Genomic DNA, 72089 nt, shown 5'->3' on the forward strand with positions numbered 1-72089 from the left:
GCAGCTGTAGTTCTTATCCTGCTTCAGAACACCTGTATTCTTATCTTAGCTTTAATAAAGAGTACAGATACTTGTTTGATCTTTTCTTGTTGAAATACATCCATCCATAATTGTGGAAAAATAGAGCTTCTTTTAATTTTGTGAAAGATAAGTAATATAAGCTTGTGCATAAAAAGCATTCTGGCCTTTTCAGATGAATCAATAAGAAGAATGATCATCAGAACACTAATAAAAATAGTAGCATTATCATAAGATATTGTGGTATTATACCAAAAAACCCTGAGTTTAATTAAAATTCATGTATGGTTCAAAGAATAATTTTACACTATTAGACGATTATCTGGTTATTAGTTGTAAATACTTCAGAATAAGAGCATAGTTGAATAGGGCACTTAATACAGATCAGTTATGTGTTTTCTCAAATGTGCCTTTTTGACAGAAATATGTATTTCAAGGTTTTGGTATCTTTTTTGAGGATTTCCTACCACATATTTCTCTTGAATTCTAATTTTAAAAATACTCAAAGTCTACCAGATAATTCAAAATAAAATAAAAGTTAAAATAAAAGCCCTTGCCTTGCTTTTCCTTTGGCTCTGAGCGGAAGGATCAGAAGTGGCTGCTGAGACCACCAGCGAAGAACAGCTGTCTTATGAAACAGCAGGAAAGAGTGCTCCAGGAAGGACGAGAGGAACTCTAAATAGAGGGCTTTAACATGAAAGCGTGTGTGTCTGGAGGGCTAAAGGCAAGATGACTGTGAACTTCTGAAACTGGTAAATAAAATGGCATGGCAATGTAAAAGAGAAAGCACACCAAATATAAACAAAACACAGAAATGTTCAAAGGAAATGCAACTGAAATTTAGAACATTCTTTAACTTGAATATTCCTAACCAAACATTTAGTAAAAAAAATTTTTTTTTCAATAAATGTTAAAAAGTCACCTGACACTAGTATTTCCTTTAGGTAACATTTTCATGCACACTGGCAGGCAGCAAAATGAACTGAATTTATTAATTTCTTATTTCCAACGGTGGTGCCTGGTGACTTGGACCATCTACATTAAGCAAAATCTGTGCCTCTGCCCACTCTACCCTTGCCACTGAGCATTTTTTTTTTCATCTCTTCCTAAAATGCTGCTCAAAAGCGTCATCTTGGCCGGGCGCGGTGGCTCACGCCTGTAATCCCAGCACTTTGAGAGGCTGAGGCGGGCAGATCACGAAGTCAGAAGGTCGAGACCATCCTGGCTAACACACAAGGTGAAACTCCATCTCTAGTGAACATACAAAAAAATTAGCCGGGCGTGGTGGCGGGCACCTGTAGTCCGAGCTACTTGGGAGGCTGAGGCAGGAGAATGGCGTGAACCCGAGAGGCGGAGCTTGCAGTGAGCAGAGATCGCGCCATGGCACTCCATCCAGCTTGGGGGACAGAGCGAGACTCCGTCTCAAAAAAAAAAAAACAAACTTCATCTTCCTAATGCTTTCCAAGATCACACTCCTTCTGTTATGGGCAATCCTAGCATTTATTTTTATGTACCTCTGTCCAGAAGCTTCTGTTTCTGATTATATTTCTTTTTTTTTTTTTTTATACTTTAAGTTTTAGGGTACATGTGCACAACGTGCAGGTTAGTTACATATGTACACATGTGCCATGTTGGTGTGCTGCACCCAGTAACTCGTCATTTAACATTAGGTATATCTCCAAATGCTATCCCTCCTCCCTCCCCAGTGTGTGATGTTCCCCTTCCTGTGTCCATGTGTTCTCATTGTTCAATTCCCACCTATGTGTGAGAACATGTGGTGTTTGGTTTTTTTGTCCTTGTGATAGTTTGCTGAGAATGGTGGTTTCCAGCTTCATCCATGTCCCTACAAAGGACATAAACTCATCCTTTTTTATGGCTGCATAGTATTCCATGGTGTATATGTGCCACATTTTCTTAATCCAGTCTATCATTGTTGGACATTTGGGTTGGTTCCAAGTCTTTGCTATTGTGAATAGTGCCACAATAAACATACGTGTGCCTGTGTCTTTATAGCAGCATGATTTATAGTCCTTTGGGTATATACCGAGTAATGGGATTGCTGGGTCAAATGGTATTTCTAGTTCTAGATCCCTGAGGAATCGCCACACTGACTTCCACAATGGTTGAACTAGTTTACAGTCCCACCAACAGTGTAAAAATGTTCCTATTTCTCCACATCCTTTCCAGCACCTGTTGTTTCCTGACTTTTTAATGATCGCCATTCTAACTGGTGTGAGATGGTATCTCATTGTGGCTTTGATTTGCATTTCTCTAATAGCCGGTGATGATGAGCATTTTTTCATGTGTCTTTTGGCTGCATAAATGTCTTCTTTTGAGAAGTGTCTGTTCATATCCTTCGCCCACTTTTTGATGGGGTTGTTTGTTTTTTCTTGTAAATTTGTTTGAGTTCATTGTAGATTCTGGATATTAGCCCTTTGTCAGATGAGTAGATTGCAAAAGTTTTCTCCCGTTCTGTAGGTTGCCTGTTCACTCCAATGTTCACAGCTTTTGCTGTGCAGAAGCTCTTTAGTTTAATTAGATCCCATTTGTCAATTTTGGCTTTTGTTGCCGTTGCTTTTGGTGTTTTAGACATGAAGTCCACTGTCTCCCAGATTTTCATGTGTGTTTGGGACTTTTTAAAATATCCTTTGTTGAATTTCATTTTGTCATTGGATCAAATGGTTTTATGTGGCGCCACCATCTTCCTTGAAGAAATACTGCACTGGGTGCAGTGGCTCACATCTGTAATCCCAGCACTTTGGGCGGCAGAGGTAGGAGGATGGCTTGATCCCAGTAGTTAGAGGCTGCAGTGAGCTATGATTGTGTCACTGCACTCCAGCCTGGGCAAGAGAGCAAGATCCAGTCTCAAAACAAAACAAAAAAAAAAGAAAAGAAAGGAAAAAGAGAGAAACAATGCATCTTTTTGTTTGATTTGTGTGGTCCCATAATTTTCCTGAGTCTTCTGCCCCTTTTATACAATGTAGTCCCACAATCCAAAGAGCTTGATGATGTAGGTTATGGCAGAAACACCTCTTCGATAGATATATCTTCTCATGGCTTTGTCCTTAAAAAACACGCATAGATACACGCAAATGCATTTTTATCCATTTTGTATTACTTTCACATATACTTATGAGGCAATGTTTATGAATTCTTTCAATAAATATTTATTTTGTCTCTCCTATGTAGCCTTCCTTTGTTATTGCATCCAACAGTAATAGCTCCCTTCACAAAACTACCCTGCCCTTAAGATATGTGCTGTGTTATTAGGCAGTAAGATCCCTGACTTGTGTAAGGGAAGAACTCTCAATTCAGAAAGTATGAAGAGCTTTCCCAGGCTCATAGTCATTGAATGAGATGATGTGTATAAAGCCCTTAGTATAAAGCAATGGCTCTGAATGTTAGCTGTTATTATAGGTAATGGTGGTAATTAGTTCTACTTAATGGATTCATTTGCGATGTTTTTATCTCCCTAATTAGACTCTATTACCCTTTATAGCACTTATTGAATTTTTACTGTCTTGTGTTCTGTTTGCAGCTTTGCAGAGTGGACAAAGTATTTGCTAATAGCTTGATTGATGACAGGAAGGCAGAAGGCAGGGGAAAGAGAGGAAATATAAAGAACCAAAAAACCCTAAAAAGGCAGAAAGTCTGTGGGATTCAGATGGTCAATGGCAGGAATTGGGAGGAAGATGGAAGCTGTTGGAGAAGTTTCCCAGAAATAATATCCTAGAAGAAAGCTGAAAAATCTATTCTTCTGACAGTTTCTGGCTCAAAGGACAGTTCTGCAAAACAAAAAAATCTAAACATTATTTAGTCCTAAGACTGAAGTTTTGATCTTTTATTTTCTTTTACTTCTGTGTTCATCTACTACATACAGAAGGATCCATAATTATAATACAAAAGATTAAGTATTATTGTTCTTTTGAAGGCACAGAGTCCATTACCAGAAAACAATATTAATGGAAACTGCAATGCACAGTTATAGTCCCTCAAAAATCTACAAAATAGATTCCAGGAACATTACAATAAAATGTTAGACAAAGTGGGAACCAGGAAGGGAAATGAGTTTTAACAGAAAGAAAAGAAGTTTACAACCTCTTGTGGCTCAAGGGAGAAAAAGCTCACCCACATTGCTCTCTTTAAGTGTTTTTCCATGTTTAACTAGCTTCATGGAGATTCCCATATGGCTATTAAAGAATTATATTATCAAATAGAAAAATAATAAGTATATTAAAAACAGTATATAATCATGCTATTAGAAAGGAAGGACCAAGCTGTGAGCACATTATATTTAAGAGTTCAGAAGAGTAGGTACTCAATAAACGCCATGCACAGCATAGGCTTTGAGAGCCTACTTTCTAAATCCAATATATAACTAACTAAATAATGCAGCTTTGATAACCTTCAAAATAGAAAGTATATGGTCCATTAAGAGAACACATTAAGAAATCGTATTGACTCAAGCACAGATCCTTCAAGTGCCCATTATTAGCCAAATGCCTGCATCAGTAGTTACCCACACAGAAAACAGTTTTGTTAAATACACCTCGGGCCATAAATTGCCATTCTTAGTCAGCTATTGACCAATGTCTCCAATGAGAAACTTTAAAATTCCAATTTTTGCTTTAAACTTGCCTTTTTACATGGCATAGCTCATTTTTAGAATGTAATAAAAATCAGCATTTTTAAAAAAAGCAAAAGCTAGTGTCCAGCGGAAACATTCTTGCCTGGGCCACTGCTCACATCCATGCTGCCTCATGAAAGAAACAAAGTAGGAGGCTTCTTTTTCAATTACATTGTAACTGTCAACAAAACAGCATCCTAAAAGGAATCATTCAAGTCATTTTCTATCAAATGCCAAGGATACAAAATAGATTTTCTTGTTCCCTTGATGTATGCAGTACGAAGATGTTATCTCTGCTTTCTGAATGGACTGCACTTGATACAGACCTGGAAAATACATAATTAATCCAAATGTATTGGTTTTTAACTAGATTCACACATGGGCTGCCTAAATTAAATTACATTGTTTTCAGCTTCTGATCATGTAAGTAAGCAAACTTTTTCAGTCTGGGTTTCAGGCACAGCTCCAAAATAAAAGTTAAAACTCTGCGATTGATTATTCCCCGCCTTGGAAAACAAGGCTGCTCCAACTACTCTGGCTCATAGACTCTGGCAAGAGTTTCCTCAGTTGAACCTAGATCACTATCCACAATCTGTTCTTCTTCCTTTAATTTTACTGATTAAATTTTAGCTCTACCTTTTTGATCTGTGTTTCCTTGAGTTTATTACATTCTAGACTTCCTTTTCCACCTTTCTCTTCTCATATTGTTTTTTCTCCCTACTCCCCTCAAGCCAGCCTTTTTTTCCATCTCCATTATTTCTCTTGCCATAGCTTGTCTGCATTCACACCTACCACCACTATGGGAGCCTTCTGTAGTGTGGACTAACTAGCTATTATTAATACAACTCTAAAAGACAACTTGTAGCTTCTTTCAACTTCAGCATTCCACAGCCTCATTTTGAATCAGCAAATAAAGGATGGGTTTTTGTCTGCCAAAAGAAGGTACATGTAATGCACATTTAATTTGAGAAGGATTTAGCCCTCATGTAAGTCTTTATTCAGGTGTAGTTATTCAGCCGTTTATACATCTCGGAATGAGTTCAGTATGTGTCATGTGGAACCTGTTTGAAACAAATTTTAATCTCTGAAACTTACTTTTTAAGGAGGAAGTTGAAAATTATCTTTTATTTTAGCTGAAGGGGCAAGCTTAGGTGAAGATTGTGTGAAGAGTATGAAGATAATGTATCTGAAACAATATCCAGAGAAGGAAAAGCAAAAAAGGAGAAAATAAAGGAGAATGGAGGGAAATAAAGGAGAGGAGAAGACAGGAAAAGAGAAAGGAGGAGAGGAAGGGAGAGGACAGAAGGAGAGAAGGGGAAGCTAGGAGTAACATTAGTTTTATCAGGAGCATTGTTAACCATATTTGCTGTACAGGTTATATGTCAAACTTTTTGAAATCCTTATTCTATAGCTACAGAACTAGAGAAGAGCATCTTCTCTAACCACAGAGGAAGGAATCTCTATTTTTATAAGCTAAGGGAGAAAAAAATACCTTAGCCAGTGATATATAATAAAGTGATTATAATTTGTTACGATTAAACCAAGAATCTAATTTAATTTCGCTGATTTAATTAAATTAAGAGATTAATAATATTTGTTATAAAAGCTTATTGTTTTACAAAGTCTCATTCATAGAGACAAAACAGCAAATAAATGAATGGTCATCAATAGAAAATGGCTGTGTAAAAATAGTCCTATTGTATCATGAATTATTATGCTGTCACCATATTAGGGTATTTCCATGAGTTTATAATAAGTGAGAAAATAAAATAGAGAAAAATTATATAGTAATTATTGCTTTTGTAAATCAATAAAACTTCCCCATATATGTGTATGTATATATATATGGATAAGGAGATGTGTGCATATATATATATATATATATATATATATATATACACACACAATTTTTAATATATATATATTATATATATAGTGTGTGTGTGTGTGTGTGTGTGTGTATATACATATATATGCTTATCTATTATTATATATGCCTAGAGGAAAACAGAGAATAATATCTACTAAATAGATTTTCTGGTTTGATGCTGGGTGATGGATATGAGTGGAAGAGGATGGGAGAGAGAACAAGAACCAAATAGGAAGTAAGCAGAGGAGAGTGGGGTAGAGTAGTCATCGGATAAAAACAAGTATGTAGATAGAGTGTAATTAAGCATTTGTTTCATATGTACAGTTTATTATTTTTATAAAAAGCATATTTAATTATATGTAAATGAATTCATGAGTGTCTCTGTATAGAAAATTTAGTCTTTTTAAAAAAGAAAGAAGAGAACTTTATTCACTGATTCAGTTCTCTTGTCATTCTACCCAGCAACCACTAAAATCAAAATTATGCATTTAGAGCTCTACAAACAAGACATGCACATATGTCTTCATATCATTCATCTCATCTCACTTCTTCACAACTACACCACGAGATGTAAACTTACGTTTCAGGTTGCAAATCTCCAAAGGGCACAAGTAAAGCTAGATGTCAAAACTCTACAATGGCTATTCAAACATATGGGAAATGCCATAGTAACTAGACCATGGGTTTGACGAAGAGGCAGCTCCTTGATTGCAAAAATTAGACTAGCAGCAGAAACATGAGTAAATAATTTTAAAACTTGAAGAAAGAAATTTGTATCAGGTCAACAAACACAAACTATTTTTGTTGTATTATACGCATATATTAATCATTAACAGAGTTTACAATTTTTCAGATGCTTATTAGTCTTTTGCCCTTTTGTATCTAAACAGTTTTCTTTATGTTCTCATCTTCTGCAAAATTATGTGTATTTTCCTCTTGTACGATATTTTTAAATTGAAATTTTATTCTTATTGAATTAATGTATGCCCAATTTTAATGTTTAAATAATTCGATAAATCTTAAACTCTAGCAGTTCTTTGTCCAGCTCCTGCATGCCCTGATTTTGGCCACTCTAAAATCTGTTATCTGTGAATTTAGCTGTTAAGTCTAGGATTCACCTCTATATATCTAAATAGTATGTTAAAATGACTATATTTTGAGTTTTCATTTTACACAATACCTAATGAATTCCTATTATAGAAAATACACATTTAGTTCACTTTTACCTTATTTCTCCCCTGGTAAATAACGTAATACAAATTCTCTCAATATTCTTTTTCTTTTTTTTTTCTGAAAGCCAGTTTATTAAGAAAGTAAAGGAATAAAAGAATGGCTACTCCATAGACAAAGCAGCCTCAATATTCTTATGTAACAACTTTAGTTTGATCAATATTTAATCTTTATATTTTAAAAACTATAGCTATGTTACTTAAATTTGAGTCTTTCAACATGATTCTCTGGCTTTTACATCACTCTTTTGTTTCCTGTAAAGTTAACAATTGTTTTTATTCTGCTTGATTTTCCCTGTTCCTAGTGCTAATTTATCAACAAACTCCTCACTGCTGATGTAAAACTTAATTCTATAATGGGCAATTTATTTAGTGCATTTTTTTTTTGAGAAATTTTTCGTGGGTTCTCCTGTCTAATCTCACCTAAACTGATTTTTCTCTGAGCGTTGTTGCACAGCTTCATCTTGAAGCTTTCATTTACCATAAACCATTGTCGCTCTGTTATATTGTATCTTCTATTTCCTGAAAACCGTGGCTTCTTCCTTGGTATGCTTCTCTTGGGAGTACGTCTTCTTTCAGCCTCCTTTAAAAGAGTGCGAGTGAGATGATCTTTGTTAAGCTGACATGTCTGAACTTGATCTATACTTATGATTAATTAATAGCTTGATGGAGTGCTGAAGCTGAGACTGGAGATAGCTTTTCCTCAGAATGTTGATGATGTTGTTTCCTTTTTGCTTGCCATCTAGTGTTGTTATTGAGAACTCTAACATCATAATCAATCTCCTCCTTTGTATGTAAACGTTTTTCTCCTGTTAGGGAGTCTTTGGGATCTGTTCTTTCTACTTGTGGTTCTATAATTTGCCTTGGTGTGGTTTTGTCTTCTATTACTGTTCTGAGCATTTAGTGAGCCCTTTCTATTTGAAAGTTTATGCTCTCAGTTTTGGAAGTTTTCCTTGATTACTTCTTTAATAATTTTCTATTTTTTTCTTTTTCTATTTCTGAATCCTCTTGTAGTTAGATTTTGCATGCTCTATATTGAAGATTTTGTATGCCTTGTATTGGTAATTTTTAAATATTTTTATTTCCTCTTTTATATTTATCATAATACCTAGTTTCTACTATCATTCTTTGACAACTTCTAACCGTTTTAGTTATTTTTCAATAGAAAATCATAAGGCTTTTGTTGTTCTCTGATTTTAAAATTACATCCTAGTTTTTCAATGCAACATAAATTTTTCTTATTTCCCCAATAATTTTAATAGTAGCTGGTATTGTGTACAATTTTCTTTTCTTTCCAGAATTTCTTCCGTTTTCTCCAATTTTTACTTTTTTTTATTCGTTGGTATTGGTATGTCTTTCAGGCTCTTGCATGTCTATCAACCCTTGTGCATCCAATCACTTTTAAGAATGAAGTGCTAGGCCAGGCGCGGTGACTCATGCCTGTAATCCTAGCACTTTGGGAGGCCGAGGCGGGCGGATCACGAGGTCAGGAGATCGAGACCATCCTGGCTAACATGGTGAAACCCCGTCTCTACTAAAAATACAAAAAATTAGCCGGGCGCAGTGGCGGGCCCCTGCAGTCCCAGCTACTTGGGAGGCTGAGGCAGAATGGCGTGAACCCGGAAGGCAGAGCTTGCAGTGAGCCGAGATAGTGCCACTGCACTTCTGGCCTGGGCGACAGAGCGAGACTCCGTCTCAAAAAAAAAAAAAAAAGAATGAAGTGCTAAAATGTTACATTGGGGCATTTGTTTGGAGTAGGGCAAAACATTTCAACAGGTGGTTTTCATGTCTACATAGTAAAATAATCAAATGCGGATGTAAATATTTTATTGCAAAGCCCACACATGTTGGTATTTGTGAGTCACTTTTCCTAGGCCAGATTCGCCAAAGAAAACTCCAATTTCCTGCTTCGAGCTTAGAGGAGGGGAAGATATTAACTTGGCTTATAGCATTCAGAGATCTCAGAAGGGACAAGTGGCTGGAAACCACTTAATACAGAGCTTTTCCATTGTAATCACTACCCACCTCCACCACCCTCACCTAAAACTGGTGACTGATTATTTAAGAATGTTAAATGACTTTGATTATTTAAGAATGTTAGACAATAGCATAGTGAGAACTTGCCGTAAGCTAAATATTTTTAACTGCTTTCACACAAATTATCTCAGGTTTCATGTTTAAAGTAGATAGGGCCAGGTGCAGTGGTTCATGACTGTAATCCCAGCACTTTGGGAGGCTGAGGTGGGTGGATCACTTGAGACCAGGAGTTCAAGACCAGCCTGGCCAACATGGCAAAGCCGCATCTCTACTAAAAATACAAAAAAAAAAAAAAAAAAAAAAAATTAGCCAGGCATGGTGACGCATGCCTGTAATCCCAGCTACTCAGGAGGCTGGGATGAGAGAATCACTTGAACCGGGATGCAGAGGTTGCAGTGTGCCGAGATCATGCCACTGCATTCCAACCTGGGCGACAGAGCATGACTAGGTCTCTAAATAAATAAATAAAGTAGATTGGTAGTTTTTCCATTTTATACATGATGAAAATGATGTTTAGTAAAGTTAGTAAATCCCACTGTCAGTATGTTTGATGTGACCCATGAAGCGAATGGATATTAAGAAAGGCATTACGTGTTTGGTTGCAGTTTTTGCTTATACCTTTGTTATTATGTCCAATATTATAAATTAAAGCAGAAATCTGAGAGTTTTTACCTATTATCTGTTCAGAAGATATGACCCTAACTTTGTATGCAAATACTAAAAGTTCTCGGATAGAAAAGGAAAAGCTGTTCTCACCTTTTTCAGAGTCTCATCTAATCAAATCATGTTTTTCAGTGTAAACTGGTTAATATAAATATAGGACGATCAACCAAGGAGATATGAGCTGCCACAATATTGATAATCTACATCATTAAGAAATCCTTACTTCAAACAAGTACTTAATGCTTTTTTCAATGTTTTAGCCAGATAAGCTCGAGATTTTCCTGTCTTCCTGGAATACTGCTGATTCTGGTCGGGTTTCTATAATATTCTTCTTGGCCCAATTTCACTACTGGGACTTAGGTCAACCTAATTGTTGTAATTTTAATGACTCTAGTTTACTTGTCTCTGGCTAGTTCAGTGTGCTGTAAACTCTCCCAGAGATGTGAAGATGAATGAAAACTTCTCTAATTATTTTTGTAGACCAAATATATCATTGGCATCCAAATCTGACAAAGATATTACAAGAAAGAAATATTGAAGATCAATATATCTTATTAATATTGATGCAAAATACTAAATATTATATTAGCAAACAGAATTCAAAGTCACATTAAGAGAATCATACGCTATTACCAAGTTGAATATATTATAGGAATTCAAGGTTGTTTCAAGTAAGTCTATTATATCTCACATAATAATAACATACCAAAAAAAACTTCATAGATGCCAAAAAAGTCTCCCCAAATTCCACTCATTCCTGATTTTTTAAAAAGACTCAAGGTAATAGAAAACTTTTCTTGGTGTGGTATGATGCCTATATTTAGTTCTAAAGTTTATTACTTAATGGGGAAACAAGACCTATTTCCACTAAGATAAGAAACAAGGCAAGGATACTCATAGTCTCCAATAAGATAGTTGAATATAAAATTAGTTTATTAAATTAAATTTTTGGAATCATATAGTTCCAAAAAATAAGAAAGTACTTACAAATGATGATGCCATGTCAAAGAAACTCAGAAGCCAATTAATAGCTTTCATACACACAAAAATAATGAATTTGGTGTTATAATGGTAAGGAAAACTTCACTTATATTGGCAAGAAAGAAGAGTAAAAATTTAGGATAAACTAAATGAGAAATAGGCAAACCTATATAAGATAAATTTTAAAATATTCCTGAAAGGGTGGACTGCCCTTCCTATCTGGCAATAATAAGCTGCCCTGTCCTCTACTTGCTGGAGTGTTAGAGCAAGTCTTGAGGTGAATCAAGACTTTCACCACCACCCAGCAGTAATGAGGCCACCCTCTCTGTGGTGTCAGTGGAAGCCACAGAGGGGAAGTAACAAACAGTTTCTGTTCCAGCAAGCCTGAGAGGTATCAGTGACTGCTTGGTTGAGAGCCGGAATTGTCACCACATCCATGAGTAACAAGGAGCTCCCCACAAACTTGTGTGTCATTAAAGTCAGACTGGGGAACCTAAACTTTTAACCTAGTAAAGAGGCAGCATTCCTTTTTCTACTGCTGGAGTGGTATCAAAAGAAGACAGCTAAAATAGAAGGTTAAATAAGATCCAGAGATCCATACAATATTAATCAAAATATATGATTCAATAGAAACTACCCTTCTTATGAAGACATAGGAAGATCTCAAATAGAATAATAAAAGACAAGTGACAGATGCCAACATCAAGGTAACAGAGGGTTTGGAATTATCTGAAAAAGATATTAAAGCAACCATCAGAAAATTTTTAATGAGCAATTACAAACACCCATGAAATAATACTGTAAGCAAAAAATGAAAGATGTAAAGAAAAATAAAACGAAAACTTTATAAATAAAAAATAAAATAATAAAAAAATGGGATCAACATTAGAATGGATGGGACAAAAATAATTATTGAACTTGAAGATAGAATAATAGAAACCTAATTTGAAAAACAGGGAAACAAGTAGACTGAAAAAAAACTTGAACAGACCCTCAGAGATCTGTGGCATTATAACAAAAGCTCTAACATTTGTGTCATCAGATTTCCATAAGGAGAGGAGGAACAGGGAACGACTGAAAAACTGCTCAAAACAATAATGGCAGAAAACTTTCCCAATTTGCCAAAAGACATAAACATACATTTTCAAAAAGCTGAGTGAATACCAAACAGAATAGATTGAAATCCACACCAAGGAACATCATAGTCATACTTCTGAAAACTAAAGACAACGAAAAAAACCTTGAAAAACCATGAGAGAGAAAAGATACCTTACCTAAAAGGAGTCAACTTAAATGACAGTGGACTTCTCATCAAAAATCTTGGAAGCCAGAAAGCATGTGGCTCAACATTTTTCAAGTGCTGACAGAAAGCATTTAACCACAAATCCTACATTCAGGAAAAATATTATTCAGGAACTAAGGAAAAATCAAGGCATTCTCAGATACAGAGAAACTGAAAATGTGTAACCAGCAGACCAAAAAGAATAGCTAGAGGAAGTTATTTCAACCAAAAGAAAATGTAAAAAATGGAATCTTTGAATACCAAGGGGGAAGAAAACTATGGAAAGAGCAAAAATATGTGCAAATACGTTCCCTTATTCTCTTGTATTAAATTATGTTTCATGGTTGAAACAAAAATTATACCACTGACATGATTTAAAATGTATAAAAAATGTTTAAGACAATTATGATTGGAGGAGATAAAGGGAGTGTTAAAGGACATCAGATTTCTATACTTGATTCAAACCAGTAAATATATTCTGGATAATGAAAGCTGATTTCTTGCTGGATGGGGCAGGCATTAAAATAAGGAAGGAGGCAAAGCCAGGATGACCCTTGTGGAATTGTACTGGAACCAAAAAGACCAATATGTAGTCATGGTGGTTTTTCTTTTTTGTTTTTTTTTTTTAATTTAAATATATACAGTTGGCTATGGGTCTAACTGTGTATGCATGTATGTGCTTACATATATTTATTTTCAGGCTTAGATTATTCTTAAAAGAATTGTCCCTAAAAAACAGTGTGCAAATGTAATGCTGAGATATTCATTTATAAATACCATTTTCCAATAAATGGAAATAGATGATTCTAGGTCTGAGGTAAGAGGAGAAAGCACAGAATGAGCCTGAAACATCAATCATATAGTTCCAGAAACGAAGAAAGTACTTTAAAATGATGATGCCATGTCAAAGGCGCTTGGGAATCGACTTCAAAAAGCAACCAGTGGCCAAATCTGGAACATTTTTAGCCACAAAATAATGGTGCTAGTAATGTTTTCATTTTTGTTTTTAAAGACAGAGTTCTGCTATGTTACCTGTGAGCCACTGTGCCTTGCTGATAGTAATGTTTTATAGCCCATAGACCAAAGTAAATATCCATTAGATTGCACTGGGGTTATAAATAATGAATAGATAAATATATAGTAGAGGGAAAAAATAACTATTTTCAATAGTAGCATTTCAGTATATAAATACAAAAATAATAACTGAAATTAAAATCACCTTTTTGGCTGGGCGCGGTGGCTCACGCCTGTAATCCCAGCACTTTGGGAGGCCGAGGCGGGTGAATCACAAGATCAAGAGTTCAAGGCCAGTCTGGCCAAGATGGTGAAACCCCGTCTCTACTAAAAATACAAAAATCAGCTGGGCGTGGTGGGGCAGGTGCCTGTAATCCCAGCTACTCAGGAGGCTGAGGCAGAGAATTGCTTGAACCCAGGAGGTGGAGGTTGCAGTGAGCTGAGATCATGCCACTGCACTCCAGCCTGGGCAACAGAGCAAGACCCCATCTCAAAAAAAAATCACCTTTTTTGTTTGGTTTGCAGACACACACTGTAATCATTGTAGTCAAGAATTATCAATGTGCACCAAAATTAGTTGGGGAAGGTGTTATGAGAGACAGGATATTTGCAATATTTCAAAGTATCTGCCCATAAGATACTTATTAGTTAAAAGTGAAAATACTAATATTGCGGGACAGAAACTTGGCAAACCTCATTTTAACAGTTATCAAATGTAATATCACCAATAATGAGACATGTCATCCTATATCTGATATGAGGCACTGAGAAGGGTGCAACAAATTTCTGTGGTCCTCTTGCCAAATATGTATGACACATACTCAAGCTGACTAATGAGCAATGTAAACTTAATGCAATGATGAGTGCCGGATTAGATGTTAGGCCGGTGTAAATAAATTAGTGAGACAATTGATAAAGGTGAATAAGATGCAGATGAATCAATATTATTATATCAATGTTAATTTTTAAATTTTGATAGTTATACTATGGTTATGCAATGTGTCAACATTTGTTAACGAGTTGAGAAAAGGGTTTTGGGGAACTCTTCATACTATATTTGCAACTTTGTATAAGTCTGAAATTATTTCCAAATAAAGTTAAAACAGGTAAAAATAAATAAAATAACTAGTGTGACTTCTGTCTCCTGATTGTTCATCAGCTATGATTTTAAATTTGTTGGTATAGTATATATTAAAACATTTAGAACTATATATAAAGATAATTTAATACACTATAGAATAAGTTCATTATTCTGTTTGGTTTGCCCTTAAATGATTTTAAGTTAAAATGTCCTTAAACATTTATTACCATTGTTACATTATTACCTTTTAAATTCAAATTTAGATTTATCTGTAGTCTATAATTTAAAAAATCTCTTACTTTTTCCTGTCTTTTAGGTAAACTTTTCATAGTTGAATAAAAACCAAGAACAGATTAGTAAGTACTAAAATAGTATGGGCCCTTATCATTGTATCTTTTCCAAATAAAGTTATCCCAGTATATAATCTTTACAGGCAAGCCCTATTTGGCAAAGAAACTATGTCCAAATGTTTGTGTTTCAAACATAGAGTAATTATAAACAGTGTAGCAACTTCTCATGATTGGCAAAGAAGAACACATATTGGGGTTTTTAACATTCCACGTAGTTTTATTAACATTTATCTTCAGTTAGGCATTGAGTACATGTGAAGACAATATTGGAATTGAGATAAAATATATACACTTAATGTTTTCTGTAAGGATAAGACAAAGATAACATCTTATTTGATAGTTTGAACTGGTTGGAATTTGACCAATTAGAATGAATAGCTTTGCCTGAAAATCTTTATCTTGATGGTCAGAATTTAGATGGGTAAGCTGCCTGATTAATTCCAGATTTCAAATATTTTCATTCCAAATTTTCTTCCTGGCAGGATAATTACCAGGAATAATATAGATGAGTACAAATGTTTTTGGAAAAATTTATGTTGTTTAGGGTTAAAAATAAGTTCACGATATTTAAACTTGGTCAACTTAAATGATATTTAAAGTACTTGGTAAACTTTGTCATCTTCTAGTTTCTAAACATTTTTTGGAAATAATCCTTGCAAGGTTTTGTAATACTCAGTGTTCTCTGGAAGATGAATTCCAGTTGGCTGTATTTCATAGCACCTGCAGCTTTCGGAAATAACTAAGATTTTCAGTTGACATGTCCTAGATATTAATTTATGTTGTAAGTTAAAATGATTAAATTTGTGTGCTTGTGAGGCAAGGTGCTTTTGTTAAGAAGAACATTTAATGAAGAACAAATAAAGTCAAACAGTGATTTAAATCTCTATTTAAGAGAGAAAAATATATAAAAGTAATGCTTGGAATTTGACCTCAGCTGTTAAGGAGAAAAATGAATTACAAGAAAATGTAGAAGCATGTATCTTAGCTTATTTCAGTGTGGTTGTTTTATAACCTTAAAAAAAATACCATTTAAAGTATTGCATGTGTAACAAAGTGTTATTTTGTTAAATTATTCTTATGCAAATAAGGTTTGCAACATATACTAAAGTCTCATTATTTGTGTGTTGTCTTTCTGAGAGTTAGAATAAACAGTGAAAGATTAAACATAGGATTCAAGTTGCCTGTGGTTTGATCCCAAATTTTAAATGTTCATTGAGAAGAAGAGTTCTCTGAGGTCAGACACAGGAATGATACAGATTTAATTATGGTTTTGAGTCACAGCCCCTAAAACAAGAATGGTCCAGCAATGAGCAGGATAATAAATCAATAAAAGATTGGATGACAGCGTCACAAACCAATATTTTGCATGTGACCACATACCTAGATCACTACTAAATTTAGTTATTATTTGGAAATTCAAGGATATCCAGGGTTGGCCTGGGGATTTAAAATGCATGTTCCTCATTGAGGGTTTGGAATGGGTTAAGGATCTTTTAAAAGTATTTGGGGGTTTTGTCAAGTCCTGAGTTTTCCTGAGTTTAAATGCTTTTAGGAAATAGCAATTGGCTCACTACAGATGGTTTTAGGAAAAAAACAAAAGACAAAAACAACAACAGCAAAAAGCTTTTAAATATGTAGATCTTAGACACTAGACCTGCCTTAGACTAGAGGAAAAGATGGCTAAAAGTGATAAATTTAGGTGACAAATTTTCAGCTTTATTGCCTTGTCCATTTACTGCAAACCTGGAAAGATATAAAAGAAATTTGCTGAAAGGATGGGTAGAAGCACAGAAGCTGTTAAGGAGCAATTGTGTCCTTAGAAAAAGGAGCATTAGTTTCCAGAATATTTGTGGGATAAGAGAAACTGAGGAAACACTGAGGGATATTTGAGAGGGACTGATGGAAATACGCTCTTCCAGGGAGGCAGGCACTGTTTTTTATTGGTCAACAGTCTATTTCCTGAGCATAATTGAGTACTTGCACTCAGATGGTACTTAGCAAAAATTTGTTTAAAAAAAAGAAATTTAATCCCTCTCTCCTCAATCCTTCTCTTGCACTTTGCAGCTAACTTCAACTATAGTACATGTTATAGTATGTTGAATTTTTTTTTTTTTTGAAATGGAGTTTTGCTCTTGTTGCCCAGGCTGGTGTGCAATGGTGTGATCTCAGCTCACTGCAACCTCTGCCCTCTGGGTTCAAGTGATTCTCCTGCCTCAGCCTCCCAAGTAGCTGGGATTCCAGGCGCACGCCAACATGTCTGGCTAATTTTTGTATTTTTAGTAGAGACGGGGTTTCGCCACAATGGCCGGGCTGGTCTCAAACTCCTGACCTCAGGTGATCCACCTGACTCGGCCTCCCAAAGTGCTAGGATTATAGGCATGAGCCACCGTGCCCAGCCCAATATGTTGAATTTTCATGTAGCATGCTGTATGTTGAGAGAGAACAGACTTTGGAGTTGGAGAGATATGGCTTCCAATCAAATTCTATTCACTAATATCTTGATAATTTAGGAAATTTGCTTAACTCCATTGAGCTTCAGTTACCTCATCTGTGAATTAGGAATAATACCAAAATCATATACAAAAAGTTTAGCACAGTGCTTAAAATAAAGAGGAATGTGTATATTGAATAACATGAATGATACATTTGTAATAGAGAATGTAGAATAGAATGGAACAGAACAGAATAGAATAGAATAGAATAGAATAGAATAGAATAGAATAGAATAGAATAGAATAGAATAGGTTACAAATCTAAAGTAATATATCCGCTGAAAAACTTACCTGAATAAACTGGTTGCCTTAGAAATGCATCAAATGGCAAGTTCACTCATGATTGATGCCAAAATAGGTAGGTGCTATAATTCACAATTAATGAGTAGAGGAAACTATTATAGCCCCTGACAATGATAAATATTTAGGAGTTATTTGGGCTAATAATTTTGAGGTAGGACAAATTCCCTTTCCAGCAACGCTGAACAAAGTAGATTCTCTTTGTCATTGGTTGATGCTTAGTAATCCACTCCCGGAGCAATGCCAGAGGCCTAGACCTGGAAACTAGATTGCACCAACACCAAAGCAGAATTTCTGTCCTACAGGTTCTCCATAGACAGGGAGAGAAGGAAAACTAGCAGGAGAAATTTTGGAGTCCAGTAGGTCACTGCAGAAACCTGAATCAGAAGAGTGACAAATTGAGAGAGGCTCAGAAAACAGTATTCAAATCTAGCAGTCATCATAAGACCAACAGATAGAAAGCTGGAGCAAGGATAAGGAATGGGTTTTGGGTGAGAGGGGAAGACGAGAATGGCAGGTAGACCAAGGTTGTTGATAAAGTTCATGCTTGGCTTGTGTTGGGCTCAGGAACAAAAATGAGAATAAGTTTGTAAATGACATGAAAAAGAATTGGAAATACTGTGTAATTAAAGTTGCAGGGAAATCAGAAAAAAAATGTATTTCTAAACACATATAGAATGCCTTGTAATTTAGGTTCATATTCTCAACACATTTGGCAGAGTTTCCTGAAGAAAGACAAATCTTAAAAAGATATACAAAATCAGGGAAGAAAATTTATTGTTCAAAGAGACATTTTAAAATATGACTGGCCTTAAAATGTGAAAGGCACATTGAACTGAATTTGACCTTGGCAATTTGTAATAAAAGATGAATACTTTTGCAAAGATGGAATTTTTGTTTATCTAAATTAAATGATAAACATTATTCTTCTTGAAGTCTGCCTTATCCTAGATCTTCAATTTTCTTCAATGAAGGATGTCTTCAGATATTTTTATCCAAAGCTTTTTCTTCATTATTTTGAATATTCATTTTAATCTTCATTCACTAAGGAAAATTAATGGAATGGGATGGATTCACTCATAGTTAGATATGTATATATGCAATCTTTCCTCATTATAATTTTTACAACGTGGATATGTTTACTTTATAACTCACAGAGTATATCATTTTTATTTTCTTGCTATATCTGTTTTATTTTTGATTATAAAAAATGTCTCAAAGGATAAAATTAAATATGTGTTTGTGTATAAAAAGCAATTCTATGCAATGATTAGCCTCCCCATTACCCAGAAACATTTTTTATGCTGACAATTGATGAATCTCATGTTATGGCTCATTAGTAAACTTAGGTTCAGTTCCAAGTTTTTAGACATACTCCCAAAAGTCATTCAGTATAAACATATATGTACTTTACAGCATTTGTTGTGGTAGGTCAGAGGATATTGTCAATGATTCTGGTCTTATTTAAGAAGGCTCTGCAGTTTGGTATATCATTTGCACCCTACATACATAAGGAGCATAAAAGTCAACCAAGAACATAGCACTGTGGCATATCACATGACAAAGAATGGTATCTCTGGGATTCTCAGTCCTCATTCTGTCAGCTCATAGTCTAAACTTCAATGTTGACTTTTAGAAGAAGCCTAAGGCAAAATTTCAAAGGAGCAGGTAAGTGGAAAGTCTCATCTTATTCTCTACCAAGTCCAGGGCTGTTTGCCTTCCTTTTTGGTCAGCTTGTCCAACAGGTTGCTGTGGTGGGGTATGTGGGATGCTCTTTATGAAAGAGGCACTACTAAAGTCAAATAGCTCTTAAGTGTAAGAACTGAGATATGAATCCAGGCCTCCTGACTCCAGTTCCTTAGCCAAAATATATACTAAAGGTATTAAATAGCTAATCTTTTGCAAGACAGGTAGGTAAATTTGGGTTTGAGTCAATAATCAAGAAAGTACCCAAGTCTGGTTCTGTTTTCAAAGTAAAACTCCGTTTAATGACAGTAGAAATGTGACTTTATACTTTGCACTTTGAATTCAGAGTAGGGCTGTAAGTGGGCATTCCTGTTGCCTGATCATATTTCTTGCTAATCTCTTAATATTTATAGATAGAATGCCAAAAAATGTTAAGTGTGTGCTAATAGGTTCCTAAAAGGATTGGCCCTTAACTTTCCATATTAAGCCTTTGCTTATCTTGTCCAAACCCTCAGTTTTGTTGGAATTCTAATTACTAACCTATTCCCCTGTGCAGATGGTCATGGGAGGAAGTTCTTCCTCCCTTGACCAAAGTAATTTATTAGTTTGTTGACAGATTACACAAGGCTGGGTTTTCTGCTTATCACAGTTAATGTCTCAAATATGCCTGAGGAGTGTGTATTTTGTACTTGTAAGGTCATCATGTTGCCACAAGCTCTAGCCTGTTTGTTTGAACAGGGGCAAGAACATGCACATAGATCACTCAATAAGCATAATTGTTAAAGGTATGATGGCTAACAAAGATAAACATGGTCCCTGAGGAAGAGGTCATAAAATTCCCAGCATGTCTTCTAATGGCAACACAAATTTTATAAAAAGCCTATTTGATAGTTTGGCTTTACTCTTATACATATGTAAACAGTTTAGTTAACTTCCTTATTATGTATTTGTATCACAATAGAGTTAATGCATACAGAATTGTTTGTTAGTATTAACAAGTAGAATACCTGAAATCATCACATCTACTATTCATGAAATGTATCAATGTTTTTCTTAAAATTATGTATATATTAGTGCCAGTGTAAATGGATGGTTTCAGTAGTCCAGAGAACTTGTTTAAATTTCCTATTAGAAAATGAATATCTACTTCTATATGTCCCAAATCAGTGAACATTTCTGTGGTCTTTTATATAGTTTTAACATTTCAGATTAAATGTTTCATCTAATCATGCCTCTTCACAAAAAATTAAAGAATAAACATAAAAGTAAAAAGAGTAAAAAATTTGAAAGTAAAAGTAAAAAATAAAAAAATTCATCAGATTGTAAAATAAATTCAGATAAAAATTCAACTATTATCTGAGTGGCTCCAAAAAACTCATTGATGACTTTGTCAACAACTCAAGAATATCAGAGTTGTGAAGACAAAACATAGAAAAAAAAATTGATCCTTATATTGAAGAGATATTTCAAGATAACAGGTACTAATTATCATTTTTCCTTTTCTAAAAAATTTAGAATGCAAAAATTACAGTTGACTATTAACCAGAGTTTATTGAAGAATGGCAAGAAATGACTTGGTAGTGACTGAAGTAAGAAAGTGCCTCGCTTTTTGATCGAAGCATTACCTGTTTTCAAAGGACTATGTGGTCTAGAAGGCACTCAGGAGACTAACTTAGTGACCAGAGGAAAAAAAGGTTACTTATGGTTCTGCCTTGTGACTCTTCATTATCAGCACATTCCAGAAACTCATATCCCTTGCTTTTCCTTTTTTATTTCCTATATTCTTTCATATTTTTAAAGAACAAGTCTCACTTTGTAGTTTAAGATTGTAAAGATTGTAAAGTTATTTTATCTCATTGCTGTGAAGAATGCTATTTGTTGTTCATTTGTTAAATATTATTTTACTTTCTAATAAAAAACTTTTTAATTTTTTTATTTTTCACTTCTTTCATTTTATACCTCTTCTTTAAATTTCTCCTCAGAAAGTTTGTATTCTTTTTACTTTATCTTGTTATATTTATTCTATATTATTTTATTCATTTACTTTTTGTCTTCTACTTTACTCTTTACCTTTCTTTTTACCTTTTACTGCATTTTCTTTGTAATACTTATGCTCTTTGATTAATTTTATAGTTTAGTTTCTTACTTTATACTTTATTTGATTTTATTGCCCCTTTTTATAATGGCTATAATGGGATAGCAGCAGAGGAAGAGGTAGTTCAGAGCACTTGTTTATTCTTTGAAAAAAAATTATGTGACTATAATATACTGGGCACAATATTTGTGAGAAACATAAATTATTGAACCATTTACTCTATCTTTAAAACATGAATCTGGTGCAGTTTCTCTCAGCCATTTCTTTGAGATTAACTGCCCCCATAAAACCAAGTAAGAGATTGTTCTCTCAGGACCACTTGAGGGCAGGTGGTGCATGCAGAGGTTTTTAAACTGCACTTCCCTGATTCCTGACAGGAGAGCAGATTCAGGAACACCCATAAGGGATATTGGATAAGCCTGCTGACTAGCATGAATTTCCCAACTTGTGTTTTTTTCAAGAGGACTCCCAGGAAAAATCTCTTTCAGGAAGTCCTCCCTGGAAGTAGTTGTTCTTCTGAGTAATTCTTTTATTTTATATGCATTGTGAACGACAAAGCTGAGAGTTTTCCCTCTTTGTCTTGGCTTTTGGAATAAGCACAGTCCAATTTGTGCCTTGCTTCTTGCAATTTTGTAGCAGGAGTTTATAGGATAAACTTAGTGTACTCAAATTCACTTTTAGCTGCCTTTTCTTTCTTCTCCTTATATTCAATTTGCACCAATTTCTTTATTAATAAATATCCCTTATTTTGTTTTTCCTTCCTTATGCATTTTAAAAAGGTTTAAATTAGTTTTAAGAGCAAGGCAAAGGCTTTTTTTCTCATACTATAAAAAGATTTTAACAGATTGCATATTTTTGAGCAGAAACTATGCTCCATCTGCCTCCACTGGCACTGAATAGTACACTACCTGTCACAAAAGAGTGTGAATTCTAGTTTAATTGATTCCAGAGCAGTTCTGTGTTTTTATTGTCACATAGAAACCAAGTGTTTAGGATTCATATACACCCCCAAGTCTGATCACAGGCAAATTGTGCAATGATCATTGTTTCTAAGGTTCATATTTATTAAGCTTGTGTGCTCAGGGGGCTACCCTAAAACTGATTATGTCTTCGTTTCCTCTATCTTCTCTAACAGCTAAAGGTCTATGATTACAAGGCATTTCTTGCCAAGGCGTTGTCTTTCATAAGTCAATAGACATTTGCAGGCTTTTGCCTACTTATGATTGTGGGGTTTCCCTACAGCTTACTCTGTTATCTTAGAAAAAAATGTTAAGTATCTTTTCTAAGACTGGATATTTCTTAGATATACATATAGTAAGGAGTAGACTGTTGCAAATTTATGGGAAGAGATGAAAAGAGGGCAGATATTATGCAAGTCTCCATCAAGTTATTTAAACAGTAATACATTTGAACTCTTCTTTAAAAGTAAAATTATGTCTTTATTATCCTGCATATACCTAAATGTAGTTCTATATTTGGGGAAAGATTAGATTAGAACTAAAGGGCACATTCTTCAGGAAAATGTCTGACATATAACCACTTGCTGTTCCTTATTTATGTATTTCTCTATATCAAACTTAAAGAAAGATATAGAGAAGTTATTCACATAGACTTTGTATAATGAGGAGATTCCTCCCTTCTTCCTGAGCACAGCAGAATGGAGATGGTCAATGGGGCCACAAACGAACTCTTGGGAATGAGCAGATTAACACTTTTCCTAAAAAAAAAGAGTGATAAATTATCTAAATTCTTCAAAATGCTTTTTAAATTTGGTTGAAATTTTAGAATTTTTAAAATTCTGACAATAGTAAAATGCCAATTGTTAGAGGTGTTCCTGTTTATGTGTTTGGTTTAGGTTAATACTGTGTTACCCAATGTGACTAATCTTTGAATTATTAATGTAATGTTCATAACTTTTGCTAGCAACTCACCCAGAATGGTCAACTCTTTGTTATTGTGTAGTATTTATCACCTATTCTAAGGCATTATAGTATTTATTATTTTGACAAATTTTCAAATATAAGTGCTAGTCTCTAAAGCAATGGTTTATAAGCCATATCTTTTAGACATTACTATTCTAATATAGATCTTTTCCCATTAGATTCAAAACAACTTGAGCTTCCTTTCCAACAGAAGTCTCTACTACCTTTCAAGTTGCCATATAACTTGAAATGTATTTACTATTCCTTTTTGATGAACAAAAGAGGTCCGGTTTCACAAATGCTTATCAAGTTCAATATTAGGTGAGATTCTGTATTAGGCAAAGACGAATAAAATGAGATTACAGTGTACTGGGAGAAACATACATATACAAATAAATTATAATGAGATTTCTGCTTTGGGCCAAGATGGAGTAGAAGAAACAAGATTTACCCTCATGACTAAAACAAGAAAATAAGAAACAAAAAATATAAAGCAATGGATCTCGACATTACCCCTCAAGCAACAATGGCAGTTATGTGAGTGAGACAGAAAACAAATGAGGTGAGTTCTGTGATTGCTCTAGCCTACACGTTTCTGGAACTTAGGGCAGAGCAAGGACCCAGGGAGAACCTGGCAGTCTCCCTGAGTTTAGAAAATGAATCCGAAAACTCAGGGAAGTCAAAACACCTAGAGTTTGAAAAGAAAAGCATGGGAGAGGAAAGAAAAGCAAAGAGAGAGAACTGCAGAGAATTTATCTCACAAGTGTTCAATTGAAGGCTGATCAGTACATGTGTGTAAGGAAACCAACCACCTTAAATCATTAAAGGCGACAGTGTCCCGGACTTATAAAGGACCAGCAGTAGTGCCAGTTTCCAATATCTAGAGAAGAAAACCTCATAATTCACAGAATATCAGATAGTATACTCAGAAGAATATGCTTCAGTAGTGGAAAACATTAACCCTGACAAAAGGCTATGCTCATTCTTCTTAGGAAAGCATTAAGACAAGAGATCTCAAAGAGTGAACGCTTTCCAATTAACTTAAATGCCTTGTAGAACAAAGGAATCAAAAAATATCCTGGCCCAAATAAGATAAAATTCATGATGCATGTAATAGAAATTATGAAGCTTAATATAAAGAATAGAAATTATGAAGCTTAATATGAATTATTAATAGAAATTATGAAGCTTAATATAAAGAAGCAAGGAAATGTAAGCCATAATGAGAAAAAAAATCAATTAAAAATGATTCGGAAAAAAGGGGATGGAGTCAATAAAGAGTGAAAGAATAGTTTTTACAATTGTATTCAATATGTTCGAGAAGCTAAAGGCCAGATTGGACATGTAAAGTGCAGACATGAAAGAGGTAAAACTAAAACATCTCAAGTCTAAAACAGATAACAATCTGCAATGCCTAACAGAAAAATACAGTGAGTAGAGTTAACAGCATTTTGCAGAAGAAAAGCACAGTAAATTTCAAGACATAACAATAGAAACTATTCAAAAGGAAATACAGAAAGAAAAAAGATTTTAAAAAACGAACAGAATATCAGTGAACTGTGGGACAATTCAATTCAGCCAAATGTATGTAAATACAGTCAGAAAATGACAGGGTGGGGTGAGGTGACGGAAAAAAAATCTGTGAAAAAACACTGGCTTAATGAAAAACATAAATTCAAGATACAAGAAGTTCATGGTAGCCCAAACATACGTACACACACAAATAAAGAAAATGACACCATGACACATCATAATCAAATTGCTTAAAACCAATGATTAAAGATAGCCTTTAAAGGAGCCGGAAGAAAAGATTCATTATAGAAATAGAAACAAAAATTAGGACATCAAATTTGTCGTTAAACAATGAATATTTAAGGAGTGGATCAATATCTTTAAAGTCTTTATCTAAAATTTAAAAAATAAACACATCAGCCTAAGATTATCCAGCAGAAATATGTTTCATAAAGAAAGAGAAAAAAAGAAAAAGACTATTTCAGACATACAAAAGCTAAGAGAATTTATAATGAAGGCATCCGCACTACAAGAAATGTTAGAGAGAGACCTCGAAGTAGAAGGAAAATGATACCAAATGGAAATCTGTAATGACAGAAAAATGAACATTAGAAGTAGTAAAGAAATGGGTGACTATAAAGACTATTTAAGTCTCATTAATAGATAACTGTTTAAAACAAGAATAATGATGTTTCCTGTTATTTATAATATATTGAAATAAAATGCATGATAAAAATAACTCAAAGACCATGCAGGGTCAAATGGAAGTATGTTGTTTTAAATTTCTTACCCTGGGAATGAACTAGGACAGCATTACATGAGAGTAGAGTGGTAAGTTAGTGAGGTATACTATAAACCTCAAACCACCACCAAAATAACACCACAAACACCTACATCTACTAAAAGCAGCAGACATAAAGTAAAATACAGATAAAATGCAGACATCCGAGGGGCTGGTCTGCTGCGTGACTTGGCACGGCTGAAGCGCCAGTCGTCCGGCAGGACCTCACCCCACTAATTCCTGTCAAGCAGCTTCATGGACACGTTGGCCAGTGAGACGCCCCTGTTGCTCTCTTTCTTTCTGAGCTGTTTCTCTTCCCTCTGGTTCGGTTTTCTGAGAGCGTGAAAGGAGAGGGTCTGGGGACACCCCACGCCCCTTTTGTGTCTGCCCATCGCAGGTGCCACTACCACCCTGGGCCTCACCATCCCCTGTATTCCTGTCTTCAGCAAGAAGCAGATGTTAATTTTGATGGTTGGATTGGATGCTGCTGTCAAGGTGATCTCTGTATAAGGTAAAGTTAGGGGAGATGGTCACTATCATTCCTACCAATGGTTTTAACGTGAAAAGAGTAGAATACAAGAGCATATGTTTCACAGTATGAGAAGGTCAAGATAAAATTAGGCCTCCCTGGAGGCATTACTTCCAGAATACCCAGGCTCTTATTTTTGGCAGATAGCAATGATTATGAAAGAATTCAGGAGGGAGCAGAAGAGCTACAGAAAATGCTTCACAGAGATGAGCTGGGAGATACTGTGCTGTTGCTTTTTGCAAACAAACAAAATTTGCCAAATGCTATGGCCATCGGTGAAATGACAGACAAATTCAGTCTCTGTGCAACAGAACATGGTATATTCAAGCCACTTGTGCTATACAAGGCACTGTTCTGTATGAGGGACTTAACTGGCTGGCAGGTGAGCTTTCAAAACATTCAATGAAACTGGTTATCTAACCAAGGACATGTTTGATAGAATTGAAACTAGGCTTGTTACAACAAAACTAGTTTGCATCTTGGTTATTATACAATCTCTGGGACTCCTTAGGCAGACTATTACAGCATTTAAACTTGTTTTGTTGCCTTTGATTGTTTACCAGGTATGATGTTACTATTTAGCAATATGCTTGGTTTTAAAGAAATTCTCCTGGGAAAAAGTATCCTCCTTTAATTTTATAACCGTAAATTCCTTGCTATTGTGAAACCTTTAAATAAACCCATTTGAATGCTTTTTGAGCCCACACCAATTTTTTTTTCTTTTTTTTTTTTTTTGAGATGGAGCCAAGCTTGCTCTGTCACCCAGGCTGGAGTGCAATGGCACAATCTCGGCTCACTGCAACCTCTGCCTCCCACGTTCAAGCAATTCTCATGCCTCAGCCACCCAAGTAGATGGGATTACAGACTTCTGCCACCACGCCCAGCTAATTTTTTCTATTTTGTTTGTTTGTTTTAGTAGAGACGGGGTTTCGCTATGTTGGCCAGGCTGGTCTCGAACTCCTGACCGCAGGTGATCCACCTGCCTCAGGCTCCCAAAGTACTGGCATTACAGGTGTGAGTCACTGCACCCAGTCAACAAATAATGTTTTAAATTATCACCTTGCTACTTTACTGATACCTTTGTCATTCCTGAGACAGTCTGCTCATTTAAAAGTGTAGCATTTTATTGGTATTTATTTATCTCCCTTGCCAAAGAAGATTTTTTAAATACTGCTTATACCAGCCAGGAAAACGGTCCAAAACACTATTCAGTTCTCTTGCGCTGAGGAACTTATTTTTTACCTCATACTGATTCCTTACTTCCATCAGCCAAACTTACTTTGGATTCGATAGCTAATTAGTTATGTGACGATTGCAAAGAGTTCATATTGAGATGGTTTTTAATACTCAACAGATTGTGTTCCTTTATATTGTATCTTTTTAATGTTGAATGTCACTTGGTATCACTCTAACTCTTCGCTTAGTATATGATATCTCTGCTGATGTTTTATTTTTATTGGCAAATGTATTTTCATTAAGAGTTTTCAGAAAACTCATCAAATTCAATAAATAAGTTTCCTCATAACCCATTTGGAATTACTCCCAATATAATGACTAAAATATTTAAAAAATTAAAAAATAAAAATGAAATTTAGTTAAGAAAAGGAAAGTAAAAAAGAGGTAAGAGCAGACAGGACAAAGAGGAAACAACAAATGGTAGATTTAAATCCATTTCCAATACATAAAAATGTTTCTGTTATATTACTGTGTGCAAGATATTTATAAATGTCAGGTTGTGATTATAGGAGATATCTTTGTAACAATAAATTGTTCATTCTCTCCTGCCTTTTAAAGTGTCACTAAAATTATTTCTGCTTTCTTTTTCTTTTTTTTTTCAGTATGTCTTTTCTTATTCCTATATATTCAGGGTTTTTCAGAATCTCACATTCAGAGCAAATGGATACATTTTGTTTTATTGTCTGCGTTTTTTTTTTAAGTAGCTGACTGACTTTAAAATTATCATGTGTGATGTGCATTTTTTTCTAAACATTCCACATATGACATAGGTTTTCTTTTTTTTTTTTTTTTCTTAAAATTTTGGAAGTTCCACAATTTGCCCTCAAGACTGTACTATCAATCTAGTTAATTTTATACAGTATTTATTAACTCTAAATGTCAGCCCTGATAATAATAGGATTTTCTTTGGCAGATTTGTTTCTCCATTTTTTGATGAGTTTAATTTTGTTAATTTTCTCAGCATCTTCCTGTATGCCTGTAAAATAGGTATATGACAAATAGTTTTAAATTATATCTTTGAATGCTATCTATAAGAAACACAATAATAAGTATGTTTATATGTCTCATCATTTTTTAGCCATTATTCTCATATTTATTTCCATTATTAGTTCTACAGTTCAATGTATACTCAATGCTCACCACGATTTGTTTTTGTGTAATTAACCCTTTATTTTTTGGTTGTTTTTATTTTTTATCAATATTTTTTTCCATAAGGACTTATGAGAAATGTGTTCTTCCCTATAACTCAAAGTTAAAAACAAAAACAAAAACAAAAAGCCAACTACTAACACTAATAAAAAGTGGGTTAATGACTTGAATAGAATTTTCTTCAAACAAGACACACAAATGGCCATCAGGCATCACTAATCACGAGGGAAATGCAAATCAAAACCATCAAGTGATATCACCTTAAAGCTGTTAGTATGACTGTTATAAAAAAAAAAAAAAGACAAGTGTTGACCAGGAGGTGTAAAAATTGGAACACTTGGACACTGTTAGTAGAAATGAAAAATGGTACAGCCACTATGGAAAACAGTATGAGGATTCTTAAAAAACTAAAACTGCAATGTGATTCAGTAATCCTACTTTTGGATATTTATGCAAAAGAATTGAAATCAGGAACTTGAAGAGATATTAGCATTACTTTAACAGTTAATCGCAGCACTATTCACAATATCCAAAATGTGAGAAAAATGTTAAGTGTCCATGAATAGATGAATGGATTTAAAATTTTTTTATATACATACAATAAAATACTATAGTTTAAACAAGGGGAATTCTTCGATATGCAACAACTTGGATGAACTTTGAGGACGTTATGCTAAATGAAATAAGCCAATCACAGACAGGTAAATACTGCATGATTCTACTTATATGAGGTATCTAATATAGTCAAATTCATAGAAAGAAAGAATGGAATAGTCATTACAGGGGACTGGGGAGGGGGATGTTATTAATCAGTGGGCATAAAGTTTCTGTCAAGCAAAGGTTTAAAACACCTATTTAACTTTTCTGGGAACTGAATCAGACCCCCGATTCTTCCTGAGGAGTGCATAGCTGAAGAATCTGTTTTCTCTTCCCCCCATACTTATTTGAGCACGGAATAGGAGATGGCTTTTTTATTAAGCTCACTAATGGGTTTGTATTAGAAATTCTCATCAATCTGAAGTTCTGAGAGCTTCTGATGGGCTCTGATGAGCAAATTCTCATCTTCTTTCCCCTCTGTCTTCCCTACTCTGTTCTTCAGCGACCCTGGCATTTTCTCATCTTCTCACTCTCCAAACACTCTTCTTGCTGAGAGCCTTCTCAGTTGTTGTTATGTAACCATAGAACAACTGTGCTAAAGCCCTATCCCTTACAGTAGAAAAGGAGAAGGTTGTGATACAGACACAAAGAGGCATAACTATTTAAGAAGTATTGCTGTTTTTATGCTAAGCTAAAATATCTATGAAGGTATAATAGAGAGGAAGACAGATGGAGCAATGATCCATAAGAAACGGAAGAATGTAGGACAAACAGTGCCAGTGGGTGACTTTGCATTGAGCCACAAGATGGACACAATCTTTAAAACTAGAGGATCAGAAGTTGGCATGGATGTTTCATGGGGAAAGAAGGGGGAGATAGGAAATTTTTTAAAAATTGTCTCCCCAAATTTTCTCTGTGAATTCTTAGACAAAGTCATCTTTTGAGAATAACCAGAATGAAAGTTAATTTTGTTAGATTATAGATGTTTTCTGAGAGAGATGGTAGGAAATTGAATATATATATGTGAGTGTGTGTGTGTATGCATATAATACATAGTTATATAAACATATACATATGTGATTTTACTTATAACCAGGGCTGAAACAGTCACAATATGGCATTGACCTAATTTAGAGAGATTTCTAAACTAATATAGCTAATACAGTGATTCTAAGAATAAATTCGTTGGAAAAAAATTCCAACAGCCTGTTAACTATTGGCTTGTTAATTTTAAGAACAGGTATCATGAAAAATAGTGATTTTCATACAAACCATTTGTATGGCCTTACAAAGACATCCCTGCTCATAAGATTATTTTCTCAGGATGAATTTGAAATCCATATAACATATAAACTGGAACATACATCAAAGAATCATGTACATGAGTTTGAAACATTTTATAAGTGAACTTTGCATACCTTCAAAATCTTAAAAAGAAGAAAACTTTCATTTTTTTTTCAGCAGGCCATTTGTGAAATTTAGCATAAAATTCTGTCTAGTAAAGTTATATAATTTCTCCCTGAAAACCTTTCTTTCAAGTCATTGGATAATTCAAAGCTGTATGGGATAAAAAGAAATGGTTTTTCCACAGTGCATAAGATTGTAACCATATGCACCCAATAGTCCAATTTCTACTATTGGTTATATTATGTAAAAATAAATGACAGAATCTCTGCATGGAAAGCCAATATTACAGGGAAGTAAGTGATACAGTGAAAATAACCAGAGTGTTGTCTGTTAACTGTAACTGGAGTGTATTTGCACTGCAGTTTCTGGAATTAGACTGTTTAATGTATGTTAAGCAAAATAAAAGAAAATTCAAACATACTGAATAAAGTCAATAACTAAAAATATGTGCTATTTACATGTTTCAAACTTTTTATTTGCTTGCTTTTTGTCTTGTTTTGTTTTGTGGTATAAGTATTATTTTAGGAGAGATGAAGTAGGAACATGATTGATAATTAATATTCATTAGGGAAATTTTGTGATCGGGAGTGAAGTTTTACGATTCCTTCCTCCCTTCAGCCATTTATGTAAGTAAAGCAGTTTCATGCATTGAGACTTCCCATAAGATTAATTTTGATAAGAGAGTTTTCTAATACAAAGTTTCAAAACTGCTGGGCACTGTCAGAAAAGAACACCCTTTCCACAATTCTGGTTTTCTTGAGAAGATATTTTCCCTAAACATACTGCTATCATTGCCCTAACCCTGTGTCTAAGATGGAGTTATTCAGTTGATCAGTTAGTTGATTGATGAATGCCACATATTGGTCTACAAGTCTCAATGAGATGAAGTGAAGCTCTCAAAAGTCCACTGCATGATATTTGATAGCTTTAATGCTTCTTTCTCTGTTCATTCTAAACATCAAAATAAGCATGTTAAATCTGAAGACAAAATTTCCTGTGTTTGGTTACCCCAAATTTCAGTCTAGGGGTAGTCTCCTTAGCATAAGAGTAGGTTATCTGACTCTTATAACAAGTTATGTAACCACATTTTATCTGTATAATAGGATATTTTTGGCTTTCAGTTTTGTTTTATTTTTGGCTTTCATCTTTGTTTTATTTCTTAAATTGATCAGAATCTGGTCTGAGAATTAGGTTGATGGCTGCCTCTGACATTTCAATTGATTAGGTGATCTTTAAGGGCTTTCTCCTCTATGAGAGGGGAATAAAATTTACTGCCGATTAGTGAGTGATTACTAGGTATCATGCATTATTTTGTGTAATTTTCACACACCTTCACATCTTCTCTTTTAACTCCTCTACAATCTGATGTGGTTACTATTCTTATGCTTATTCTACTGATGAGGAAACATAGACAGAAGGATTTACTTACTTGCCAAAGGACATAGCTTGTAAGTGGTAGAGTCCAACACAAATTCAGTGCAGTCGGAATTTAAAGGCAATTCCTTTAAAAGATATTTATATCGCATTTAACATGAAACATATGACAACATGTCCTGACTAAATTAACATGTGATGTTTGTATTAAGTGAAAAATATAAAATTTAAAAAAGGAAATAAACACAGGCACCCATAATTTAATCATCTTCTATCTGATTGACTCCCCCACCCCTTTTAGTCTTCTTTTCCTCATCAAGTTAATGCTGATAGACTTGTTTGTCCCTCCATAACTTTCCTCTTGATCTGACAAACATAGGAATTCACATATATAGATGACTTGGGCTTTTTTATTTGTATATTCATAACCAAAATCTACAAATTACTATAACACTTCTTATTTTTTACATAACTGTATATTATACATCAAATTCTAATTTAAAATTAATTTATTCATGTTTATTATTTTACATCAATTAGATCCACCCCCTCTTCTTTTTATATGACTGCATACAGCAACCTCAGTGTGTACACACATAATGGAGTAAAGTCTGGGTGTACTTAAATACTTTTTTAAATGCTTATATATTTCTATAAAATATGTAGATTTATAACTTGAGTTTAGATAAATCCACTTTTAAGAATTCAGCCTTACAAAGGGTTTCATTTACTACTTCTATTTTGTCTTGCAGAGCATTTCTTATTATTTAAAAGGATTTTTAAGGATTTTCTTTGCTTCATGAACAGATGGGCAACATCACATGAGAACCACCCACGTCAAAGTTTTATACTTAATGCATTTTATGGCAGGTTTTCCATTTGCAGGCTCACAGTTTGTAAATTCATACCACTAAAAATATTGTGCAACATGCATCTCATGACATTATTTCTTTTGTTGATTATGGTATTGTAGGGGCAGAAAAGGAGTGATCTTTTTCTTCTTCATAAGAGCAATGGCCAACACCTCTATAACAAAAGACATGTTAGAGAAAAACTTAGCACATTTATTTGATTATAGTTTTCTGTGACATGAGAGCCTCCAGAATGAAGACCCAGAGATACAGGGGAAGATATCCAATTTTATGCTTTGGTTCAATGAAGCAGGGACAGCCATGTACAAGTGTGATTGAACAGAAAAGGACAGGAGCTAGCAGTGATAGACTCAAGAATTCTAGCAGGGCCTGTTTGTTCAGGTTCTTCTTGGCCTCTCTGTACAGAATTTCTTCCTCCCACGTATGGGGTAGGACTCCTCTGAAATGAGGGTCTTAATTTCTTTATGGCCAGCTGTTCCACAGAAATGTGGGGAAAATTCAGAGTAATATTTTTAGGCTTGATAGCTGACTTTAGGGAAAAATGATTTTAGTTTCTATGACTTGCCTCAGGCATGGATGAGGGGTAAGAGACAGGAGACAGGAGGGCAGGAGAAGGTCAGAGAGAAACTGCTTTTGATGCCTTCATTTTGGGGTATTATTTTCAGAGCCCCAGTAGTATCATTTACATTCTTTTCATGGGTTTCTTTGGTCTTTATTCTTCTGTTTTTTTCATTAACTGTCACATTACATAAACTATTTATACACATACACACGGATGTTCCATATGAGTCTGAAATAAAAATGCATAATAGTTACAAAACAATTTAAAGATAAGTTAGATGGTCAAATAGTAGAATGATTAATGAATTTGTAGGACTATTCAGTTTTTCTTTTTCATTTCATTTTTAAAGTTGTACTTGCCTAGCAATTTATTTCAAATTTGTTGGCATATGTTTATTTATATTATCTCATTATCCTTTAAATGCCTGAATAATATTGATATTAGTTATTTGTAACTTGTATCTCTGTTTTAAAAAGTTTATCTATATGTCTTGCCACAGATTTATTACTTTTATCATTATGTTCTAAGAAACAGTTTTTGCCATCTTGATTCTCTTTGTTTACTTTTTTTTCTTAATGTTTCTTTTTTTTATTTTTAGTTTTTGGAGACAGGGTCTCACCTTGTTGCCCAGGATGGAGTGCAGTGGCATGATCTCAGCTCCCTGCAACCTCTGCCTCCCTGGCTCAAGCCATCCTCCCACATCAAGCTACTGAGTAGCTGAGACTACAGGTGCGTGCCTCCAGGCCTAGCTAATTTTTGTATTTTTTATTGAGATGGGGTTTCACCATGTTGCCCATGAAAGGTGAAGCCAGCTGGACTTCCTGGGTCAAGTGGGGAATTTTTCTGTCTAGCTAGAGGATTGTAAACACACCAATCAGTGCTCTGTGTCTGGCTAAAGGATTGTAAGTGGACCAATCAGCACTCTGTAAAAGGGACCAATCAGCAATCTGTAAAATGGACCAATTAGCAGGATGTGGGCGGGGACAAATAAGGGAATAAAAGCTGGCCACCCTAGCCAGCAGTGGAAACCCACTTGGGTTTCTCTTGAACTTTCTAGCTAATCGAGGGTACAAGGCGTCTAGGTTGAAGGCCCAGCTTTGCCTACAGCAGGTCAAATATCTAGGCCTAATCTTAGCCACAGGGACCAGGGCCCTCAGCAAGGAATGAATACAGTCTATACTAGCTTATCCTCACCCTAAGACATTAAAACAGTTGCGGGAGTTCCTTGGAATCACGGGCTTTTGCCGACTATGAATCCCCAGGTACAGCAAGATGGCCAGACCACTCTATGCTCTAATCAAGGAGACCCAAAGGGGAAATATTCATCTAGTAGAATGGGAACCAGAGGCAGAAACAGCCTTCAAAACCTTAAAGCAGGCCCTAGTATGAGCTCCAGCTTTAATCCTTGCCACAGGACAAAAATTCTCTTTATACGTCACAGAGAGAGCACAGAGATAGCTCTTGGAGTCCTTACTCAGACTCGTGGGACAACCCCACAACCATTGGCATACCTAAGTAAGGAAATTGTTGTAGTAGCAAAAGGCTGGCCTCACTGTTTACGGGTAGCTGCAGCGGTGGCCGTCTTAGTGTCAGAGCTATCAAAATAATACAAGGAAAGGATCTCACTGTCTGGACTACTTATGATGTAAATCACATATTAGGTGCCAAAGGAAGTTTATAGCTATCAGACAACCACCTACTTAGATACCAGGCTCTACTCCTTGAGGGACCGGTGCTTCAAATACATATGTGTGTGGCTCTCAACCCTGCCACTTTTCTCCCAGAGGAGGGGGAACCAATCAAGCATGACTGCCAACAAATTATAGTCCAGACTTATGCCGCCCGAGATGATCTCTTAGAAGTCCCCTTAGCTAATCCTGATCTTAACCTATGTACCGATGGAAGTTCATTTGTGGAGAATGGGATACAAAAGGCAGGTTATGCCATAGTTAGTGATGTAACTATACTTGAAAGTAAGCCTCTTCCCCCAGGAACCAGTGCCCGGTTAGCAGAACTAGTGGCACTTACCGGAGCCTTAGAACTGGGAAAGGGAAACAGAATAAATGTGTATACAGATAGCAAGTATGCTTATCTAATCCTACATGCCCATGCTGCAATATGGAGAAAAAGGGAGTTCCTAATCTCTGGGGGAACCCCCAGTAAATACCACAAGGAAATCATGGAGTTATTGCATGCAGTGCAAAAGCCCAAGGAGGTGGCAGTCTTACACTGCCGAAGCCATCAAAAAGGGGAAGGAGAGGGGAGAACAGCAGCGTAAGTGGCTGGCAGAGACAGGGGAAGACCAGCAGAAGGGAAAGACAGAAAGAAAGTCAGAGAGAGAGAGGGGAAGAAACAGAGACAAAGAGGGAGTCAGAGAGAGAGAGAGAAAGAGACAGACAAAGAAGGAGTCAGAAGGAGAGAAAGAGAGAGACAAAGAAGAAGTCAAAGAGAAAGAAAGAGAGATGGAAGTAGTAAAGAAAAAACAGTGTACCCTATTCCTTTAAAAGCTGGGGTAAATTTAAAACCTATAACTGATAATTGAAGATCTTCTCTGTGACCCTGTAACACTCCAATACCACCTCGTTGTTGCCTTCCATTTCCAGAGTTTTTGTTTCAATATGTCTAGAGTCAGGCCTGAGAATTTTCATACCTAATAAGTTAGGGTACTGCTGGTTCAAAGATTACACTTAGAGAAGAATTGCTCCAAAGTAGGCTTTCCCTTGGTGTGGGCAGATGACTGCTGGGAATCCTGGGACTACCCTATTTTTTGGTATCTGGATCATACGCCCAGCCCAAACTAATCATTAAAGCCTGGATGTTCCAGATGGTCAGGCCTGGGTCATATGCTCAGCCCTGTATCTGGAGACAAGGTCACATGGACTGAAGAAAGCAAGGACCCACAAAGGATATTTTGGATACTATTACAGAAGAAGGCTGGGGGGCAGCGCTGGGCAAGCACAAACATCACATATTCACCAATGTCCTCTAATTCACAGCTCGACTCTGATTTGAAGAGTAGGATGGTTAAGGACATCAGAAAGAATTTCACAGAGAAAAGGGTCGAAACAGAGCATGCAAAACCACAAAGGTAAAAATAATCAAGGTGGGGTGTGAGATATGTTGTTCCAAAGTAATTTATTATCTATTTAAAAAGGAAAGAAATTGTGCCATTTCTGACAACATGAATTAATCTGGAGGACATTCTGCTAAGTGAAATAAGCCAGGCACAGAGAGACAAATACTGCGTGGCTTCCCTTATACATGGAATCTAAAGTAATGAAACACATATAAGCAGAGAGTAGAATGGTGATTACAAGGGGCTGGAAGGAAGGAGAAATGGGGGTGTGGGTGAAAAGGTACAAAGTTTCAGTTGTGTAAAATAAACATCTGGAGATCTACTGTACAACACAGATTACATGCCTGGTTATTAGCAATATTATAATTAATAATACTGTATTAAATGCTTTAAAATGTGCTAAGAGGATAGATCTTATGTCAAGTGCTCATACTCCAAAAAGAAAAATAAATAAATTTATTTTTAGAAACAGCAATAAATGGGGCTGGGAGAAATTTTTGAGGATACTGGGTAAGATTACAGTATTGATAACAATGATGGTCTGATGGCTTCACAGGTATACACCTATCTCCAAACACATCATGTTGTGTATACTAAATATTTACAGCCTTAGTACGTCAATCATACCTTAACAAAGCAGCTAAAACTTTATTATTGAAGTGGGGAAGCTTTTAGGAATTAAAGAGAGCATCATTAACAACAACGTCAGGACAATAAGTGAAACCAGGAACCGTTCTGTACAAACCAGAACTTATGGTTATTTCAATCATGGATTTTGGGAGAGTGGAGAAAAATAAAACTAAAAATGTCTGCTGGAACCTGTTCAAAAAGAAAACAATGTCTTGCTGAGTGTTTTGGAATTTGTGTTCTGGACAAAGCATTTTCATCATCATACCTATCTTAGACATAGGGTTAGTGAAGTGAGAGAATTACTGCTCATAGACATGTCAGAGTGGGCATTGATGCAACCTAAAGGACATCTATGTTTAACCACTTAGATGACTTTGACACTTGACTTCAGCCTTTAAGCTTCTCTGATTTATATTTTAAATATAAATGTCTTAGAGTCAGAGACTGTCAATGGCATTTGATGGGCCATTTTGGGACATTTTGATTATTTATAGTTTTTTGATAATTAATTTGCATAAACATTTATTTTTATCAGCATATTTAATTAGTTTGACCACAACCTGAATCCTGAGGAACAAAGTAAACAAATTTTAAATCCTTTAGATGACTTACCTGAGCTCAGTTTCCATCATGCCAAAATCTGTTTGTCCTCTGGGCCCTATGGCCATTATATATACAGCTGCTTATACCCTAGACAGCATTTTAAAGCTATTTTCATTTAGTAGTATATGATACTAAGTGCACTCATGTTAATATATATTATCACAAAATTTATTGTTATTACTAAATATATATATTATATATATATGTACTAAGTATGTGTGTATATACATATATATATATATATATCCCTGTCAATAATAACTTTAAGTGACCGGAAACTTCACTGAAATGCAGCGTTTTGACTTCAAAATGTAATGGTATCAATCATAACTTGGAAGAGTATGAACATTTTCAAAACACTTCAATGTACAAAAAACCACAGTGACTGAGAGGAAACTGCTGCTATTTATTTGCAAATTACTTGCTGAAAATGTAGTTTAGTATCAACGTGTTGCCCAGCTATAGAAGGGCAGCATTCACTTTGTGTTCTATGTGAGTAGAAACCGCACAGTTGTACAACATGGTTGATCCTCAGTTACATTCAAAATTTCCCAAAAGGTATAGCTCTTTATTGCAGATGCTGAGTTATTTTTGGTTTTTACATTTTATTAGTCACTGTTACAACAAAATTTTCTTTATAAAGCTTTTTACAAATCTAGGAAATACATCTTCCTTGGCAGAAATGATTTCTGCTAGTCTAAGTGGAGCCTGCTCCAAGAACCCTGGATGTTGATCTGAATTATTTCATAAGCATCCTTTCCAGAAACACATTGACAAAAGTCCCAGAATGCCTGGATGGCTCTGAGAGCACACCCTCCCCATGAGACTGTGATAAAGTTACTCATTTTTAGAGCATTAACTTAAGAAGTTATAGGAAAAGATGTTTTTTTCTTTGGACTCACAGTTAGCTATAACATAACAGCAATAGATAGAAAGCTCCCATTTGCTGGAGGAGTGTCCCACCAGCCAAAAAAACAAAAACAAAAACAAAAAGTATGTGGAGGAAAAAAAAATACAAAACAATACAAATACAACATACTAAAGCACACTTGAATTTTGAGCTTGGGAAAACTTAGTGTCCAAACACAGGTAAAAGGGTTTCCAAATAAACTGACCATCTGAGGGATATTTTCCACAAATTTTAGTGTTATTGGAAATGGATAATTTGAGAACAAGCGGGGAAAACAAAGGAATAATTCTTTAAGCAGGCATGTTCTCCTGTAATCTTGCCCTTGTGAAAAACTGCCCGCAAGCATACTTAAGGGCTTATTGTTCTGTTTTCTGTGTGTGTGAGGTATGATCATGCATCTGGGGAATTAGTTATAGAATGGAAAACGTTCCCTGGCCTGAGACTACAGACAGAGCTGTTCCGGCGTTGCTTTGGCTTAGTGACAACATGTTAAAATTCCTCTTAGTGCAGCCATGGTGGAGTCTCAATTTTTCTCAAACAACAAGATAAAAATTATTCTAGTTTGCAGACCTTGCTTGATCGATTTTATGTTTGACCAAGAAATCACAAAAGCAACTTGTATATTCAATTACATAATAATTTTTAAACATTATTTGTAAATTTATTTATTTGCCTCTACATGCCATTCAATATCTAGCTAAGCAAACAAGTAAAACACATGTGAATATTTGTATCACTGTCCAAAAGACATAGATGAGCAGCAAGGAAATAAATGCCATGACCTTTTACTTGGCTACAGGTTTGTTGATTGCGGACAGATGTTTAATAGGTTTTCATTTTCTTTCCATTTTTTTTAAATTGTACTATGTCTCAATTATTTGGAGATGATTTATCCAGTTGTCAACACCTTTAATCTAATTTCCTAAAGCTTGGTGTAGATTGTTACTGGGTGGTGTTACTGGGTGGTACGTAGAAAAGCATGAGGAAGTTTCAGCATAAATCTGCTAGTTTTCTATTGATACTACTTCAGTAAGTTTAGTGGAAGAGAAAAATATGCATGTACTGAAACATTTATGAAAATGGTACATTGTAATATGTCTTAAGAGTGAATTGATTTTTTGTAACTGTTACAGTTTCTAAAATGCTCAACAGATCCTATTTTGTTTTATTTAGACATGCTTTTCAAAAATTGCTTAGATAAAATATTAATTTTCATCAGGTTTGTCAAAAACAGCTCACTTTCTTCTACTTGGAATGCTGCTTGCTTGGTTTCTGGAAAATATAAATATATTTCTTGAGATATGCTAATTTAAATAAAATTAAATAAAAAATGCAAATTTAATTTTTAAAAAATTTTAAATACTTTTTAAAAATAGAAAAAAGAATTGAAAATAATTTTATCATGTCAACCTCATCCTTTTGCATTTCGCGTCAGACATATTAACGTAGTGTGATGCCTGGAACATTTTAAGAATACTTTGGAATTAAAAAATTTATTTGCTAGGAAAATTTATTTTTTACTTACTTACTTATTTCTTTATTTTTTGAGACAGAGTCTCAGTCTTTTGCCCTCACCCAGGCAGGAGTGCAGTGGTGCAATCTTGGCTCTCTGCAGCCTCCACCTCCTGGGCTCAAGCGATCCTCCAATCTCCACCTCCCGAGTAGCCGGGACTACAGGTATGCGCCACCAGGCCCAGCTAATTTTCTTGTGTGTGTGCATGTGTGTGTGTATATGTGTGTATGTGTGTGTAAGTGGGATTTCGCCATGTTGCCCAGGCTGGTCTTGAAGTCATGGGCTCACGTGATCCACTGTCTCAGCCTCCTAATATACTGGGATTACAGGCATGAGCCATCGCACCGGGTTGGAAAATTTAAATTTCCATAGCGTTTACAGAAACTTAGGAAACAAGAGAACTCTAATTTTCTAAAATCGAGAGCTAACTTGAAAGCAAAGAGGAAACAATTTATTGTTTGCCAAAGTTGTAATAATGTTTGACTGTGGTATGATTAACAGAATTGAGTAATGAATTAGTTTATGTTAGATGATTTGACGTAATTATTTAACCTGCTGTTTTATTGGTTTGTTTTATTTTACATAATATGACGATTAAAACTGTGATTTGACAGTATCTTTTAAAATTTATGTATTTGGTTAACCACTAGTTTGTATCTTAATCTAAAAAACCCTGTATTGATGTTTTCTTTGGTCATAAATTCTTCTTAATTTATTATATTACTAAATTTGAAATATTGACATTAAATTTCGTCAGCTGAAACATTAAGGAGATAATTTTTTTCTCTCTCTCGGTAGCTTTTGAAGGTGGGGAAATTGTATGAAACCAGTCTCTGTGATAGATTTATTATCAACCTTTACTTCTCTTGTTTGGATATATAATAGATATTTTCTTAAAATAATATGCATGTAAAATACAGCACATTTTTAATAGAAACACGTCTTCTAATATTTACATTGTGTTACAAATTATGTTAAGCTGTAACATCTCTCTTATTTCTTTTTTCTTTTTCTCTTCTTTTTTCTTTAGGCTTGCTCTCCTTTTTTAAATTGTACATGTAATATTAACTGTAGGGGGTTTTGAAAAAGTCAGGTGATATTGAACAATTTCACTATTAAAAACAAGAAAGAAACCCTGGATGCTTCTCAGTCTTTGGTAACAGAAAAACTTGCAGCATTTTTATTTTTTAGGGGAAGAGTCATAAACTCTGTTTTGTAGGTAACCTGGAAAAGGGTGTTTTTATCAGATAAATGGTCAAGACAGGGATATGAAGTCACTGACATCAATGCCTATTTGCATTATTTTTATGAAAAAAATGTTGTTGATACCAAAATTGGCACATAATCCAAAAAAAACAAGCAATTCAATATTTTGATGTGTGCTACAAAAGTGATGAATAATTTGGGTTTGTCCACATTACCAAAATAATAATAAATCCTTCAAAAATATTAGTGTATTAGATATCTTTCTGGGTTTTGAGATTTTGTTTCCTTTTAGTGCACTAGCAATCATGTAGATTTATTCATTTACATTTGTGTTTACCTATAAGACTTCTATATAGTATTGTTTGTAGTAAAGTATATTTAGCCCCTTTTTTTCTTACAAATATTGAGCAACAGCAAATTCTTTTAAGTGTGTGCATTTTTTAGGTATAAAGCCATGATTAATGTCTTTCTCTAACTTGTCTGAATTTTGTGCAAAATCCAAATATATATCTGGATTTCACAATAGCACTGCTTTTACCTCATTCTGTCAGGTCAAACCTTGTACAAACTGACTCCTTTCCTTAGCTTCAAAATATTAAAACTCAAATGACTCTGGATAGTACTATAGGTCATTTACTAATTATATATACAAACATAGTGATTATTTTTTAAAGCAGAACTTCTATGAGCTTCTGTTTCTGGTTGAGAATTAAATCTGTTTATCATTTGATATTGCAAAGTCAGAAATGATGTTATATCATTTTTAATTTAGCCTATCTCATTAGATGTAAAAATGTCTTTAACATTTGTTAATCTAATTATCTGCTTTGTCAAAATATGTAGTGGTCAGTAAACTTTTTTGTGTAGTTTTTGGTGATGTTACTTCCTACCTCCCTCATTGTGTTTACAATAAATATATGGTTTGTGTACAGCAAAAGACCATCAATATCTTCCTACTCAACAAAGTTTAGTCTAGAATTGCTTGCTGTAAACAAAGATGAGAAAAGGACACTTTGTTTACTCAGGAATGTGGTCTAATGTCTGAAGTTTTGCTTTTATGAGCTTAGCATGTTTTGTTTTTTTTTTCAAATGAATTTACGTTTTGTAAAGAAGCTTTAGATATTCTTTGTGATAGCTCAGTGTTAAGGCATAAATTTAATTTTGAATTCTTATAAATATTCTACATCATAAGTGATGTAGAAAATCTATCTGAACTACACAGTAGTGACTGTGGTAGTAGTGGTGATAGTAGTGATGGTAATAATAATTTCACTTATACCCATACCTAGTTTTAAAAGCAATTTTGCTGTGTGAGATAGAATAGTAAGACATGGCATACCTACTTTCAGGTGAAAAAACACCTTCATATAGCAAATAATGTACAAGCCCAAAGTGAATGGTAAAGGGAGTGCCAAGTAAATATCATAGACATATGAGGAACATAGAAATTTAAAGAACAAGGATCTTGAGTCAAAAGCACCTTTGTGCCAGTGGTGTGAGTTGTGTTGGCAGCATTTTATATGAAGTGAGCAATAATGGAAAATCCCAGATACATGAATGGATTCAGAATGGTAAGACTCTAGGATTTGAGAGACATTTTGTGGGACTGCAAGAAAGTGAATACAGGGAAAATAGATTAAACAAGCATTCTGAATAGTTTGAACTTTGTTCTCAAGCAATGGGAAGACAAACTACCATTTACTGGAAATTAGCTATTTTTCAAGTTTTGTGCTATGCACTTTGTGTGTATTATCTCTCTCTCTTTTTTTTTTTTAACAACAATCCATTTAGGTAGATAGAAAGATGACATGAAGAGAAATAGAATAGCTTTACTTTCACAAATTTATTCATTGTGTTAGAGAAATAAAATGGAAAGCATATATTCTGAGTGTGTATGAGGGTTAGTTAAATTAAGTTATTTTCATTTCTACTTTCCCACATTTTAGTCATGTATTTACATTGTGGTGAATAGACTCCATGTTCTAGATACTGAGCTGCAACTTACAGTGGTAAGTAGTTGAATTGGTTGTCAAATGAAGTTATTTGTGTTCCAGTCTCTGTGCCACAGAGCTTCTCAGAGGCAGTAGGTCTGTCATCAAAAAAATGGCACTGTGAAAGCCCTCTTATGTCACCATCTAAGATTTTGTCCAAGAGAATAGAAACTAAGAAACTGAGATGCTGACTTTGCCAGAGTCATAGAGCCAGGAAATGATGGATACTTAACAGCTCCCTTCCCCAAAACAACCTTGAATGGTCCACCAGATGGCTGGCATCAAGGTTCAAGTATGTTTGACATTGGGCTGCCTTTCTGATGCTACTGTGCAGTTCTCATTTTTCTGGCCTTACTTTGTTACTTGATATAGAGACACAAACTAAAGCTTGAAAAATCCAGTAAAGTAAATAAAAAAGCATTACTGTTTCTATTTCCAACTTCCCTTATATATCAAAAATATTCAGCTTAACTTCTAAAGCCAGAGTAGAGTTCATTCATGTAAAGCCATTTCTCCTAGAGGCTAAGATAGAAGAGATTTGCAGAATGGTTGGACAATTAAAGATGGAGTTAATCATTCTCTTTTCATTAGGAAGCACATTGCTACATGTCCAAGAAAAACAACAATTTTAAAAGCCCTATTTTGTCAATTAGCATAAAATATGGTATTTCTCTGGTTTACTAAGTCATAAGAAACTCAATTTTTATTACTCTTTTCTTTGATATTTTTTCCATAACTATATATTTTTTATTTTTGCCATCATTAGGAATGCATATTTGAAAGAAATATGTACCCACATTAAATAATCTTATCTGTGAAAGGCAATAGTAAGTAGCAAAATTGACTCAGTAGGCAGCTATTATGAATGCCTGCATAGTACCTCAGGAAATATTTAATAATTGGAGGCTTTAATATTCTAACACTTCTTTTAAGGTCTCAAGCTAAGAAGGATCGCTAAATTTCTGTGTCTTGAGCAAGTGAATATGAAGTAGAGATGATTTATGAGGTGAACAGGTAGTAAACAAAGTCATTTTAGGGCTCAAGCAACTTATTGCTTGTATTACCTGGAGAAAGTCCTAGTTTTCTCATTTGTTAAAAACAAATGGTATAAAAATATGTGTTCTGATTCATTGGTTTGGTATAGGATTTCATTACATGTTAGGAAAAGCAAAAGGTTTTCGAAAACTCTAGAACTTATTTCAAATAAACACTGTTTTAAAAATGTATCACTCCTAGTTATTATCAATGTTACTTCTTACCCTTTTGGTCCCCAACTTTTACTGTCGTTTTTCAGAATATAACATTTCAAATCTGTGGCTCCTTTGTGAAAATGTGGAATGGGGCTCTGAAACACTGAGCACATGCTAGCGTTCAGTGCTCAGTACTCTCAGTGAGGCTGCCCATCATCTCTCAGGGGAAGCCAGAGTGACAGCATCTCAGATCCACACTGTCCTTGAGCAGGGAAGTTGGGGCCCAGTCACAGCTCCTGTACTTCTCAGTGTGCTCATCACCTCTCTAGGGTTTCACTTCCTTCCATGGCAAAAAAGAGGAAGGTTGAAATAGCTGATCAATAAACTTCTTTCAATTGTTAAACCCCATGTTACTATGAACTACAGCTAGAGATGATGATCTTGGGATGCTGAGTAAAGTATTTTAAAACATAAATTTAGAGAAGTTAAAAGTAGAAGTTTTGAACAAATAACTAAGCCAAGACTTCATTACTTTTTGCTGTAGATTTTCCATTTTCATACTTTGTATTAAATTAGTTAAAGTGAAGGAAACATCAACACAAGTAGGTGTGTAGAAGGCCATCTGAGGGGAGATTAAAGTTTATTTATTTATGTGTTTATTATTTTTTGAGATAGGACCATGGTCTGTCACCCAGGCTGAAATGCAGTGGTGCAGTCATGGCTCACTCTAGCCTCAACCTCCCATGCTCAAGCCATCCTCCCACCTCAAACTCCTGAGTAGCTGGGACTACAGGTGCACACCACCACACCTGGCTAGTTTTTGTATTTTTTTGTAGAGACAGGGTTTCACCATGTAGCCCAGGCTGATCTTAAAATACTGGACTCAAGCAATCTGCCTGCCTCGGCCTCCCAAAGTGCTGGCCGCACTACAGACTGTACCTGGCCAAGCCTAAATTTTTAGAAAATGTAAGTTAAAATACCTTATTTTAAAAGACTGCATATATTTTACAAGTTTCTCAGAACATTTAATCAACATACTTTTTTATACTGATATTTAAGAAAATAAAAAACGGTGATTGAGAGCTTGAAATTTGGAATCAGAGACCTGAGTTAAATATTGGCTCCATCCAGTTTTATCACTTACAGCCATATGGATTTGGCCAGTTTTTCCAACTTATTTCAGCCATAGTTTCTCATCAGTAAAATGAGAATAATTTAGCACCTGACTCATAGGGTAGTTATGAAGATTAAATGAGAATATGTGTAAAGAACAAAGTGGAGTAGCAGTGAATATGTGAATGTGCTATAACTATTCATATGACTAAGGATAATTTGACTGATATATTAACAGTATTTAAAGTTATAAAATTTAGAACTAACATTCCAAGGTTAAATAGCTTATTGATGAAAAATATGATAACTTCCTTTTTATGTACTCTATTCCAGTCTTTTGGATTGCTATACCAACTTGCATTGATCACTCTTCAAAAGTCTCTCCATAGCTTACAGAATTTTTATTGGAACTTAAGACCAGAGAATGTACCAATGTGGAAAGTAAAGAGCTGTTCTGGATTAGAAGGAAAAAAAAAGAAATTTAATGTGCTTTTCCTTAGTTCTACTACTGTTTTTGCTTGCTTTAATGGGTGGAATGGAACTGTGACTATAATTAAGTAAAATGAATATTGAAATAAATATTAACTTCAGAATATAAATGGGAGAAAAGGCACTAAATACAAATTTGCATCTGCAAGAAGTGAGAGGTTATAAATATGTTGTTAGATCACCTATAATGTCTGCTTTAGGCACCTAGTTCTTGCAGTTTTACATTGAAACACAGAGACAAATACAATATAAATAAGTCATTACAAAGCTCTTAATCCAAAGAGAGAGATACACACAGAAATAATTAAAGGATTTCCTAAATAAAGGACTAGATAATGTGCTGTTGGACTAAAGTGATGGAACTTCTGAATTCTTTTTCAGAAGATGGAGAAAGGAGGCTTCCCAGGTGTTAACATTAAATTCTAGAGCAAAGAAAAAAAATGTGTAGAATTGTGTAGTTCCTTGTGTGGGTACAGAATTTTGGGGAAAGCAGCTGTTCAATAATAAGTCCTGATATTTTCTATATATGTTCAGAAATTAACATGCACTTACATTGTTGATTAATCCTCACACATATTTATGAATTATTATTATTATTTTAAATAAATGATGTAACTCAGTGACATGGCTTGACTCTGTGTCCCCACCCAAATCTCATGTCCAGTTGTAATTCCCAGTGTTGAAGGAGGGGCCTGGTGGGAGGTGATTGAATCGTGGTGGTGGACTTCCCCTTTGTTGTTTTCATGATAGAATTCTCATGAGATCTGGTTGTTTGAAAGTGTGTAGCACCTTCCTTATCCCTTTACTCTCTCCTGCTAGCCATGCGAAGATGTACCTGCTTCTGCTTCATCTTCTGCCCTGATTGTAAGTTTCCTGAGGCCTCTCCAGAAGCAGAAATCTGGAAAGTCTGCAGAACTGTGAGCAGATTAAACCATTTTTCTTTATAAATTACCCAGTCTCAGGTATGTCTTTATAGCAATGTGAGAACTAATACACTCAGACTGAGAAAAGTTAGTGACTTATCTAACAATATATAATACCTCTCAATTCAGTTTTCTTATTATTCTGAGGAAATGTTTTAAACACATGTGAGTTTGAAAGTAAAGTAAATTATAGTAAATTTAGGCACATTATTATAATAAGAAAAAGTACTCAAAAGGTAATTGCAATAGTTTATGAATATTAACATAGTCTAAAATGTGTACCACACATTCACTTTCTCTAAACCTATTAAATGGAATCAAGATTCTGAAAAAAACTGCAAGAAAACAATTATTTATGTCCAGTGTTGTCTTAAAATGTCATTGTAAATTGCAAGATTATTTATTCCTTTTTTTGTTTTTTATTTCGTGTTTAGTTGACCAGATGTTATCCACAGATAACTTCCCATAAGAATTAAATATAGAGCCAAAAGTATTGCATTAAAAATATTGTCAGTGAGATAGAAATCCAGGAACTGTATGTGAGAAACCTTAATCCTTCTCTTTATTTCACAAGTTGGGAACAAGTTCCAGTAGTAAGTAGGCAGGTGGTGTAATGAATATTTTACTATATAAGAAAATCCAGAAGTTACTTTCAGCTCTAGGTCTGCCATGTAAAAGCTTTGGGACTATGAATAAATTATTTAATTTTTAAATCACACTGTCCTCATCTGCAAAATAAAATATACTAGCCTAAAATAAAAATAATCTAGTCTAAATGCACTTTAAGATCCTTTTTAGCTTTAACTTTACTTTTGTAGAAAGCTTCAGAGGGATTTTGACATGCATTAAGGGATAATGGGATAATTTCACTAAATGTGTTAGAATGAGGAAAATAAAATTCGTTATTAGTGCATCAGGAACATAAAGAAATGTTGAATGGATTTTCCATGGGAGACAACAATGGCTCCATCCAAGGTTATAGGAAAAAAAATAAAGTGATAGAATATATCTTCGAAAGTAGCTTTTAACATATGTGCAGAGAATTGACACGGCACTAAGATATTTATATTTTAATCTATTATTCTGGTAATATTGCACAATATGGGGCTTGAATCACATGACATTCAAAAATAGGTTTGGTAAATCATTTTGAACTTCATTTTGAACATGTCTGCATGGACATAGGAAATGGAATGTTGAGTCTGTTTAAGAGGTTTAAGAGAGAAGAAGAAACAAGTTAGGGAGAGATTCTAGGGAAAGGGGACGCAGGCAAGAGGGGTATGTATTCACAACATTGTATTACTCCCTTATAACAGGGACTCTTGCAGACTGAGATTACATTTTGGAAGAGAGAGAGTTGAAATTAATGTTGACTTCTGGAAATCAAGCCTTATATTAGGTCACAAATGTACCAAAGAGGTACAAATGAAGAAATAATAAATGAAATAATTTATAAGACAGGTTATATGTGTGGAGGGAAACTCTCTGCATGCTGCATAAGTAGGAGTTCTGGAAAATGCCAACTCTTTTCTCATGTGTTACTTTAGACATCATTCCTCCATTAAGCCATTCTGAACCTATCTAAGTCTGGATTTTGTGCCCTCTGATAGACCGGGACAAATGTAGCCCATAAGAACTTGTATCAGTCACGATTGTCTTTATGCTTGCCTTTTCCCCCACTCAGAAGGTGCACAGGCAGGTTTTATCTTAAGCATTGTTGGGCATTGCACTTAGCTCCATTTTTGCCATGTAGTAGGCTGACACAATGAACTAATGGTCTGTGGTGGCAGAAATTAAGCTTGTTTGCAAAGAAACACAATATAACAATAACAATAAATACATCAAAAAATAGATGTGAAAACAGAAGTGAAGTGGTTAAAAGCTAGGGTTCTGATGAGGAGGAGTGTTTCTTATATAAGATGAACCTATTACTGTGTCATCAAGAATCAGTATCTTCATGATTTTCAGCCTTAGTTTCCAAATTTGTAAAACGGAGACAACAACAATGTCTATCTCATAGGGGATTTTAGAAGTTGAAATGAAATAATACATGCTCATGTATAACCTATGTATATGTAATACAAGACTAAGTGCTCAAAAATGTTTACCATTTTTATTAACCATAACTTCTCCTATAAATGTCATTAGAATACAGAAAAACAAGGAAGGATTTTCTCACAACAATTAAGTGTGTTAAAAGTAATATAGATTATTTTGTATCAGGAAGAAATTTCATCCAGCGTAAACACTTTTCATTTCAAAAAGTATGAGATTAGAAATTGTATTCTTTCAAAACTGTAGTCAGACTGTATATTTCCAGTGCCTGGCACATATCTGTCAAATATGCAAAGCCATTTCGTTTCATTTTTTTTTTATTATTATGCTTTAACTTCTGGGATACATGTACAGAATGTGCAGGTTTGTTACATAGGTATACATGTGCTGTGGTGGTTTGCTGCACCCATCAACCCGTCATCTACATTAGGTATTTCTCCTAATGCTATCCCTCCCCCTAGCCTCCAACCCCTGACAGGCCCTGGTGTGTGATGTTCTGCTCCCCGTATCCATGTGTTCTCATTGTTCATCTCCCACTTATGAGTGAAAACATAGTGTTTGGTTTTCTGTTTCTGTGTTAGTTTGCTGAGAATAATGGTTTCCAGCTTCATCCATGTCCCTGCAAAGGACATGAACTTATCCTTTTTTATGGCTTCATAGTATTCCATGGTGTATATGTGCCACATTTTCTTTATCCAGTCTATCATTGATGGGCATTTGTTCCCATCAATGGGAACAAGTCTTTGCTATTGTAAGTAGTGCTGCAGTAAACATATGTGTGCATGTGTCTTTATAGTAGAATGATTTATAATCCTTTGGGTATATACCCAGTAATGGAATTGCTGGGTCAAATGGTATTTCTGGTTCTAGATACTTGAGGAATCACCACACTGTCTTCCACAATGGTTGAACTAATTTACCCTCCCACCAACAGTATAAAAGCATTCCTATTTCTCCACATCCTCTCCAGCATCTGTTGTTTCCTGACTTTTTAATGATTGCCATTCTAACTGGCGTGAGTTGGCATCTCATTGTGGTTTTGATTTGCATTTCTCTAATGACCAGTGATGATGAGTTTTTTTTTTCATATGTTTGTTGGCTGCCTAAATGTCTTCTTTTGAGAAGTGTCTGTTCATGTCCTTCACCCACTTTTCGATGGGATTGTTTTTTTCTTGTAAATTTGTTTAAGTTCCTTGTAGATTCTGGATATTAGCCCTTTGTCAGATGGATAGATTGCAAAAATTTTCTCCCATTCTGTACTTCATTTCTATATAACAACTTGGAATATCACAGTTCTATGCACTAGAAAGGAGATTTCCATTTTTTTCTTAACCAATGAAACTTCATATCCTCTTTGGGAAGTAGGTCATTTAATGAGTCATTGGTGGAAAGAAAATCTACTTTAAAAACACAATACTTTCTCTTTTGTTTCACAGATACAAGTTTCTACAAGATGCATTTCCCTTTACAGTTATGATAGTTCTCTTTAGAATCTAAAGGTTAACTCTAGCTTGTGTGTGTATGGTGCATGTGCTGTGAATGTTGTAAGAAAGCCAATTCAAAGAGATTATGTAATTTAGAAGATAGATGCTTTGATTTTTTTTTCTTTTCTAAGAACCAGCGTGCTGCCTTTTCTAATACAAGGTTGGGAAATAGTTCTGTAGCTAGATGGGGATATATTAATATATACTCACAGGGCACATAATGACAGTGCAAAAATATGCTTTCATCAAGAACATAAAAGATGGAACAGAAGTAATATTTAACAACAGGTAGAGATTGGTTACCATGGCATCTATTACAGTGAAAGTGTCTAAAAAGCACAATCTGTTGCTCTATTTAATATAGTAAGTATATATTTTTGCGTTTGTAAAGTTTTGAGATCTAGTCTAATGCTTTTAATATATGTGATGCTTCTATATGCCTTAGGAATGACTACTATTTCAAAAAGAAAAGGTTCCATCTAGAACAATAACTCAAATATAATGAATAAGTTAATGCGTATATAGTATGGAAAACCATTCCAAATGATTCTGATTGCCACTCCCAGGGGATTATGACTTCCTCTCACTCCCTTTAAAATTCAATATGTTTTTTGGCAATATTTCTAGTTGTTCATACAGCAACGAGCCTCCCGCTTTTCTTCCATATGTGAATTCCATCTAAAGTATTACATTTTAAAAAAATCTTTTATAGTTACACATGGCCATATAATACATATATTTAGTGAATGACATTTATCAAAGTCTGGTAGGTATTTTTGAGAAAGTTTTGCTTTCTTGAATTTGGTCCCATACTTCTTTCTTCTTCTCTTGTCTGGAATTCAATATGAGGCTGAAATGGGAATTATCATCTTATAACCATTGAGACAAAAGTCACATGGTAAGAGTAACTTCTGTGAGGCCAGGAGTCTGGTTCTTCAGATTTCCTCAAGTGCCCAGATCTGTGTGGGAATGCCCTACCTGGTGATTTCTTATTACTCAAAAGACATAAATTGGTTTCTGACCACAGTAGAGGATTTCAAATTCATATAGATGAACATCAACTTAACCATTACATAATTAACTGCTGTGTATGGATAGTTATGGAGACTTAGTCCTGAAGTGTTTTTTATTAGGATTATATGATCTATATACTAATGACTCCTGTATTTATATCTCCATCTTGAAACTTCTGCCTATTTGTCTTGGTCATGTAATTGTCTGGAGTACTACAAAATTAACAAGCCCAACACAGAACCTCAAAGTACCACTTACTCACCAGCAGAAGCTGCTCATCTAGCAGAATTCCTCATTTCTAGCTACAGACTCTTCTGTTCAGGTTGTTTCCCAGGCCCAAAACCTTGGGATCATCCTCATTTACTCAAAACTCATATGTATCAACTCAAAAGCAACTGATTTTGTTTCTAAAATGTATTATGGTATAACCATTTTTCACTAGTTTTATTGCTATTAAATTAATTCAAACCACTGTTGCATGTTTCATGAGTTCTCCTAACTGGTCTTCCTACTTTCAATCTGTCTCTCCTTCCATGTATTGCAACAGAACATCAAAAGGAATCCTATTAAAGAGTGAGTCAAGTAGTGTCATTTGTCTGCTCAAAACCATCTCATTCACAAAGTCAAAAATATATGCTCACAAAGCGTGCACAATTTGTCCTCCAGTCATCTCTCCTAATACTCTCCACCTCTCTCACTCTATTACAGAGATTTTTTGGTGTGTACTTTTAAATGATTAAAGAATTCTGTCACTCATACTCTCTTGAATTTTCAAGTGTATCCTCATTTCAATTATCTCAGTCTTTCTCAGTCAAGGTAGTAATTTTGTAGGCCCTAAAATTAACTAATATTATACTATGACAAACGTTTTGATAATCAGATTTCCTTTTGTTTTCATCAATCTCAGCTTCATACTATGAGGCTTAGGAGACCTTTTCAGCATGTTTATTGACTTCTTATCTGTGCCCTTAGGGACATCCATTCTCAACTTCAGGTTATTCACCACTGCCTGCTACAAGTTGCTACCTTATCTTGTGGTCCTTTGATTCCAAATATTCAATTTTTCACTATTGTGCTTTGTCCTATTAATTTTCATTCTAGAAAATAAATGAAACAATGAAACATTCTTTCACTTGCACTAGAACAGATAATTGCAAATATGGCACATTTTTCTCAGTCTGTTGCCTATATCCCATTATTTTACACTCATTTCTGATTCATTTAAGGTTATTTGGTTGCATTTTTAAGCTGACTTTGGCTAACATTTTGGGAAAAAAAGGGAAGATATTTGAATTCTATTTGAATTCTAAAAAAATTAATCAATAACCATAAAACCAGAGGCAAGAACAAAAACTAAGTGGAGAGAACAATAGAAAATTCAAAAAATCCTGTGATACAAACCCACAGCCAATATTATATTAAATGGGCAAAAGTTGGAAGCATTCCCGTTGAAACCCTACAAAAGGCAAGGATGCCCTCTCTCACCATTCCTATTCAACATAGTATTGCAAGTCCTAGCCAGAGCAAACAGGCAAGAGAAAGAAATAAAGGGCAAATAGGAAGAGAGGAAGTCAAAATATCTTTGTTTGCAGAAAAGAAGATTCTATATATATTAATAGAAAACCACATAGTCTTGGCCCTTCAGCTCCATCAGCTGATAAACAACCTCAGCAAGGTTTCAGGATACAATATCAATGTACAAAAATCACTAGCATTCCTATACACCAGCAACAGCCAAGCCAAGAGCCAAATCAGAAAGGCAATCCCATTCACAATTGCCACACACAAAAAAATAAAATACCTAGGAATATTGCTAACCAGGGAGATGAAAGATGTCTACAATGAAAATTACAAAACACTGCTCAAAGAAATCATGGAAGAAACAAACAAATCGAAAAACATTCCATGCTCATGGATAGGAAGAATCAAAATCATTAAAATGGACATACTGCCCAAAGCATTTTACAGATTTAGTGCTACTACTATCAAACTGCTAATGACATTGTTCACAGAACTAGAAAAAATACTATTTTAAGATGCATATGGAACCAAAAAAGAGCCTGAATAGCCCAGGCAATCCTAAGCAAAAAGAACAAAGCTAGAGGCTTTGTTACCTGTAGAAGGAAACAACAGACACTGGGGCATACTTGAGGGTGGAGGGTGGTAGGAGGGAGGAGCAAAAAAGATAACTATTGGGTACTGGGCTTAATTCCTGGGTGATGAAATAATCTGTACAACAAATCCCCATGACGCAAGTTTACCTTCACATTTACCCTCAACCTTAAAATAAAAGTTAAAAACAAACAAACAAACAAAAACCAGCAAAATTTTGTCATAGTAGAAACAAGCTTGTTAGGGCTCCAACCTTATGAAAAGAAATCTAAACATTAGTTAGTATGTGAATTGCTTAATATTCAAAGACCTGAGAGAGCATTTAATTGGCTGACACTAGCTATCTGATTGACTTCTGGCTCTGTTCTAAGTGAAAGAAAAGATCTATCTGGTTCTTTGGCATCTATAGTGGAAAAATTTACCATCCCATACAAATGGAGGTGAGGATTACACCAAAGGAAATCCACCTGCTCTTTAGATGGGGTAGAATGAAAAATGAGCGACCAAGAAATATCAAAGATCTAACACAGAGATCCTATCCAATATTTGTTTCCCAAATGGCAGATGTCTACTATGAAAAATTATTATTTTAATCTTGCTGGTTGAGAGTTTCCTTGTCAATGTTTTTTTTAAATTATACTTTAAGTTTTAGGGTACATGTGCACATTGTGCAGGTTAGTTACATATGTATACATGTGCCATGCTGGTGCACTGCACCCACTAACTCGTCGTCTAGCATTAGGTATATCTCCCGATGCTATCCCTCCCCCCTCCCCCCACCCCACAACAGTCCCCAGAGTGTGATATTCCCCTTCCTGTGTCCATGTGTTCTCATTGTTCAATTCCCACCTATGAGTGAGAATATGCGGTGTTTGGTTTTTTGTTCTTGTGATAGTTTACTGAGAATGATGATTTCCAATTTCATCCATGTCCCTACAAAGGACATGAACTCATCCTTTTTTATGGCTGCATAGTATTCCATGGTGTATATGTGCCACATTTTCTTAATCCAGTCTATCATTGTTGGACATTTGGGTTGGTTCCAAGTCTTTGCTATTGTGAATAATGCCGCAATAAACATACGTGTGCATGTGTCTTTATAGCAGCATGACTTATAGTCCTTTGGGTATATACCCAGTAATGGGATGGCTGGGTCAAATGGTATTTCCAGTTCTAGATCCCTGAGGAATCGCCACACTGACTTCCACAATGGTTGAACTAGCTTACAGTCCCACCAACAGTGTAAAAGTGTTCCTATTTCTCCACATCCTCTCCAGCACCTGTTGTTTCCTGACTTTTTAATGATCGCCATTCTAACTGGTGTGAGATGGTATCTCATTGTGGTTTTGATTTGCATTTCTCTAATGGCCAGTGATGATGAGCATTTTTTCATGTGTTTTTTGGCTGCATAAATGTCTTCTTTTGAGAAGTGTCTGTTCATGTCCTTTGCCCACTTTTTGATGGGGTTGTTTGTTTTTTTCTTGTAAATTTGTTTGAGTTCATTGTAGATTCTGGATATTAGCCCTTTGTCAGATGAGTAGATTGCAAAAATTTTCTCCCATTTTGTAGGTTGCCTGTTCACTGTTATGGTAGTTTCTTTTGCTGTGCAAAAGCTCTTTAGTTTAATTAGATCCCATTTGTCAATTTTGTCTTCTGTTGCCATTGCTTTTGGTGTTTTGGACATGAAGTCCTTGCCCATGCCTATGTCCTGAATGGTAATGCCTAGGTTTTCTTCTAGGGTTTTTATGGTTTTAGGTCTAACGTTTAAGTCTTTAATCCATCTTGAATTGATTTTTGTATAAGGTGTAAGGAAGGGATCCAGTTTCAGCTTTCTACATATGGCTAGCCAGTTTTCCCAGCACCATTTATTAAATAGGGAATCCTTTCCCCATTGCTTGTTTTTCTCAGGTTTGTCAAAGATCAGATAGTTGTAGATATGCGGCATTATTTCTGAGGGCTCTGTTCTGTTCCATTGATCTATATCTCTGTTTTGGTACCAGTACCATGCTGTTTTGGTTACTGTAGCCTTGTAGTATAGTTTGAAGTCAGGTAGTGTGATGCCTCCAGCTTTGTTCTTTTGGCTTAGGATTGACTTGGCGTTGCGGGCTCTTTTTTGGTTCCATATGAACTTTAAAGTAGTTTTTTCCAATTCTGTGAAGAAAGTCACTGGTAGCTTGATGGGGATGGCATTGAATCTGTAAATTACCTTGGGCAGTATGGCCATTTTCACGATATTGATTCTTCCTACCCATGAGCATGGAATGTTCTTCCATTTCTTTGTATCCTCTTTTATTTCCTTGAGCAGTGGTTTGTAGTTCTCCTTGAAGAGGTCCTTCACATCCCTTGTAAGTTGGATTCCTAGTTATTTTATTCTCTTTGAAGCAATTGTGAATGGGAGTTCACTCATGATTTGGCTCTCTGTTTGTCTGTTATTGGTGTATAAGAATGCCTGTGATTTTTGTACATTGATTTACTTCTTAGTACTTGAAATTGTACCTACAGGAAAATAAACAGATTTCTTTTTACAGAGACTGAAAGAAGAAAAGGTCAAAGCAAACTGGACTAAAAGATCTGTAACATTTAAGAAAATTATTCTCATAGTGAAGATTATAAAGCCTGTAAAAGAGCCATTTAAAGACTTTAAAGACATGCCAGGGTATTATGATGTGTGTTACTATCTCCAATTAGAGAAAGTACTTAATATCAAACAATTAGATGATGAAATTATATCTCATACTGATTAATGGAATGATTGCTAAGTACTTATAGGTTTATATGTTATTCTGTTATACTTTCATGGGTTCATGCCATTCTCCTGCCTCAGCCTCCCGAGTAGCTGGGATTACAGGCGCCCACCACCACGCCCGGCTAATTTTTTGTATTTTTAGTAGAGACGGGGTTTCACCGTGTTAGCCAGGATGGCCTCGATCTCCTGACCTCGTGATCCGCCCGCCTCGTCCTCCCGAAGTGCTGGGATTACAGGCGTGAGCCACCGCGCCCGGCCTCCTTTCTTTTTTTTAAAATTGGCCTGCTGAATTTCCATAAGGTGAAAATAAATAAGACAACCCTGATTACATTTTCAGTTTTGAAATGCCAGTAAAAAAAAAAAAAAAAAAAAAAAAGCCCATGACCAATCATACCATTAGTTTTAAAACAGGAATTGGACTAGTCTAGATAAAAGCTGCTGACTAGTACAAAGGGAAGAAGAGGCATTGATAAATTTAAATGTTAATAGGATCTATAATCATACTAAATCTTGGTTATTTTTACTATTGAGGAATTTGAGGAGAGACGTTAAAGGCTGGTGGGGATTAAGATACCTGTAGCCAAACTTAGTGAATCTTCTTTTTCTCAGCACCTTTACCTTATTATAAACAAATATCAGGAATAAAAGATGAAGTTATATAAAACAAACAAAATATTTTCCTTTGTTAACTTTCACCAGACAGGAAAGTATAGAAAATATTTGTCTGAGAGCATAATTGATGAAATTACAATGTTTTAAAATACCATAATGGTTCTTTCTTATCTTCTTATGAAACTTTAATATTTTCAAGATCGCAGATCTTTTATTTAATTTCTACCATTATGAACATGTTGCTCATTTTTTACCCTTATTCTACAAGGAAAAAATAGAGTTCCAAAATAAAGTAAAACCAATTTTGTTTCATAGATATAACTATAAAATATTTAACATCTATATTTAGAATATGAAAAAAGAAACAAATTTATTTACTAATCCATTTTAATAAATATACACTGTTGTCTTTTAAAGAGGCTAAATAAAAATATAAAAACATAAAAGACTGATGAAAAGTTGTCCTAATCATTATAACCTGATTAGTAATTCCAGATAAGCAAGTGCCTCAGTTATTACCTGCGGAGTTTATTGAAAGTTATCTATTTATTTAAATAGGTCTATTGTAAAAGTTATCTGTTTAAATATCTTAAATAGAGAAGAAACAAAGTTATTTTAAAATGTGAAAGTCAGATGGAGATAAAATTTGAGAATGTAGTGCAAATTATAAAGGTTTGGTTGTATGCAAATTATTTGAACTCCTTTTGTTTCAGTTTTCTTATAGATTAAATGGAGAAAATTGAGTCATGGTGTTTTATGTACATGTAAGACTACATACTAAATACAGGGGATTGGCTTTCTATTTCCCTTCAAAACACCTTCCAAGATGTTCTCTCCAGCAAAGCCTACAAAGTTAAAATCATATTTCTCAGTCATTCTTTAAATTCTGGATATGATGCATATTTGGCTAACCCAGATGAACTTGCTCAATTTTGGCAAGCAGAAGTGAGGCAGAGGCCACACTTTTGCTGCAGGTAAAATTTTGACTAGTGAATACTGTCCTAGAGATACTTGATTTTTTTTTCTGGCAATATTAGCAGAAGACCAGTATAAAGTCACTAGCTTTGTATGTGACAAGAGGTAGAGCTGAAGCTGGTGACAAAAAGGTGTGGCATGGTCTGCAGCTGGTGACAATAGCTGCTGCTGCAGCTGGTCATGGTGATTTTTTGCTTTTATAAGATTTCTGATTGTGGCAGAAGCTGTGTGCTTTGGGGGCTGGCAGCTAAAAAGATAGCTTCCCAATTCACTGTCCAGTGCTCAATTACAGAAAAGGTAGTAGCTTCTTTGATGGCTTGGTAGTCATTTATGGATACTCGATCTAAAGTCAGTTTCTTTTACCCTTGGATAAATCCCTTATTTCTTCAAGTGGCTTGAGGGGATAATGTATCCTGAAAAGAAACCACAGCCCTAAGGACAGATATCGATGCACAGTTTATAATTAATGGCAAAATGATCATATAATAGGGACAAAATACACATGTACACAAAATAAAGTGCACTTAATATTTTGAGCATAAGTAAAGAGTGACCTTTTTTTTTTTTTTTTGAGACGGAGTCTTGCTCTCACCCAGGCTGGAGTGCAGTGGCGCTATCTCTGCTCACCGCAACCTCCGCCTCCCGGGTTCACGCCATTCTCCTGCCTCAGCCTCCCGAGTAGCTGGGACTATAGGCGCCCGCCACCGCGCCCGGCTAATTTTTTTGTATTTTTAGTAGAGATGGGGTTTCACCGTGTTAGCCAGGATGGTCTCGATCTCCTGACCTCGTGATCCGCCCGCCTCGGCCAAAGAGTGACCTTCTTAACTATATTCTGAATGAACTTACCGTGCTGAAAAAAACTCCAAATATTGTTTCCTTTTAACAAATCAAAGTTTACGTACTGGGATATAACTGAAAAGTGAGTGGGATATAAGTTAATTTTATTCTGAATATAACATTGTTCTCTAATCATTATACCTTTGTAAGTAGGTATTCCACTTAGCAAATGCATGTGGAAATAAGTCATCCAGGTAATATTGTGCATTGTCTATCGAAGGTTCTCTGTTGATTGCTTTGTATGTTGCATTATTGCTATAAATATTTAAGTGCCATGCACTGGAGAGTATATAGAGTGAAATAAATTGCAACCAAAACCAAATGCAGTGAGGAAATATAACTTTAATAAAAATATTAAATCAAAGAAATTTATAGATTGTGGCCAACTATGTCCTTTTTCTCAAAAAGAAATTTACATTAACTTACAGCAACATGTGTGCAGTCTACATTTGATTGCTCCCAAGTTATTTGAAAAGTCTCCAAACAACATTGAATGCATTTAAAAACACATGGTACTGCTATTGCGTTTTGGAAAAACAGCTATCGTAAGTCACCTTGTGGTCATCAAGAACCAAGTCAGCTTAAATAGCAATAACCAGCAGATGTATGACAAAGGCAGGAAAACTGAGTCTTTGGCTTCTGCCTCCAGCAAAGTAACAGGAAATGAACAGCTCAGGACATATGGGCAGACTACATATTCCACTTTAATTTTTTTTTTACTAAAACAAGAACTATTGCACAGGACATGCTTCATACCCTTCAGTTAAAGCAGCTATAATCACCAATATTGCAATGTGTTGTTCCTACAAGCAATGTTTTTATATAAAGTTATTAAAAGACAAAAGGGCTTTTATTGTTTTATGTATTTTCAAACTGCTACTCAAGTTTTATACTTTGTAAGATTTTTTTAAAAAAAAGCAGTTATGTAAATTTTGGTTTCTCACATTGAAATGATGAAAATCTTATTTAAAATTTCATAAGATTCCATAAAAGCTGTCCTTCTGAATCATAGATGGAGAATTTTAAACAGTAAAGGATCTTGCAGCTTATTACGTCTTGTCCCGCAAACCTCACAACCTCAACAATTATAAAATAAGGAAGCAGTCTCATTTTAGTTAAGAGATTTAACTGAGGTCACATCTACTGTGTATTAATTAGCAATTTGCTTAAATATACCATAATTATGAACATTTATTTTAAAATATACATATTTTCTTTATCTTTCTACCTCTGTCTTTATCTAATATCTTTCACATAAGCACATATAATTTTGTCTCACAAGACTAGGAAAGAGCAGTGCATGGGCAATTTTTTACTTTACTATAGACATAGTTTTTGAGGTCAGGCCTGAGTAATGAATGAGAAAATCTTACAGACACATTTGAAATATGAATGGGTTTTGCCACTGTTCTAGCCAAGGGACAGTGCTGGTCTTCCCTTCATCCTCATTTAGACTACTAAAGGGACAGTTCATCTCATTCTCCCATCTTTCATCCTGAACCAGAGTAAGCATAGTCACTAAAAAGATGTGGGTAGTTCAGGTGAGGTACTTGAATGGAGATAAGCAGAATATTGGAGGAAAAGCAAGTTCTCCTTTTGTTGGGTAATTTAAGTGTACAGGAGTGGCTTCAGTTGGCAAACTACAAGAAAGAGTAACGGGGCTCTGAGATTCTTCAACATTGGATGGGTAAGAGATGAACTGCAAATCTTGGTGGGCTTCCACTAGACTTTCTTGTCCTGGTTGGGTGGAGAAGATGCTCAACAGTTCCTAAAGCGGACTCCAGTCCTCTCTCTGGGAACCTCTAATGGCCAGTTCTTTGATTTTATGGCCTATAATACTTCTAAGGTCATAGCTTCTCTTCTCATCAAGGAGGGTTTCATCTCTTCTCCCCAAGGAGTGGGTATGGGTGACTTTTCTGCCTCTATTCTCCTTTAATCTCTTGTTTTGGGTTTAGCCACTATCCTCAGCTTTTCTTCAGGGTCTTCCTTTTGATCCTAAAGAGCATATCTGTCAAACACAAAATATTCTTTTTTTCATTTTTATTAAAGAATATGCTTGCACTAGCAATGCTGATTCTTCTCCAGACAATGCAAATGAGGCTGAATGCCTATAAGGTGACAATTTAGAAAAATAAAAGTATGATGGTTAATATTTCACACATAAGTAGAAGGTTAATTAATATTAATTGATAAATTAATATTTCATATATAAGTAAAATGTTTTTAGTTCCTAGCCTAAAGCTACTGAGGATTATAAGATTCCCACTTCTGCCACAGAATATATTACCTCTTATTTGTAGTCACTCTGCAACAGGGAATTTGGTGGAAGTCAGAAACAGTACGTTCATCTTGATGATGTCCACAGATTTCAACAAATTTATGAGCCAGCTTATATTAATAGCTTAAGGGTTGGAACATATTTTTAGAAAAATTGTGCACTTTAATAACTATGTTTACAGTAACTTCTGATAAAGTAATGAAAATTTATTCATGACTATTTTACTGGCACTGGCACTAGCAATGTTGAGCTTGACGAAGTCTAGTGTGAATAACAGAAATAGGTCAGAAGATACTGCAGAAGGGATTCATGGTTGTAGGAGAAACAAATGAGAACCCCTGAATGCACATAACCATTGCCTTCTGAGCTATTCACAAATATTTTTATGAGATAAATATCAAGACCATACCATATCTCCCCACTCTTTCATCCTTCTACATATTGAATGCCTATTGTACCAGATATTAAATTCTTCCTTGAATGAAACCATTGAATCCTTATTATAGTATTCCGTGTGCGTAAAATTTTCCACATATTAGGGAGTAGTGAACTGAGGCAAAAGGTAGTGAAGATGACATAATATGAACAAAACCAAACTCCCCAAAATATTCTCCAGCCTCCAAGTGCAGCAGTATGTGCATCACATCACAGATGCCTCTGGAGCTGCTAGCAACTTGAGAATCTGTGCTGCCCTCTGCCTGTACGCAATGTGAGGTTTTTTTAAAAAATAATAATAATCAATGGCATGTATTGACCACTTACCACATACTCTTACAAGCACTTTATATGCATTTTTAAATTTAATTATTAATATAAAAAGACAGTCATTTATTTTCTGCTTAGGAAAACTGAAGCTATGAATGATTCAGTAATTTCCTAAAATCACACACTTATGCCTAGGGTAGTATCAAACACAAGCAGTTGGACTTCAGAGCACTTACTACTAAACATTAGACCACAAATCAAAGGATAATGTCAAAAACACCCACAGTCTTTGTTTCTGGTTTCTTGGGGAAGCATTTGTATTAATTTGTGCATTGTAATATGTGTTCTATCTACAAACATTTTGTACCAAACTCATAAATGCAGTACTTGTCAATTTTATTGGAAATAGTTAGACTGAAGTTAATCAATTAAAAAATCTACATGTAGCAGTCCCTTCTTATCTGTGGTTTCTTTTTCTGTGGTTTCAGTTACCTGCAATCAACTGTGATCCGAAAATTGTTACATGAAAAATTCCACAAACGAACAATTCATAAGTTTTAAATTAGGCATCCTTCTGAGTAGTGCGATGAAGTTTCATGCTGTCCCACTCTGTCCTGCCCAGAACATGAATCATCCCTTCCTCCTGCTTATCTGTGAGTCCACGCAGCAATCTGGACAGAGCTGGAGGCTATTATCTTAAATAGAACAACTCAGAAACAGAAAGTCCAGTACTGCAGGTTCTCACTTATAAGTGGATGCTAAACAATGTGTGCACATGGATATACAGTGCGGATTAATAGACATTGAAGACTCAGAAGAATGGGGTTGGGTGAAGGACTAGTAATTACTTAATCAGTATGTGTATTATTTAGGTGATGGTTACAATAAGAGGCTAGATTTCACCAGTGTCCAATATATCCATGTAACACAACTATACTTGGACTCCTTAAATTTATACAAAATTTTTTAAAGTGATTACTTTTTTTGGAATATTCAAAATATATGGATTATCTGAGTAAAGAATAGTATCATTCTTTTATTTATTTATTTACATTTGTAGGTATTCAGAGGAAAATTATTGAATTAATATTCACTCATATACACAACTGACTTGTAGTCTATTAATGAATAAAATACCCATGATAAAATAAGGACTATTGCTGTTCTAAGGACTGAGTTACTTGTTCTATTGGAAAGCATTGCATTTTCCCCAAAGTTGCTTTGAGACATGGTTTTTATGTTGAGGAAGTGGAAGCACTTTCTGCAAGCAGTCAATTGTAATCTGTTTTTTGTTAAAGAAGAAAGAGCAATTAGGAATGTCTTAATGTTATTTCAAATTACGTAGCAGCACCTATGCCATAGTTGAGTCAGAAATAGTTTCTTTTCTTTCTTCTCCTGGTGACATCTTTAAATTACTGGTTTTCTCTTAGCTAAAGAACTGGAGAATTTATATACTGGAGTGTTGGTTGAACTCTACCCAACTGCTTTTTAAAAGTTCAAAAATCATGAAAAATTACTTTCAACTTTCTGAATCTACAACTTTTAGTTCTTTCACATCTGCTCAAAACAGCCCTTCTAATGAACAAATTGGATTAGCGGTATGAGATCAGATCAATTATTTTTTGATAAAGTTACATTGTTTGATAGATTTATACCTATGATGGTAACTATGATGCTGGTAATGACTAAATTTATTAAAAGTAAAATGATGATTTGTTGTGCACTTACACCTTTTATCTTTAATCAGCTCTTCATTATCATTTAATTCAGTTTTTTCTATTTTATTTTATGTCTCCTGGGCATGGTGGCTCATGCTTGTAATCCCAGCACTTTGGGAGGCCAAGGCGGGAGGATCACCTGATGTCAAGAGTTCAAGACCAGCCTGGCCAACATGGTGAAACCCCGTCTCACTAAAAATACAAAAATTAGCTGGGCACAGTGGCACATACCTGTACTCCCAGCTACTTGGGAGGCTGAGGCTGGGGCTTGAACCCAGGAGGTGGAGGTTGCAGTGAGCCGAGATCATGCCACTGCACTCTAGCCTGGGCAACAGAGCGAGACTTTGTCTCAAAAATAATAAATAAATAAATAAATAAATAAATAAATAAATAAATAAATAAAATAAAAACTTTTTATGTTTAAGCCAATAGTTCAGATAATTCAGGTTTTTCAATAGGGGTCAGCATAGAATATTTTCTCAATATTCTTCAAGAATTGAATGACTCTTTCATTTAAATATAATTTTATTTGAAAACCTCATATTTTTAACTCAAAACCAAATATAGCCTATAGACAAAGGTATATTTAAAATTTTAAACAAAAGCAAAATATGGCATGCAGAATTCATTAGGCCATCAATTTACTGTCTCAGTAGTAAGAAAGGGGGGCAGTGTACATTTGAATGATCAAATCATATAGTTTTACTAAACTACTGAATCTGAGTAATTACAGATTACATTTCAAGAGGACTTTAGCTGATTTACAAATTTAGTAGAAATCATATAAAACGAGGTGGCTTTACATAAATTAGATTAAAAATTTGTGGTGGTTAAAACTCAAACACCAGACAACTCCAAAATCAAATGAATCCAGCAACAAAAGAATAGTTACTTTTTATGTAAGCATCTAGAAATCTCAATTGAATTTTTATATAATGCTTCCTTCATGTAGACTATTTTTCATAAGGATATATTAGAGTTAAACCTTTGGCAAAAAAAGTTATTTGGAAGGAAATTAGTGATACATTTTCTCAATGATTTTATTAATTAAAATTAATCTGTTAATTTCATTTACTGTGACTATTTATATGTTTGAATTAGACTCCACCATGTTGCTTGCTGTTTTTTGTTTGTTCCCTCTGTTCTTTGTTTTCCCTTTTCTTTTTCCAATTTTTCTTGGGTAATTGTGAATTTTTATAAGTTCATTTTATCCTTAATAATGGCTTATTGCTTATTTCTCTTTAAAAATGAATGGTTCCCTGGGATTTGAAATATAATATTCAATCAGAATGTAGCTCAAAATAATATTATGCCACTATATGTATGGTACAATAATCTTATTCTCTTTCACATTGCTAATATTGCTAGTAGAACTATAAAATAATTTATGTTTTAAAAAATAATGTATCTATACGTTAAAAACATCAAAATCCAAAAGCTCAAATCAGAAAAATCTAATCTAATCTAAGATATAATTTGAAGAACAGAAACTTACTATAAAAACTTTTTAATATAGCATCACTTATAGCCAAAAAAGAAACTATCTTCTAATAATTAGAGAAATAATTATGGTTAATTATGCAAATATTATTACAAGGTGTTAGAAATTACTTTTTGGTAATTAAAATTGACATTTCAATGAGAAATGGTTCAGGGTATGCTTAAATCTAAGGAAAAAAGTAACAAAATTATGCATGCAGTAGGATACATATATATAAATAAAAACAATGTTAGAAAAGTAACTAGAAGCAAAATGCAAAAACAGTTAAAATTTACAATACAATTTCTTAAATACTAAGGTAAGTTTGAATTACGTCTAAATGAGTAAATAAATAAGAAAATCCAATTTTTCTGTAAAATGAGATTAATGAGTGGGTACCAACTCCACTAAAAGTATAAAACTGTGAAATTGCTTTAAAAATTAAAATAATATTTCGGTGGTTCAGGAGTAGATCAATACAATAGAAAATAAATCTACTAAATAAACTCTTGCATTTGCAAGACTTTAGAAAATTGTACAGATGATATCTAAAATTAATTTAGAAAAGACAGAATAGACTAGCATAGAAGGTAGAGGTTATAAATAGCTGCTTTACAATCCTGGGTTTTTATGATAAATGTCAAAATTATTATTTATTTGACATTGTACAAGTTAAGTAAATTTGCGTGCTGTAAGTATCTGTACTAGGGCTTGTTAAGAAAATTGTTTATTGACAAGTTTGACATACTTAATACACAGCAGCTATTATTATTAGCGTTATTTTTATTCTATTAACGTTCCTGGAAAACAAGTCAGCTCATACACAAAGGCACACCTACACATGCACACATGAAGAAGGTCAAAGTATTATGAAAACAAAATCCAAAAAAGTTACTGTATCTTGTATGTGAAGCTATGAATTATACACAATAAGCTTTTCAAAAAAGGAAAATATTTATAGATCCGTCTACATAAATTTCAAAATCCTTTGCACAAAAATATATGGCAATCTTGGCTTACCTTAAAATTGAAATGACCAAATATACTGTTAAAATAGAAAAGAATCTCTATTTATGCAAGAACTTAAGAAAATATGACATGTATAAAAGTTTGGGATACTTCAGATGACGTAATTTAAGAGCAACCTGCCTAAGGGAGGGACGATTTATCTACTAGATACAATATGAGAAATAAAACTTCACATACTTAGTTTGACTGCTCCCATAAAAACCTTTTAAAAATAGATATGGCTGTACTTCCTTCTTCACTTCCTCCCTCTGTCCCTCTCTCTCTTCATTCCTTCCTGAATAATTAAGTGAAAAATAATAATAAGAAGGCAATTCCAAGTGAGGAAGGGAATTCAGCAGAGGTCAGAATGATGCTGTGCTGGTAAACAGATTATCTGAAAAAAAGCACTGATTTGTAGCATTTGCCAATTTCTGTAATGTCAATACACCAATCATAGCTGATTTCAAGCTACTGACAATTCAATAACTGTCTTGTATCATTTATAAATTCTTAAAAATCAGCTCCTGTGAGCCTGAATGAGCCAACTACAGCACATCATGGGGTCAAAGCCCCTGAGAAGGTGAGTACATAGCCAAAGGTCAAGAGATTGATTATGGATTAGTTGTGGCCTGGAGCTGGTTCCACTGACTTGTGAGAAGTCAGTTGTGTGTATCTCTTCCCAACTGTGCTTTCAATGAATTCAAGTTGATAATCTGAAATCAGCTATGGTGGGAATATTTATATTACAGAAAATTGACAAAGATTAAAAATCAGGGATGTTGTGAGCCTTTTTTTGCATAAAGAGATTGGAAATAAAATTCTATAATAACTGAAAATAGTTGGGTCTGAAAAGCAATAAAGTATATTAAAATTTCTGGCAAACTTGTTCAATTTTTATGGGTTTATTCAGAAAATTTTTAATAAAGACTTAGGAATCTTTTACCACTAAATATTATGTTAATGCAAGACTATATTTTTTCCTTTGTTAAAATTAACACTGACCAGCACATCACTACATACAGGAAAGATGGCCAGTATTTGGGGTTAGGCTTCCCATGCTTGGAGATGAGTGTCACAAACTTGTCACAGGTCAAATCTAGGACAAATAAATAAATAAATGTGGATGAGCCAGGCAAAGAATAGCCAGGCACTGAGCAACATGACAAAACCCTGTGTCTACAAAAAAATAAAAAAATTAGCAGGGCGTGGTATCAAGCACCAGTGGTTCCACCTACTCAGGAGGCTGAAATAGGAGGATCACCAGAGCCTGGGAAGTCAAGGTGACAGTAAACCATGATTACACTACTACACTCAGCCTGGGTGACAGAGCGAGGCCCGGGTTCAAAAATAAATAAATAAATAAATAAAAACTAAAAATAGATAAAAATTGGAAAATTGGATCCTTTAGTTATAAAATGTAGAACTGGGCAGTTGATAAAATTTTAATGAGGCCTCTTGATTAGGGTATATGAGAATTCTTTGCATTATTCTTCTACCTCATTTAAAATTGTTTCAAGTTTAAAACTAGTTGAATAAAAAGTTAAAACCAAAATGAAATTTAAAATATAATAATTGAATAACAAAACAAAACAAAAATACTTTTGGCCTGTGAAAATCTTTGATTTTGTTGACTATCTTGAGTTTATCACATTTTTGGAATCATGTTTGATTGCAATTGAGTCTGATTTTAAGAGGAAAATAATTTATAATACATAGGAGTATACAAGCACTCACTTCAATTCCATTTTCAGAGTCATTCTGCTCTGACTCCAAACCCCATGGCATCTTGCAATGCAAAATGTACGTATATGGAGAAAAGTTTCGTTACTGACTTGTGCTTGAACATTATTTCTGTTGATATTTTAACTTATACATTGCCAATATGATTGATAACAGAGCTTTCCAAATTTGAAGTTATTTAAAAATTTGTATAAGTTGAAATAGATCCCTATTAGAGTAATACAGGAAATTAGAGGCATTACAAAGCAAATAGTTGGTTGAAGCATCAGAGAAATAACAAGAATAAGATCCAAAACACAAACGTCACTAGTCATTCAACCTATATGGGGGAAAAAAGTCTTTAACAGAAAATGAGAGAAGTTAGAAAATAACATTTTCCTGATAAGTACAATTTTATCGTATAGCAAGCTTTCATATTGTGGAAGTTAGGCCTTTAAAATACTAGGTTTCTACAAAAAGTGGCATACTCTTCCATTGATAGTAATTGGATATAATAAAAATAAATATAATTATGTCCTAGACTTTTCCACCCTTTGATGGAATTTTTTACTAGAAGCTTTTTAAATTTAAATTTAAAATTTTTAAATATTTTAGAGTGTGTACTTCTAATTTACTGAGGAAGAATAGAGTTAGTAGCAGTTTTGTAATCTGTCCAAGGCCACACACTATTGAAGCAATAATTCCACAGGGGCAGTATTATTCTGAACAGTTCCCTTAATCCCTCATGGAAAAATATATGCTCATAATTTAAAATTATTTTACTTTCTTTTCATTTTTGCATGGATCTTGGTGAGTTTTAGTCATTTTTACATCACTGGTTTTATATTCTATATGCTATTCAACATTATAAATGTGAATTACACAGTTAGAACAAATATTAATTTCAAAATGTAAAATGTGATACATTTTGAATAAAATAAAAGTTTATTAAGTGCATAGTAGATGTAGAAATCCTACAGAATTAAATTGTAGATATTGCAATAAATTATATATATTGTTATATTTATATTATAAAACAATATACAATATACATTACAGAATATAAATATATACTAGCATTTATATATACCATGGTATCTACTCTAGATAATTCAGTATATGGAGTTTAGTTATATGTACATTTAACGTGTGTTTTTTAAAATAACTGCAATATCAACAGCTTTCTTGAAGGAATAGAAGCAAACAGTGGCCTTAGATAAGGCAGAAAGTAGGTCATCATTTTGTAACTCATCAAGGTTTGGCTGTGGGATTTCTCCACTTCCCTGATGAATAATGTACCACAGAGAAAATTTGATGAGCAGTTGCCTTATTCTTTTTCTAATTGGTGAGGAAACTTCTTCACCCTTCTTCTGAATCATAACCACCACTATCTATGTGGCATCCTACCATCCAAATAGACATTTGCTGAAAAAAATACAATCACACATACAATTTTCCTTTAAAATTATGATCCATTGGAATCAGATAGAGGCACTAGGCAGGTAAACTCTAATCATGATTGAAACAAGACTTATATCTTATTTCCAAATCTGAAATAGAAGAAACCAAAAAGAAATCCAGTCATCCTCTTGTATCAGTTACATATTCTTATCAAGAATTTTTTGAATCTTGAGTTAATATGCGAGATCATCTTCACAAAATAAAGTGGAGATTAAATAATAACAGAAAAAAATCATTTTTTGCAAATGCTTTTGAACTGAATTGAATTGGATTGAATTTTCTCTTCTCTATATTGTTCATTTAATGTTGGAATGTCCAAGATGAATTTACCAGACACCTTGGAATCCTACTGTTTAGACGCCCACCTAAGCAGCTGACGTCACCTTTTACAGGCTATGGAAGATAAACTGCATTTGTGAAAGAGCTGTTCTTCAGTTATGAAAAAGGACTGAGGAATCAATTGTGAATGGACTTGGGCAACTTTGTTGGTTCAGTTTATAAACAGTTTGAAAAGTTTTGAAACTTTCCCAGAACACTTTGGCTCAGAGACAACTGTGTAAAACTATATAAAAACAAACTTAGTGCTCACATTGTCCCTAACTGCTGCAGTATGACAGATATTTTCCTTTTAATATTTTCAGTATTTGTTGTTTAATCCTGATCTGCCATTAGATATCCCTGTTTCCCTTTCAGAGCCAGGAGAATCATGTGTACTATATAAAATAGTTTAATTTGCTTTGAAGAACAAAACACTTTTAAACAATGTAATATGTATCATGTTAATTGGTGAGTATATTTTATTACTTACACTCTATTTTTCAGAACAATTTTAGATTTAAGAAAAATTGAGAAGATCACGTAGAGCAGGGTCCCCAAACTTTTTGGCACCAGGGACTGGTTTCAGGGAAGATAGTTTTTCCACAGACTGGGGGTGGAGGTGGGGATGGGGGTGGCAGAGGTGGTGGGGTAGTTTGGGAGTGAAATTGTCCCCCCTCAGATCATCAGGCTTTAGATTCTTACAAGGAGTGCACAACCTAGATCCCTGGCATGTGCAGTTCTCAATAGGGTTTACACTCCTACGAGAATCTAATGCCACCGCTGATCTGACAGTAGGCAGAGCTCAGGGAGTAATGCAGGCTTACCCATTGCTCACGTACTGCTGTGCAGCCCAGTTCCTGAAAGGATCGCTACCAGTCTGAGGCCTGGGAGTTGGTGACCCCCGATGTAGAAAGTTCCCATATAGCCCACAGCAAGTTTCTCATGTTAATAATATTATAGATTTTTCTATGGTAAACTTGTCACAATTAATGAACCAATATTGATTAATTGTTATTAATCAAAGTCCATCATTTATTCAGATTTCTGTAGTTTACATCTAATGTCTATTTATGATCTGAGATATCATCCAAGATATCCAGTTTTCATATCTCCTCAGCCTTCTCTTGGCTATGTCAGTTTCTCAGACTTTCCTGGTTTTTTATGAACATGAGAGTCTTGAGTAGGTATTTTGTAGAATATTTCTTGATTGAAATTTGTCTGATGTTTCTTTCATTATCAGACTGGTGTATGGATTTTGGGGAGTAAAATCACAGAATTGCCATTGTTATCACATCACATCAAGGGTACATCATATTAACATAACTTACCAATAGTTAATATTGACTTTGATCATCTGGCTGAGATTGTGTTTGTCCAGTTTCTCCACAGTAAGGTTATTCTTTCCATTGCCTCAATTCTAAGTTGAAATTCTTGAAAAAAAGTCTCTATCAGCAGCTCACTCTTCATCAGTGAAGATTTACTCCTTGTGGGCAGAGTGGCTACATTATTAAGATTTCTTCTGCAAGGGAGATTTGTCTGTTCACTACCTGTATTAGTCTGTTTTCACACTGCTATAAAGACACTACCTGAGACTGAGTAATTTATAAAGAAAGAAGGTTTAATTGATTCACAGTTCTGCATGGCTGGGAAGGCCTCAGGAAAATTACAATCATAGTGGAGGGAGAGCGGGAAGCAAGGCACGTCTTACATGGTAGCAGGAGAGAGAGTGGACAGGGGAAACTGCCATTTTTAAAACCATCAGATCTCAATCATGAGAAAAACATGGGGGAAGCCTACCCCATGATCCAATCACCTCCCACCAGATCCCTCCCTCAACACATTGGGATTACAATTTGAGATGAGATTTGGGTGGGGACACAGAGCAAAACCATATTACTACCATTTGTTCATTCATTCCACAATTTATTGATATCTATATAAACTCATGAGTGTTTATTTTATACCCTGGGTTATAGTTTAATACTGCTTTATTTTGTTGCTCAAATTCCTTTGAATTGGGAAATTTTTCAGTGGGCTCCTATGTCCCTTTGACATGCACCCATAAATGGAGAGATAGTGGGCTTTTCTGCTGCTGTTGTTGTTGCTGTTTTTATTTATTCATTTATTTTCCTTTTTTTTAAGCACTGCCTTTCTTCCTGGCATTATAAGATGCTCCAAGAGTATCTTGTATCATTCCTGCTTCAGTTCTAGAATGAATTATTTCTCTAAAGAACTCAGGATCCTTCTATTGGAGAAT

The 72089-nt window shown here is 34.7% G+C and overlaps 1 long non-coding RNA gene and 1 pseudogene across 1 annotated transcript, besides 3 other annotated features; both read left to right on the plus strand.

Annotated features, from left to right (window-relative positions):
- Positions 8817–9317: an enhancer, noted in NCBI's record as "H3K4me1 hESC enhancer chr13:81444948-81445448 (GRCh37/hg19 assembly coordinates)". NCBI's record gives its function as "activates a minimal SCP1, AML or CMV promoter by ChIP-STARR-seq in naive H9 embryonic stem cells {active_cell/tissue: H9 hESC(naive)}" and the evidence as "EXISTENCE:reporter gene assay evidence [ECO:0000049][PMID:30033119]".
- Positions 9318–9818: an enhancer, noted in NCBI's record as "H3K4me1 hESC enhancer chr13:81445449-81445949 (GRCh37/hg19 assembly coordinates)". NCBI's record gives its function as "activates a minimal SCP1, AML or CMV promoter by ChIP-STARR-seq in naive H9 embryonic stem cells {active_cell/tissue: H9 hESC(naive)}" and the evidence as "EXISTENCE:reporter gene assay evidence [ECO:0000049][PMID:30033119]".
- Positions 11703–11782: an enhancer, noted in NCBI's record as "active region_7861". NCBI's record gives its function as "activates an Ori minimal core promoter by ATAC-STARR-seq in GM12878 lymphoblastoid cells {active_cell/tissue: GM12878}" and the evidence as "EXISTENCE:reporter gene assay evidence [ECO:0000049][PMID:35858748]".
- ARF4P4 (ARF GTPase 4 pseudogene 4) lies at positions 26149–27188 on the plus strand (annotated as a pseudogene).
- On the plus strand, positions 34265–49731 carry LOC124903241 (uncharacterized). Its single transcript, XR_007063927.1, has 4 exons — positions 34265–34395; positions 36663–36754; positions 40439–40562; positions 47207–49731. It is a non-coding gene; the product is annotated as an uncharacterized LOC124903241 (long non-coding RNA).
- Positions 49732–72089: the final 22358 nt, after the last annotated feature.

This window comes from Homo sapiens, chromosome 13, assembly GCF_000001405.40.
Source record: "Homo sapiens chromosome 13, GRCh38.p14 Primary Assembly".
Lineage (NCBI taxonomy): Eukaryota > Metazoa > Chordata > Mammalia > Primates > Hominidae > Homo > Homo sapiens.